The sequence below is a fragment of the Dipodomys merriami genome, unplaced genomic scaffold (genome assembly GCF_024711535.1).
Source record: "Dipodomys merriami isolate MVZ:Mamm:240054 unplaced genomic scaffold, mDipMer1.0.p SCAF_328, whole genome shotgun sequence".
Taxonomy (NCBI): Eukaryota; Metazoa; Chordata; class Mammalia; order Rodentia; family Heteromyidae; genus Dipodomys; species Dipodomys merriami.
Genome location: NW_027204804.1, coordinates 934,660 through 1,004,520, shown reverse-complemented (window position 1 = coordinate 1,004,520; position 69,861 = coordinate 934,660). Strand labels below are relative to the sequence as shown.

General features: G+C 49.1%; 2 protein-coding genes across 2 annotated transcripts; one reads left to right on the top strand and one right to left on the bottom strand.

Moving 5' to 3' along the window:
- Positions 1-4,393: 4,393 nt before the first annotated feature.
- LOC138841772 (zinc finger protein 768-like) lies at positions 4,394-16,407 on the top strand. Its single transcript, XM_070042662.1, has 5 exons — positions 4,394-4,715; positions 5,120-5,233; positions 6,584-7,492; positions 13,744-14,064; positions 14,357-16,407. The coding sequence occupies exons 1-5, from the start codon at positions 4,520-4,522 to the stop codon at positions 15,952-15,954; spliced, it is 3,138 nt and encodes a 1,045-aa protein (XP_069898763.1). The 5' UTR covers positions 4,394-4,519; the 3' UTR covers positions 15,955-16,407.
- A 3,005-nt stretch (positions 16,408-19,412) lies between these two features.
- LOC138841757 (integrin alpha-L-like) lies at positions 19,413-60,022 on the bottom strand. The gene is made up of 31 exons (XM_070042624.1): positions 59,886-60,022; positions 58,322-58,424; positions 56,523-56,617; positions 56,352-56,419; positions 53,613-53,730; positions 53,364-53,494; positions 51,760-51,905; positions 46,074-46,206; positions 45,782-45,932; positions 44,121-44,194; positions 43,908-44,040; positions 41,374-41,525; positions 40,937-41,074; positions 40,500-40,697; positions 40,234-40,364; positions 38,071-38,231; positions 37,813-37,964; positions 36,715-36,804; positions 34,121-34,174; positions 33,843-33,913; positions 32,928-33,069; positions 30,169-30,279; positions 29,755-29,834; positions 29,578-29,664; positions 27,766-27,841; positions 24,138-24,251; positions 23,855-23,911; positions 23,661-23,759; positions 23,100-23,195; positions 21,826-21,936; positions 19,413-20,789 (listed from the first exon to the last, which is right to left on the bottom strand). The coding sequence occupies exons 1-31, from the start codon at positions 59,938-59,940 to the stop codon at positions 20,616-20,618; spliced, it is 3,501 nt and encodes a 1,166-aa protein (XP_069898725.1). The 5' UTR covers positions 59,941-60,022; the 3' UTR covers positions 19,413-20,615.
- Between the last annotated feature and the right edge of the window lie 9,839 nt (positions 60,023-69,861).

Genomic DNA, 69,861 nt, shown 5'->3' with positions numbered 1-69,861 from the left:
ATGGCTTTGAACCAAATCCTCAGATCTCAGCCTCCTGAGAAGATTAGAGGTGTGAGCCACCAGTGCCTGCATGCCTGCCTGCCTGCCTGCCTTCCTTCCTGCCTTCCTTCCTTCCTTCCTTCCTTCCTTCCTTCCTTCCTTCCTTCCTTCCCTCCCTCCTTCCCTCCCTCCCTTCCTTCTTTCTTTCATCTGAGACTGGGACTCAAACTTGGTTTATCTGAAGTTTTTGCTTGTTGGCTAGCACTCCAACCCTGAAACCTATGCTCTTAATCTTAAATCACACTGTAATCCCCTTATTCCTCCTGTGAAACAAGGAGACAAAGAAGTCCTGTCATCTAGTAACTCGTGTAATTCCTGAAAAAATGAAAAATCTAGTTTTCACATGGTCAGCAGAGGTCAGCACAGTGGAAGTGTTCACTGTGCCTTTTCTGAAATTGGCCTGTAGGAGGCAGTGCAGGACAAGTAGAAAGGGCATTTAGGACTCTGAACTGTTTGATCTTGGGTAATACCCAGGCTTTACCTTTAAATTTTGAAAAATGACCTTGAACCTTAAGGGACTGAAAAATATTTGCCCAGTGTCTTCGGCTAATGCAAGCACCTTGTGGCAATATCACATAGATATGTCTAGAAGGACAAAACCCTTTGTTCCATCCTAGGCGCAAAAAGGAGGGAGGGAATTTGGTTAATAAATACTAGGTTATGAGAAATATACTATTATTCATTGGTACTTTGTTAAAAGAAAAAAATGTGAAACAAGCTTGCAAAAAAATGTATTTTTCAAGACCAACACTGACTGGGCCTTCTTGCATAAATTGAGACGGAGACACCAATCCCTTCTGGACCCCTTTTTTCCCCTACTCTAAGCAGCTGACATCACTCTGAGCTCAGAAGCCGAAGCAGCTGCGGCCATCTTAACTATGGGCAAGAAGGCCCCTCCCTAGCCCAGGTCATTGAAAAAGCAACAGAAGACAACTTCGAGGCAGAACCAACCAGGTCAAAAATACATAGACATATGAGCTATTAAAATGCTTTTCTCTACCACGAAAAGAAGTTCGGGCGCTGCCATACCTTCTCAGGGCGTCAGCATTTCCCGGCTCCATGACCACAGAGTTGCGTAACCGCCGTTTCTCGCCGTCCTAGAGCGTCTCCTCCTTCCATCCTCGGATTCCTCCGCGCCCCTCCCTGGAGCGGAGGACCTCTTGGTCCTGGTCTTAAATGCTGGGAAAGGCCAGGCCTGAACCCAGAACCCAGAAGGAAGAGGTTACAAGATGTGAGCTTACAGATCCCTCTTGCCTGATTCTCTCCCACTCTGCCCCCATGGTGACTCGGCTTACCACGATTCCTTCCTCATCAGTTTCCCTTGCCAAACTCTTCCAGTGGCCTCCAAGGACCTCTATAGACCTTCAAGGGCCAGAACCTACTAACGGCCCCTTCAAACCAGATTTCCACCTACAAACGAACCATCCCATTGAAAACTCTGAATTTAGCCTTGTCCTTCAATGCCCACAAGTGCTATCTCCAAAAACCTTCTGCCCCATGCTAACTGCCTCTGAGTCTTATCTGACTACAGTCCCGAACACAATCTGTACAGAAAGTTAGAAAACCTGTGTAAGTGCAAGTCCTATCGGCTCTAGCTTCCTTAGTGTAGACTTAGAACAGCAACTTTTATCTTGGTTCAACATAACATCATACCTAGCATGCAAGTCTCCCTGTCTTGCTGGTACTGGGGCTTCAACTCAGGGCTTAGGTGCTGTCCCTTCTGCTCAAGATTGGTGCTCTACCACTTGAGCCACAGCCCCAATTCGAACTTTCCTGCCCAGTCTGGTTTTGAACAGCAATCTTCAGGCAGCTAGGATCACAGGCATAAGTCATCAACACTCAGTTTACCAGTACAGTTTAAGAAAATAAGTATAAGGCTGGGATATAGCTCAGTGGCATAGCACTTGCCTAGCAAACAAGGTTCTGGGTTTGATCGCCAATACCAAAAAAGAAAAAGACAAAAAAAATTGTTACAAAAGAAAATGAAGTCTGGAATTCTGGAATGTGGTAGAGTGTTTGCCTAGCATACATGAAGCACTGGGTTCGATTCCTCAGTACCACATAAACAGAAAAAGCCAGAAGTGGTGTTGTGGCTCAAGTGGTAGAATGCTAGCCTTGAGCACAGAGAGGCTAAGGGACAGTGCCCAGGCCTTGAGTTCAAGCCCCAGTATTGGCCAAAAGAAAAAAGAAAGAAAATGAGTGTATAGGTAATTTAAGCGTAGTTTGTTTAGTTTCTTTTCTTTTTCTTCTTCTTCTTCTTTTTTTTTTTTTTTTTGTCAGTCATGGGCCTTGAACTCTGGGCCTGGGTGCTTTCTCTCAGCTCTTCAGCTCAAGGCTAGCACTCTACCACTTGAGCCACAGCACCACTTCTGGCTTTTTTTCTGCTTATGTGGTGCTGAGGAATCGAACCCAGGGTCTCATGCATGCAAGGCAAACGCTCTACCACTGAGCCACCTTCCCAGCCCCTCTTTTCTTTTTTTTTTTTTTTTTCTATATATGCCTGGAACCCTAGATCTTCCTGCCTCAGCCTCTAGAGTGCTGGGATTACAGGTAAGTGCCTCAGGCACTAGGATTCCTCTGGTCAAGGTTTTTTTGTTTTTGTTTCCTCCCTCCTCTGCTGTGATTAACTATTTGCCTAGGAACTCGGAAGAGCTGTAGGGTGTCAGACTGTAGCCTAAAGGGAGCCTTTGCCAGGAGGCAGAGATAGAGACGTCTGGTAGACACTGCACCTGCAGTGGCAATGAAGTTCTTTCCAGGAAGTGAGCCTTGCAAATGGAGTGACTGATTGAGCCAGCCCAAGAAAATGACCAAGTCTTCTTCCTAGGATAGGATAGGTTTGAAGACGTGTGGGAGGGAGGCTTTAGGAGGTAGATATGGTGATATTTGAGATCAAGATCTTGGTCAGGGGGATGCTGAGGGAAAGTGATCACGGAAGTGGCCACGTGGCTCACGTGGTAGAGCACTTGCCTTGAGGGACAGGGCCCAGGCCCAGAGTTCAAGCCCCATGACCAAAAAAAGAAAAGGAAAGTGATCTTCCCTTTCTCCCCTGCCTCAGGAATTCAGGGCCTCACATAGGCTAAGCAACTGCTTAAGTTGCTACCCTTGAGTCTTTAAGAGTTCAGTTTGAATCTAATCAAATCCTGTGATTGTGGGACATCCAGAGCAGAAAAACAGCAGGACCTGTGCTAGTGGTGAGAAGTAGGTCAGCTTGTAAAAAATGGTTTCTGTCCTTTCTCAGAGTCTCCCCTACCCTCAAACATAGATACAAATGAAAAAGATTTCTTGTGCCAACTGGTTTTGTTTTTGCCCCCAACACTGAGAAATGATTGCTGTCACCAAATACTTTTTTTTTTTTTGCTGGTTGTGGGGCTTGAACTCTGGGCCTGGGCGCTGTTCCTCAGCTCTTCAGCTCAAGGTTAGCACTCTACCACTTGAGCCACAGCGCCACTTCTGGCTTTTTCTGCTTATGTGGTGCTGAGGAATTGAATGCATGGCCTCATGCATGCAAGGTAAGCACTCTACCACTGAGCCACCTTCCCAGCCCCACCCAGTTTTTTAAAATAATGAACAAATTGAGTGTAGTGATGTGTACCTGTAATCCCAGCATTCAAGAGTCTGAGGCAAGCCAGGCACTGATGGTTCCTGCCTGTAATCCTAGCTACTCAAGAGGTTGAGATCTGAGGATCACAGTTCAAAGTCAGCCCAGGCAGGAAAGTCTGTGAGAATTTTTTTTTTTTTTTTTTTTTTTTGGTGAGTATCTTATCTCCAATGAATCACAGAAAAAAACTGGAAGTGGTGCTGTGGCTCAAGTGGTAGAGTGCTAGCCTTGAGCTGAAGAGCTGAGGGACAGCGCCCAGGCCCAGAGTTCAGGCCCCATGACAGACAAAAAATAAAAAGTAAGAAAAGTTAAAAAAAAAAAAAAAAAAGGGAAGAGCAAGAGGGCAATGGACTGAGGCTGGAGTATAAATTCGTGGAGGGGCCCTCTCTTCCAAGGGGGCTCTCCTGAGCCTGAGCCCGAGCCCAGGCCTGACTGGGGGGGTGCAGCTCCGCCTCCCGCGCTCCGAGGCGTCGTAGCCCCCCCCCCCCGACTCAGTGGCCGCGCAGCGGGTTCTCAGACTGGCACTTGTAGCTGCCGCGGCCATTTTGGTTGAGGGCACGAAGACAAAGCGACTCACGACCCCCGGAGTGGCAGCGCGCCGCGCACGACTAACGTCAGGGCAAAGTTCGGGGGTGGGGGGGGGGGGGGGAGATGCCGGATCGCCGCCATCTTTAGGAAGGTCTCTTCCGGTTCTGAGGTTGTGTCACCCGCCCTCAGCTCTGGATTTTCGTCACTCTCGTGGGCCCTCCAGAGGCTGCTTCCAGCCTCTTCTCAGGCCTCGTGCCAGGCCTTCGGGCCGGGCTGGGAGGGGTTCTTGAGCGCCGGGCGCCGCCCTGGAACCGCACACCCGGGCCGGGGGGCGGCGGCGGCCGGCCGGGTCCCATGGCGCCGCCTCTGGCCCCGATCCCCACCCGAGAGCCGAGCGGAGCAGGCCCCGCGTGCCGGAAGCCCGGGGCCGTGAGCTTCGCGGACGTGGCCGTGTACTTCTCCCCCGAGGAGTGGGGGTGTCTGCGCCCCGCGCAGAGGGCCCTGTACCGCGACGTGATGCGGGAGACCTACGGCCTCCTGGGCGCGCTCGGTGAGGCCCGGCCCGCCGCCCGGGCCCACGCCCCCCGCGCCCGAGTCCTGGGCCCGCATCCCCCCGCGCCCGAGTCCTGGGCCCGCATCCCCCCCGCGCCCGAGTCCTGGGCCCGCGCCCCCCGCGCCCGAGTCCTGGGCCCGCATCCCCCCCGCGCCCGAGTCCTGGGCCCGCGCCCCCCGCGCCCGAGTCCTGGGCCCGCATCCCCCCGCGCCCGAGTCCTGGGCCCGCGTCCCTCCACGCGCTGGGTCCTGGGCCCGCGCCACCCCACGCGCTGGGTCCTGGGCCCACGCCCCCCCCCCACCCCGCGTCCTGGGCCCAGGAGCCTCCATGCCCTCCCTGGGTGCTGCACGTCGAGTGCGGGCAGCCTCATGGCAGCGTGGGTTTTGCGTTCTTTTCTGCAGGAAAAGGAGGCACCAAGCCAGCGCTCATCTCCTGGGTAGAGGAAGAGGCTGAACTGTGGGGTTTGGATGCCCAGGATCCGGAGGTGGCCAGGTGTCAGGCGGGCACAGCCCCAGGTGAAGTATGGTTTCCTCGTGGGGACTTGTCTGCCTCCTCGTGACCGTCCTCAGCTCTGAATTGCTTTCGCAGCGAAGGCCACTTGTGCCCGGCCGCTGCCCAGCTCCCGTAGTTCAGTCTAGAAGGGGGCTGTGATTTCAGGTGCTGCTGCCGTGCGAGAACTTGTAGATCTCTGCACTGAGCACTTCAGTGTGTCACTGAGCTCCGCATCGTTACTCTGCCTCTTCTACCACCTCCGTTCTCTGATTCCATTGGTTTCTTTAGTTTTTCCTGTCAACCTTTGCAGTGTCAAGGTCCCAGTGGACCAGGCAGTGCCAGCCACAGCCATGCTGTGTGTGTGTGTGTGTGTGTGTGTGTGTGTGCTGGTCCACAGCCATGCTGTGTGTGTGTGTGTGTGTGTGTGTGTGTGTGTGTGCTGGTCCTTGGCCTTGAACACAGGACCTGACTGCTGTCTCTGAGCTTTTGTGCTCAAGGTGAGTGTTCTACCACTTGAGCTACAGCTCCACTTCTGACATTTTGGTGGTTATTGGAGAGAGTATCTCAGCTGGGTACCAGTGGCTCATGCCTGTAATCCTAGCTACTCAGGAGGCTGAGATCTGAGGATCGCCGTTCAAAGCCAGCCCAGGCAGGAACATCCGTGAGACTCTTTTTTTTTTTTTTTGGGTCCGGTCATGGGGCCTGAACTCTGGGCCTGGGCGCTGTCCCTCAGCTCTTCAGCTCAAGGCTAGCACTCTACCACTTGAGCCACAGCGCCACTTCCGGCTTTTTTCTTTTTGCTTATGTGGTGCTGAGGAATTGAACCCAGGGCCTTGAGCATGCAAGACCAGTGCTCTACCACTGAGCCACCTTCCCAGCCCCCGTGAGACTCTTATCTCCAGTTAACCATCAGAAAACCAGAAGTGGCGTTGTGGCTCAAGTGGTATAGTGCTAGCTTTGAGCTGAAGAGCTCAAGGACAGCACTCAGGCCCAGAATTCAAGCCTGTGTGTGTGTGTGTGTGGTGAAAGAGTCTCATAGACTTTCCTGCTCAGGCTGGTTTTGATCCACAGTCCTCAGATTTCAGCTTTGTGAATAAGGATTACAGGCACGAACCACTGGTGGCTCAGGCATGCCTTTTATTATGCCATTCTTGCTTTCTGCAACATTGATTCATCCTGAATGATCTGGCTTAGACACTGTCACACACTGCCTCCTGTCCACTCATTGCATGATCCAGCACAGCTTCACCCCCCCCCAAGGAGCAGCCTTGGGGCCCAGAGGTGGTTATGTCTGGGAGGTCTGTCATTGATAAGGGGTGTGGAGTTCGTGGACCAGGCTACACCAGAGTCTGAGTGTACCTCCTATTGCTTAGCAGATTCCAGAAACAAGGAAGAGAAGCGAGGAAGGGAACCAATGGAAGCACTGCAGGAGATACGTTCTACTGACCCTGGGCCACCTGGGATGCAGGGTCTGGGACTCCCTTCTGCTGGACTCCCTCAGGGCTTGGAGGCAGTAGCCAAAGCACCTCACCGCGGTCGTCCCCCACTCCGAGCCCACCCCTCTGTCCCCCGAGCAGACCAGCGTCATGGCTGCTATGTGTGTGGCAAGAGTTTCGCCTGGCGCTCCACGCTAGTGGAGCATCTCTATACTCACACCGGAGAGAAGCCCTTTCACTGTCCTGACTGCAACAAGGGCTTTGGCCGGGCCTCCTCCCTGAGCAAGCACCGGGCCATCCACCGAGGCGACCGGCCCCACCGCTGCCCTGACTGTGGCCGGGCCTTCACGCAGCGCTCCGCCCTCAACACGCACCTGCGGGTCCACACTGGCGAGAAGCCCTACTGCTGCGCCGACTGTGGCCGCTGCTTCAGCCAGAGCTCCGCCCTCCACCAGCACCAGCGGGTGCACAGCGGCTTGACCCCCTTCCCTTGTGCTGACTGCGGCCGAGCCTTTGCCCATGCGTCAGACCTCAGGCGGCACATGCGCACTCACACCGGCGAAAAGCCCTACCCCTGCCCAGACTGTGGACGCTGCTTCCGCCAGAGTTCAGAAATGGCAGCCCACAGGCGGACTCACAGTGGCGAGCGCCCTTATCCCTGTCCTCAGTGTGGCAGATGCTTTGGCCAGAAGTCAGCCATGGCCAAGCATCAGTGGGTCCATCGCCCTGGCGCTGGGACCCGCGGGAGCCGAGGATCTAGCGGGTTCCCTGGGCCACTGGCCCCTGACCCAGGAGACCTGGACCCACCTGTGGGCTTCCAGCACTATCCAGAGATATTCCAGGAATGTAGGGCATGGCCTTAAAAGGAGGGGGGGAGCGGGTAGAGATCTAGACATTGCCTGAAGTCCTACATGGGCACAGAGTCATGAACCTGTATGGCTGACCTCCAGGGAGATTACAGAATTTCTATCAAGAGCTGGTGGTGGGGACTGTGGCCCAAGCTCTAGGAGCTGTCACTGCAACACAGAGGTGACCTGAGAAACCCTGCTAGAACTTCACTTGGGAGGCAGCACAGTTTCTCCATTCAGAGGTAGGAAAGCAAATTGAGGCAAATTGTTTGACCAGTTACCCCGTTGGGAAGTTCAAATGAATGGCTCTATCAGAACAGGGCCTTTGGCTGCCTATACTTAGATCCTTCCAGGCAACGTTGTCAAAATTTAAAAATTGGAGTATTTCACACAAAAATCCCAAGTTTCTGCTTTCTCCTGAAAACAGATTGGGAGGCAGATGCCAGTGGCTAACAGCTGTAATCCCAGCTACTCAGGAGGCTGAAATCTAAGGATTGAGGCAGACATAGCTAAAAGATTCCTATCTCCAATTAAGCAGTAAAAAGAAGTGGAGGTATGGCTCAAGTGGCAGAGTAAAAAATTGATTAAGAGTGTGAGACCCGGGGCTAGAAAGGTGGCTCAGGGGTAAAGCACTTGCCTTGCATGCTTGAGGCCCTGGGTTCGATTCCTCAGCACCCATAAGCAAAAAAAAAAAAAAAAAAAGCTGGAAGTGGTGCTGTGGCTCAAGTGGTAGAGCGCTAGCCTTGAGCTGAAGAGCTGAGGGGCAGCGTCCAGGCTCAGAGTTCAGGCCCCACGACTGGACCCAAAATAAAACAAAAAGAGTGTGAGACCTTGAGTTCAAGTCCCAGTACTGGTACAAGAAAAAAAAAAAGGCAGTTTGAGTTTTTATAAAATTACAGCAGATGGCTGACGCCAAATGAGCTTGCTTTCACCTCGGCCCCGCCCAGGACTGTACATCAGCCCCTGACCAAGTTTCAGTTGCATTTTAAAGAACAAAGAAATGAGCAACATTTTATTTTCCCTTCATGAGTCATGGTGTCATTATAGTCTTCAACTGGCTAGCCCCTTAATCTCTCAAGCGCTGGGATTACAGATGTGTACCATTACTCTTTTTTTTTTTTAAGTTCTTTTTTGTTTTGGTCAGTCATGGGGCCTGAACTCTGGGCCTGAGCATTGTCCCTCACCTCTTCAGCTCAAGGTTAGTGCTCTACCACTCGAGCCATAGTGCCACTTCTGGCTTTTTCTGCTTATGTGGTGCTGAGGAATCGAACCCAGGGCCTCATGCATGCAAGGCAAGCACTCTACCACTGAGCCACCTTCCCAGCCCTTTATTTTATTTATTTTTTTGGTCGGTCATGGGGCTTGAACTCTGGGCCTGGGCGCTGTCCCTGTGCTCTTCAGCTCAAGGGCGAGCACTCTACCGCCTGAGCCACAGCCCCACTTCCGGTTTTCTAGTGGTTTATTGGAAATAAGAGTCTCTTGGACTTTCCTTCCCGGGCTGGCTTTGAACTGAGATCCTCAGATCTCAGCCTCCTGAGTAGCTAGGATTACAGGTGTGAGCCACTGGCACCTGGCTTTTTTTTTTTTTTTTTTTTTAAATTTCCGTTGTGGGGCTTGAACTCTGGGCCTGGATGGTGTCCTCCCTCAGCTCTTCAGCTCAAGGCTAGCTCTCTACCGCTTGAGCCACAGCACCACTTCCGGTTTTCTAGTGGTTTATTGGAGATAAGAGTCTTACAGACTTCCCTGCCTAAGCTGGTTTTGAACGGCGATCCTCAGATTTCAGCCTCCTGAGTAGCTAGGATTACAGGTGTGAGCCACCAGCACCCAGCCAGTGGATTTCTTAAGCCCATGTTTCTGATAGAACAGAACAGGCCTTTTTCAATGTGTTTTCCTCCCGACCCCCACATCTGTCTGCGGGGCTCCTGGTATGAGGAGAGCTTATAGGTGATGGGATGCAGGAGGGAAGTAAAAGCCAGCTTTGTTTCAGCTTTGTATCTCGGAGCTTTTGTAGCACTGTCTTGTTTATCAGCTCATCTCACCTTCATAACTGCCTGGGGAAAGCAGCAGTTTGCTAGCAGAAGACAGTCCAGAGGAGGCAGGCAGGGTGGAATCATCCAAACCAATCCAAGCGACAGACCTGCTGGGAGTCAGCATCATGCTCAGCTGGCACTAGCTCTTGCTTTTGGAGGGAAGGCTCTGAGAGTGTCTTCTAGTCTTATGGGGGCCTTCTCTGGAGAGTGCTAGGGTCCAGGCCTGCTTAGTCACTTCAGAGACCCAACCAGGGGAGTTGCCTGTGGGATTTAAACCAGAGAAGATCCTAGATTTCCCATCCTTTTGTAATTAGGGGCATAGACTAGGGGAGGCTACATAGTCTTCCCAAGGTCATGTACACTTAAATTCTAGGGTTTAGGAAGTGGCCCTGTGGCTCAAGTGGTAGAGCGCTAGCCTTGAGCTGAAGAGCTCTGCCCAGGCCCAGAGTTCAAGCCTCATGACTGACCTCCCCCTCTCCCCCCCCCAAAATTCTAGGATTTAGCCAATTGCTGCTGGCTCATGGCTATAATCCTAGCTACTCGGGAGGCTGAGATATGAGGAACATAGTTCAAAGCCAGCCAGGGCAAGAGAGTCCATGAGACATCTCCAATTAACCACCAGAAATCTGGAAGTGGTGCTGTGGCTCAAAGTGGGAGAGACTAGCCTTGAGCAAAAAAGCTCAGGGACAGCACCCAGTCCCTGAGTTCAAGCCCAACCACTGACCCTCCCCCCCCAAAAAAAATTCTAGGGTTTAAACATAGGTTTTCAGTGTTGCTTAAGCTGGTGCTAAGTTCTTGGGTTCAAGGGGTCCTTCTGCTTCAGCCTCCCAAGTGGCTGGATCTGCAGGTGTGTGGCAGGGTATTATTGTCTTCACATCACTTGTGAGTTCTTTTCCAGCCTCAGAGCCGGGGTTCTGGAGGTGTCTGCCGGTTCTCTGTGAAAACACAAGATACCGACCGTGGGACAGTGATAAGCCCACGCAAGGGAAAAGCCAGCCTGAGAACTGCAGACCAAACAGAAAGAAATCTTGCACCAGTTGTGTGGTTCAAGTAGAGTACTTGCCCAGTGAGTGTGAAGCCAACTTTAACTCCCAGTATATATTAAAAAAAAAAAAAAGACGAAATACACATCTTCACTCTAGGTATCCACCATCATGAACAAGGACCATTCTTTTTCCAAGTTTGGTCAGACTTCCTCTCCATCACCTTACACCTCCATTCACCCTTGACCATGAATTCCTTTGTGATCAGAGTTCCACTTCGAGGAGGTGATGGAGCAGCCAGCTAGAGCAGTCTGTCTTGCCCTGATCAGAGGAGATGGCACCTTGGAAGCATGGTGGTCTTTATCCTCTGCTGAGTTGTGTATGCTTGGCTATTCACCCAACATCCACCCTGTGTGTCTGGCCTTCCTTTGGGAGGAAGAAGTCCTATTTGCCAACCTGAAAAACCTTTTGTAGTTTGTTGGCCATACTGGTGTGTGTGTCTGTGGAACCCAGAGCCTTTCACATGCTAGACAAGCACTCCCCAGCTACATCCCCAACTCCTGGACAACTTCTTAAGAGGCAGGAAATGAAATGATGCTCTGGAGAAGCAATGAAGAGATTTCCATCGAACCCTCCAAGTTCACCCTCAGTTTTTCTTTGGAAGACTGACTTATGTGCCACCTGTCACGGGAAGGCACATGGAGGAGAAGAGGTGCCGTGGCAGTCGGTGCTGCCTTTACACTAATTTACAGCAGACACCTGGGCAACTACCCAGGGATCAAGGGCTGCCTGGGGGAAGCCCAGCTTGAAACACGGGTTTTCAGCTCAGGCTCCAGCCAGATGTGGCCTCTGCCCCTCAGCTTGCCAATTAAAGGTGCCAAAATTACTGTTTAAAATTGAAATGCTTTGAAGTTTGCAAGGCTTGCCCAGGGCCCAGAAACCAGACCTAACTCCTCTGTTTCTGGCTCTTACTCAAATCTCCATGATTCAATCAGTCTTTAAGCTTCAGCCCCACTCCATTCTTAGCCGTTCACTTCTTGACGTGAGTACTTCTGCCAAAGGCAAGGCTCTTTTTTCTGTCTGCTGTAACAGGTCTTTGAGACTCAGCCACAGATGCAATGTCCAAATGGACATCCACAATGAAAAGGCCATCACGACATTGCTCATTCCTAGTTTTACTAGGCCACTTAAAGGGAAGGTAAAAATTTAATTGAAATAAAAAGGTATCAACTTTCACTCTAAAACCCTCTAAAATTATTTGATAGCTTTGTATGTCTTTCTAGGAATAGGATACACATAACACATATAAGCTAAACTGAAGACTCTAGGCCAGTACAACTCCCTGTATTTGTGGAAGATTGGTTCCAGGACCCTGTGGATATTAAAAATCCTCTGAAGTACTGGGCACCAGTGGCTTGCACCTCTAATACTAGCTACTCAGGAAGCTGAGATCTGGACAAAGTTTTAGGATAAACAGACATTGTGCATTTTTCTTTATGGCATTTAAAGCAACGTCTTAATATGTAGCCTAGGCTAATTTTGAACCCAGCTTCCCAAGTCTGGGATTACCGGTATTGTGTTTGTTAGGTAAACTCTACTGAGATAATTTCTCTCCATTCTTTTACCACTTGGCATACTCCAAATTATTTTTCTCATTTCAGTAGAATGAAGATACCATCTTTTCTCCCAGCCAGCTTCTCTTCATTTGTTTGGTTAGGCAACAAGAAAACACACAATTCAAGGCTGCTACATCACACACACAGAAGTTGGCTCATTAATGGTCAGGAATGCTACCAAACTTGTTTTGGAATGAAGGATAGGAAAAGAACAAGATTGGATGATTAAGTTGTCTTTCGAGGGTCACTTTCTCTGTCATTCAAGACTGCACCTGGGGCAGTGTTCTCGGGTTCCCTTCCTCTACAAGCCTTCATTCAAGCTAGACAGGACGGGAGAAGAGTTCCTGGATACCTTTAGGTGCAGATGCTTCTCTCTGTTCTGCTCTCCTCTTCTTTTACCTTCCCCAGCAAGTGAATTCTGTTTCACAGCGAGGAAATCCAGGAGCCAGAGATGGAATTAAACTCGGGCTTTCGGGAAGATTGGGTGGGGGGGGGGGCGCGGAGGAGAGAGAAGCGAGCTAATAGAGAACGAAAGGGCTTCCTGTGTGGAAGGATCACTGGAAGGAGGAGGTGCGGGGAGGAAGCGGGGGAAGAAGGGTCACTCGGATCCCTTGGCTTTTAGTCTTCAGAGATACATTATGCAGGGCAAGCGGGCGCGGGAAAAGTTTTGAGAGCACCGGCCGAGCTCGCAGAGAGATGCCTGTCACTTCCGTCCCCCTCCCTTCCACAGACCCTTCAGACGCGGAGAGGTGGAACCAGCCTGAGCGCCCTCAGCCAATCAGAAAGGCGCCTCGCGTTCCCTGGCGACCGTTAACGCCAGGCCGTCCGTGGAGGAGAGGCCTGTAGTCCCATTGGCCAATCGCTGATCTCACTGGCAAGTAGGGGCGGGGCCTCTGGAAAGGAGGCGGGACTGTCTCCTTGGCAACGGTCCCAGCACTCCAGGGGTGGGGGGGAGTCTGGGAGGTGCAGGGAGGGGAGGTGCGGGAGTGGGGGTTCTCAGGTGTTGGGAGTTCAGCCACGGGGTTCCGGACCCTAAAGCCTCCATTGGGCCAAAGGGGGTCCGCCAAGGTTCCCGAGGAGCGGCCGGAGCTGACCTGCAGGCTCGGAAGGGGAGGGCGGGAGGGGAGGGAGACACCGCCCCCACTGGCGCCGGGAAGCGTCGCTCGTGCCCGCTGACCTTGGTCTCGCTTGTCGCCTCGCCCTTGGCCTCACGCATACACGGACACTGGGTCCTAGAAGTCAGCAGACGCCCTTGCATAGAAGGAGACCCGGGACACAGGCACGCAGACTGGTCCAGGCCCCTTCCCCCCACGTCTGCTCTGGGGCGCCGGGTCCCCCCGCTACCCCAGCGCCGGGGCCATCCAGTCCAGGGTTAATGCCAACGAGTTTCCACCTCCAGCCGCTCCTAGAGAGGCCGCGGCGCGAGCCAGCGGGGGGACCTGGCCTCGGACGGACACTTCCTGTGAAGGGGGAGGGGGTCGGAGCGCCGCGGCCCAGCCCGAGGTTGGGGGGCGAGACGGCGGGGTCTCGGGCTGGGAGCGGTGGCCGAGGGCGCCAGGGCGAGTGGTGAGGCCCCTCATCTCCGAGCCCACGACGCGTGGGGACCCGTGCGGGCCGCAGGGCGAGCCGAGACCTTGGGAGGGGGGCGGGGCCGCGGGCAGGGGAGGGGCCGGCGGGCCGGAGAGGCCCGGGGTCAAGACGTCCGGCCTCGGGGGCCCGGGGCTGGGCAGCCGGGTCTCCCGGACGGCGCCGAGCGGGGCGAGTGGCGAGGGCTCCGATCTCAAGGCAGCCCGGCTGGGTCGCAGGATCGTCCGCCATCGCCACCGCCGCCGCTGCACCGGGAGCTGGCTGGGATGGAGCGGGAGGAGTCGCCGTGGGGCCTCGAGCCTCGGGATGTGCAAAGTCCTGACGAAATGGGGAGCCCCGAAGGGTCCCTCAAAGGTGAGGGACTGCCCCTCCGGGAAGTGTACCTGGGCGCGGGATAAGGGACTGTAGTCCGTGGGAGAGCAGGGGCGGGGTGGGGGTGGGGGCTTGGCCATTTGGGACTGGGAGGAGGGCTGGGTGTTCTGGATCTGGGGAGAAGTGGGGATTTCAGCACCTGCTCAAGGGCCCATGGCTCTGTGTGTGTGTGTGTGTGGGGGGGATCCAGAAGAGGTTTGTGGCAACTAATGGATCAAATGATCTTCCGGACACCCATAAATTCTGGGTTTTGTGTAATTCTTTGATCCTGCAGGCAACACGAGTGAGAATGAGGAAGAGGAAATTTCTCAGCAAGAAGGCAATGGGGACTATGAAGTTGAAGAAATACCTTTTGGCCTTGAACCCCAAAGCCCTGGGTTTGAGCCATCAAGCCCAGAAATTGAATCCCAAAGCCCCAGGTTTGAGCCTGAAAGCCCAGGGTTTGAGTCCCGAAGCCCTGGGTTTGTGCCCCCAAGCCCTGAGTTTGCACCCAGAAGCCCTGAATCAGATCCTCAGAGTCCAGAGTTTGAATCCCAGAGCCCTAGGTATGAACCCCAAAGCCCTGGCTATGATCCCAAGAGCCCAGGCTATGAACCCAGGAGCCCAGGTTATGAGTCCCAAAGCCCTGAATTTGGTTCTCAAAGTCCCAGGTATAAATCTCAGGGTCTGGGACATGAATCCCAAAACTCTGGAGATGAACCTCAGACTCCTGAGTTAAAAATCCAAAACCCTGAACTTGAAGCTCAGAGTTCTAAATTCCAGGAAGGTACTGAGATACTTCTGAATCCTGAGGAAAAGAATCCCTTAAGCATCCCCTTAGGAGTTCACCCCCTGGACTCCTTTACTCAGGGGTTTGGGGAGCAGCCCACAGGAGCTCTATCCCTAGGGCCGCCTTTTGAGATGCCTACAGGGGCCCTGTTGTCGACGCCCCAGTTTGAGATGCTTCAGAACCCCCTGGGTCTGACAGGGACCCTCCGGGGTCCAGGGCGGCGGGGTGGCCGGTCCAGGGGTGGGCAGGGCCCTCGGCCTAACATCTGCGGTATCTGCGGGAAGAGCTTCGGCCGGGGCTCCACCCTGATCCAACACCAGCGCATCCACACGGGGGAGAAGCCTTACAAGTGCGAGGTGTGCAGCAAGGCCTTCTCCCAGAGCTCCGACCTCATCAAACACCAGCGCACACACACCGGCGAGCGGCCCTACAAGTGTCCCCGCTGCGGCAAGGCCTTCGCCGACAGCTCTTACCTGCTGCGACACCAGCGCACCCACTCTGGCCAGAAGCCCTACAAGTGCCCGCACTGTGGCAAGGCCTTTGGCGACAGCTCCTACCTCCTGCGACACCAGCGCACCCACAGCCACGAGCGGCCCTACAGCTGCCCCGAGTGCGGCAAGTGCTACAGCCAGAACTCGTCCCTGCGAAGCCACCAGCGGGTGCACACCGGGCAGCGGCCCTTCAGCTGTGGCATCTGCGGCAAGAGCTTCTCCCAGCGGTCGGCGCTCATCCCCCACGCCCGCAGCCACGCCCGCGAGAAGCCTTTCAAGTGCCCCGAGTGCGGCAAGCGCTTCGGCCAGAGCTCGGTGCTGGCCATCCACGCCCGCACCCACCTGCCAGGCCGCACCTACAGCTGCCCCGACTGCGGCAAGACCTTCAACCGCTCGTCCACGCTCATCCAGCACCAGCGATCGCACACGGGCGAGCGGCCCTACCGCTGCGCCGTGTGCGGCAAGGGCTTCTGCCGCTCCTCCACGCTGCTGCAGCACCACCGCGTCCACAGCGGCGAGCGGCCCTACAAGTGCGACGACTGCGGCAAGGCCTTCTCGCAGAGCTCCGACCTCATCCGCCACCAGCGGACCCACGCGGCCGGCCGCCGCTGAGCCGTGGCCCCCGGCGAGCCAGGGCCAGCCGGAGGAACCTTCTAGCTCCAGAGGGGCCAGCGTGCACGAAGTTCCAGGCGCCGGAGACGAATGGGGAAATGGGCTATGAAGAGAGAGGGTCGAGGGCGCCCACCGGGGGCAGCAGGAAGTCCGGGGAGAGACCCAGAAAGGGCGAGCGGAGAGCAGGCTGGGCAGCAGGCCACTCCCCGGTGGGCGCCTGGCTCGGCAAAGGCCAGGTGGGGAGGGGGGGAGGGGAGGGGAGGCTTCCTTAGAGTTGGGTAGCTTAGATTGGTAGCTGCGGAGACCCTGGTTGCGGCAGGAAGGGGTAGAAGGGTAGGTAGGGCGGGGAGCAGGGCCTGGGCCTCAGTGCCAAACCCCAGCCTGCCTTGTCTTCTTGGGTTTGGGAGCCCCTGCGTTTGAGTTCAATAAAAAAAAAACTTTTATGTGGTCAAAGAGACTTGTCCTTCAAATGTGTGTGTACACAGTGCCCTGGGCAGTGGGAGAGGCTAGTCAGGGCTGAACAGCCAGGGGGGGGCCCGGAGCCTTGTCCGGGGAGTGCTTTTATGTTGGGGGTTTCATGCGAATGCCATCTGATGTTCAGGAGATGCCACTGCCCATTTACAAGCTGCAGAGCCACCAGGCCAGGGGAATGCTCAGCATGACGCGCTCTGTTCTCATCACAGAGGGTCTGTCTTTGGCCAGAAATCACTCCCGATTCCCAGGCTCAAGTCTAGTCTGCTTTCCAGCTGCCCCACGTGTGCAGCCCTCTTCTTCAGGCTCTGACAACAGAGGGGGTGTCTGCAGATACAACCCCACCAAAAGCAGGTATCTGACCTGCCATGCACACTGCTTCAGACCCCATGACCTTCCCGCAGGTATCTGACCTGGTGTACACACTGCTTCAGACCCCATGACCTTCCTGCAGGCTGGCCCTGATTTGTCACAGCGCTGTCCTTTGGGACCACCATAGTTTGTAAAATTACACAAAACCCAGACTTTTTCTTGTGGGGAATGCATGGGGAATTAGTGCCTTCAATGAGTCTAGAGGCTTCTGGGGGATTCTGGAGTGTGGCATCTTGACCTTTGCTGAGGACAGGCACTTGGGTGTCACTTGCTGTTGGGCACAGCTTGAGACATCTCCTAAGGGCTGATGGTGCCCCTGCAGTTCATTTCACAGAGAAGGAAAATGAAGGGCACAGAGCCAAGTGACTCTCAAAGTCACTGTGTGACTAAGAGGCAGATGTGACATTGAGATCACATCTACCTGGCTCCACCTCTCCCCAGAGCTTGGCAAATAGGCCCCGTGTAAGTCTCTTGGGTCTCTGTATCCTGATGGCACTCCCAGCTCACACCCAGCCTCGGGGCCTTGTAACTGGGAATGAGCAAATAAATAACCTCGGAGAGAAGGCAACCCAGCTAGCCGAGATCTGCCAGAGAGACCTAATGAACACGTTCATTTGCTTGGTTTTCAGACTTTAAGATATTTTTGAAAACAAAACAACTATTGTTTAAGTCTTTATGACTATCATGAGGTTTTTGTTTTTAATTTTTGAGTCAGGCAGAGTTGATGGGTTATCTGGTCCGGCTCTGAACTTGGCTCAAGCGATCCTCCTGCCTGAGCTTCCTGAGGATTAAACAATAGGTGTGTGCTGCTGTCCCTGACTAATGCAGATTTTTTTTTTTGGGTATGGACATTTTATTATAAATAAAATAACCATGACTTTCACATTTAAGATAATTTTTTTTTGTTTTTTGTTGGTCGTGGGGCCTGAACTCTGGGCCTGGGTGCTGTCCCTCAGCTCTTCAGCTCTAGGCTAGCGCTCTACCACTTGAGTTACAGTGCCACTTCTGGTTTTCTGGTGGTTTATTGGAGGTAAGAGTCTCATGGTGTTTCCTGCCCGGGCTGGCTTTGAACTGAGAGCCTCAGAGCTCAGCCTCCTAAGTAGCTAGGATTACAGACCACCGGCACCTGGCTAAAATAGTTTTTATATACAGCTAAATGTGTATTCAAATAGTACTTACTGTACTTGACTGCCTGATATGGTGCAACAAATGGATGTATTTATTTAAATGGACTTTTTGAGCGAGGCATAGTGGTGCATACCTCTAATCCTAGCATTCAGAGGCTCAAGCAGAAGGATTAGGAAGCTGAGACCATCCTGGGTTACTTAGGGGGGCTGTCTCAACACACACCACTCTGGGAAAGTGGCTTCACTTCTTCCCTCTTGATGTCTTGCCTATGAGCCAGCCCCATAGTGCCTTGAGTCTGGACTAGAATGGGCCTGAGAGGCTGGCAGGCTTTGGATGTCATGGGTCTTGCGTGGCTGGCTCAGCACGGTCCTCTCTCTGGGCAAGAAAGGCCATCAAAGGACCATGCCTAGGGGAACAAAATGTTGCCTTTCACTTCCTGCCTTATATATGACTGCAGCAATTTCCCCAGTGCAGGGCAAGGAGCTTCACTTAATCACTCAGTATTCCCTGGGGGTCCCACACAGACAGCAGGGGCTGGTCCCCACTATTTCTTCTAAAGGAGGAGGGACTAGGGAGCCACACCCTTCCATTCATTTTTTCCCCCCTCCTCTTGGTCACACTGGGGTCTGAACTCAGGGTCTTTGCATTTGCTAGGCATAAGTTCTACTTGAGCCCCCCCCCAGCCCATTCTTGCTTTATATAAAAGATGACACGTTGAACTGAAACCCCTCTGTACTACTTAATGATGAGGAGGGCCAGGCACCGGCAGCCCACACCTGTAATCCAGCTACTTTGGCTGCTAAGATCTGAGGATCAGAGTTCAAAGCCACCCCAGGGAGGAAAGTCCATTCACTCCCAATTAATCACCAAAAGCTGGAAGTGGACTGTGGCTCAAGTGATAAGAGTGTCAGGATTGAGTGAAAGAGCTCAGGACAGTACCCAGGCCCTGAGTTCAAGCCCCAAGCCCCAGCACAGAAAGAAAGGAAGAAAGAAAGAAAGAAAGAGAGGAAAGAAAAAAAGAAAAGAGAAAAGAAAAAAGAAGAGGAGGGTTGATGTCTCTTTTTTCTCTTCCTGTCAAGGATCAAACCCAGGGTCTGTGCCTGATAGGTAAGAACATGATCACTGCATCATATCTCAGCCCCTTATAGTGCGCATCCTTTATTGTTGTTGTTTTGGGGCCAGGGTCTCACTATGTAACTCAGGCTGGAACTCACAATCCTCCTGCCTCAGCCTCTCAAGTATTGGGATTACAGTTATATCCTATATGCATGGCACATGATACTCCCATCTTAAATTGCTAAATGGCTCTTTTTTGTTTGTTTTTTTTTTGTTTGTTTTTTTTTTGCCAGCCTCTAAATGGCTCTTAACTTTTCTCCTCTTTGGTATCTCTCTCTGTCTTGAATTCATCTCCAATGTCAGGCATAGGTTAATAGCTGAGGGTCAACCATGGGGTTGGGGCAGGAAAATAGAAGGAAGAGTAGAGGTCATTATCTTGGTCCCACTTAGGGGTATTGGGAAAGAAATTTTATTTTGTTGAGCCTGGCTGGAGCTGCACAAGCACAAACATCAGAAAACCAGGCAGTATCTCCTGCTTTACCCGATACAAATGTAGGCACTATGCTTGATGCTGGGCTTGGGGTGTCTGTGTCGCTACCTTCAGCTGGGTCTCCCAGGGGGCACTGAACGCTGTGAAGGAGCCAGGGAAAGGCTGGGAAGGCTGAGGCTTGATGGGCAGAGAGGCAGGGGGCTCCACCCTCAATCCAATGAAATTATGTCACGTATATATATCAACCCCAGGGGAGGGAGACAGGTATATAGTACCTACCCTCCCGAAGTGCACTGCGTGAGAACAGAAGTTAAACCAGTCACTAAACACTGATCAAATACAACTTGGGGGTGGGAAGTGAGGGGCTGGTGCCAGTGTGGACAAGGAGGGAACCGAACTAGGCTGGTGGAGGGGGGAGGGGTGGCCCTGAGGAAGTGTCTTGTGGGCTGAGATCTGAGGGCTGAGCAGAAGCGAGCCCAGGCACTGGAATAGGATGGTTCCAGGCAGAGGGAACATCTGGGCAGATGCAGACAGGCAGGAAAGAGCATGGTTCCGCAGAAAGGCTGGAGTACCTGGAGTCTCAAAGGTGAAGTGGAACCTCTCCAGGAGAGATGGGGCCCAATTTTTCCCAGCCTAAAGGCTTAGTAGATAATTGACTCTTTGGTTATAGGTCAAGAGGTTCTGCAGCAATACAGTGACAGGGCTGAATTTGCTCTCCAGCTGCAGATGAGGGAGTGGGGGCTTCCAGGCCAGGCATAGAGGCAGTTCTGGGAGGCAGAGACATTTCTACTTGCAAGGGCTGCAGCCTCTTCGGTCGTGACATTAGTTTCTCCAAATTTAGATCACAAGTTCCCTTGCGAGGGAGAAAACCAAGCCAGGCTGGCAGAAGCCAGGGCCACCTGGTAACTCTAAGTTCTCACTACTGTGGCCTTCTTGTCCTTCTCTCCCCTTTTCCCCCTGTAGAATCTCACCACGTACCTGCAGAGGATGCAGGCAGGGATGAGCTCCATGCTCAAGACAGGGAAACTGAGGCGAAGGGAGAAGGGTGACTCGCCAAGGACACATAGTGAGGTGCAGGCTGAGGCTGAGCAGCCCCCGGTTTAGCCAGTCCAGCCCTGGGTTCTACGTGTATCACGTCTCCACCTCAGTCCTTGTGATCTCCATCCTGAGCCTCACCCTCATGGAGGGGCATTAGACTGTCCAGATCCATGGCTTTCTCAGATTCCACCAGAGGCCCAGAGCCTTCTGCAGGGATTCCATTTGGGACGCCTCCATCAGCCTCCATCATCTCCTTCAGGTTCCTCTTGAAGAATCCAACCTGCAGGAGGGCAAACATGGAGGGAGTGAAAGTCCAATCTCCTCTGCAGAGACTGAAGACACTTGGTGTAAATAAATAATCATGTGTTCCGGCCCACAATAGGGAATCCTGTCTGTCTTGTACATCGCTGTCTCTGATGTATGGAGTCTGACACAAAGCCTCTGTACAAGCTAGATGTGGTGGCTCAGATCTATAATCTCAGCACACAAGAGGCAGAGGCAGGAGGACTGTGAGTTTGAGGCCAGTTTGTGCAACTGAGTGACAACCTGTTTTAGAGAACTAAACAAAACAAAGCTGAACAAAACAAAAAATAGCTCTCCCTTTTTTCCTTACTGTTAGGTAGCTCTGTGTGTGTGTGTGTGTGTGTGTGTGTGTGTGTGTGTGTGTGTGTGTGTGTGTGTGTGTGTGTGTGCGTGCGTGCATGCACAAGTGTGTGAGCGTATGCTGGGGCCTGAACTGAGGCCTGGGTGCTGCCCTTAACTTTTTCACTCAAGGCTTGATACTCAACCACTTGGGACCCACAGCTCCACCTCCAGCTTTTTGGTTAATTGGAAATAAGACTCTCAGGAACTTTCCTGCCTGGGCTGGCAGGAACCACGATCCTCAGAGCTCATCCTCCTGAGTAGCTAGGGTTATAGGCATGAGCCACCAGCTCCTGGATAAGTTTGAGGTTGGTACATGGAATGTCTGGCCTGCATTCCTCTTCATCTCCAACTTCTACTTCTTCAGATACTAGCTCCTCCCCCAGAAGGTCTTCCCATGACCTTTTCTGCTTGAGTCAGGCAGACTCCAGAGCACACAGGTAACCCTCTCATTGAGCTTGCTCCTACCTGTGTCCCTTTGCAGTATAGCCTTCATCCCCGCAGGGACCAGATCTATAGTGTCTGCTGCCTTTGCATTTTGGCATCTGGTACCAGGCACCATTTCTTTCCCCTCCCTCTCCCAAGCCTAATCATGTCTGCACCAGTGCTAGTCCTACCAGTGCCCACCCAGCCTAGCTGTGCTGGCAATATTTAGCCCCCCTGAAATTTCTTACCTTGTAGAGCACCAGGAAAATGAGTAGCAGCAGCAGCAGCCCACCAGTGCCACTCAGCACGTAGATGTGGAGCATTGACTTCTCGTACACCACATTGACCTTCATGAGGACCTGGGGGAGAGTGCCAAGAGTGCAGGGAAGAACCAGCTCACCCCTAAATCTTCCTGCACCTGGCTTCACCCCCAGACCCCAGCCCAGGTCTCAGGATGTCTATCTGGGCTGGACCATAGCATCAGACTCTATGGGACTCTAGACCAATGTGTCACCCACTGTGGTTATTACAGCGACTTGGTACAACTGGTCGCTTACGACTTTATGACTTCCTAATAGCTCCATGATAAACAGCTGAGCTGGTTCTACTGGCACTGGTGGCCACTACCTGTTATCATTGTTATTCAGGAAGCTAAACTCTGTGGATTGTGATTTTGAAGCCAGCCCAGGAAGAAAAGTCTTTGAGACTCTAATATCCATTTAGCCAGCAAAAAGCTAGAAGTGGAGGTATGTCTCAAGTAGTAGGATGCTAGCCTTGAGTAGAAAAAGCTAAGGGACAGTGTCCAGGCGCTGAACTGAAGCTCCAGACTAGCCTGTGCTTGCATTCATGCGTGTGTGTGTGTGTGTGTGTGTGTGTGTGTGCTTACACACATTCCTTTCCTGTTTTCTCCTTATCTTTTTTTTTTTTTTTTTTAAATGGTCCTGGGGCTTGAACTCTGAGCCTGGGCGCTGTCCCTCAGCTTTTCAGCTCAAGGCGAGTGCTCTACCACTTGAGCCACAGCGCCACTTTCGGTTTTCTGGTGATTTATTGGAGATAAGAGTCTCACGGACTTTCCTGCCCAGGCTGGCTTTGAACCATGATCCTCAGATCTCAGCCTCCTAAGTAGCTAGGATTACAGGTGTGAGCCACCAGCGCCCGGCTTTGCTTATCTTTTTATACTCTTCTGCCGGCTAGACTGAAGTTCCTGCTTTCCCCCAACTCCGGGGCTCTGTGCTTGCTGCCTGCACAGAGCAGCCTCTCTCTGCACTGACTGCGGGGCTGGTGGCTATTCCCTAAGCTTCTCTAGGACTCTCATCTTTAGCTGACATCTGAGTCACAGCGCTTCTGATAGGCTGCCTGGCCAGCGGTTTGCCCCCATGGGGCGGAAGCTTCCTTGTGGCCCACAGTGCTGACGTGGGGAGGTTCCAGCCTTCCTTTTCCCATAGAGCTCCCCCACGCAAGCTTTTCTCTGGGGGTCCTGAGACCCTCTGCCATCTGTCCCGGGCTTTGAGGCGGTGGATACCTGGGACTGCGCAGCCTCGCTGCCATACAGATGGAAATGCTTGCTGCTGTTGAAGGAGATGGAGATGGAACTGCAGAGGCTGAACATGGAGGAGGCCTGTGGGCAGAGTGAAAAGGTATCAGAAGGGGGTCCCGTGGACTTCTGCCCTCCTTGATGCAGTGTGTGTGTGTGTGTGTGTGTGCGCGCGCGCGTGCGCAGTGGAACAACCCACACCAACTCGGCTCTCCTATGGTATTCTAATGTGCCGTTCCCCATTAATGACAGTGGGGAAATTCTCCCATGTCGAACACATAGGAGCTATCCATGATAGCTAACCAAGAATGGTAGTGCACGCCTGCTATCCCACCACAAGAAGACTGAAGGATTCTAAGTGTGAAGTCAGCCAAGGCTACATAGCAAGATTCTATATCAAAACCAAGCTGGCACATTTCAAACAAGTCATGGCTCTTTCATCTGCATCTGTGTATATGTGGAGATTTTTTTGTTTTGTCATCAAGATAAAACCGAAAGATGGGGTGACTTCCCAACCACTTCCCGTTACCAGCTTCAAGCAGATGCTACCTCGATCTCCTCCACCAGCTCCACGGTGCCGATCACATGCACAAGGATCTCCTGCCTGAAGGCTACTGGGCAGCGGAACTGGGCTCCAGGGAGACAAGACTGAAGCCAGGAGCAGAGGAGTCAGAGAGCCCGGGCCTCCCCCCCCCCCCCCCCGCCCTGCCCCTGCCCCCTCCCCAGTGCTCATACACACATACCTCAGTTGCATTGACCGGTATTTGCAGATCCTCAGGAAAGCAGGTAACAGGAGGCTCCTAGGAATGTTGGGGGGTGGGAAGATATCCAGTTGGCCCCCAAAGCCTCTTCTCACTCCAGATAAGACCCACGTGACCCAGTTTTCCTCCCTCGGTGGTTTCAGACTTCACTGAGTCTATGGGATTCGATCCATCCATCCTTATTCCCTCCCCACCTCCAACTCTGTATTGAACCAGCCTCCGACTTCGGGGTGGTCTCCCCTCCCTTCTTCTGGCTGATGCTCACCATCTGTACTCTCCAGGTGTGAGTGATGGGCCCATCGCGATCCGGCTGTGGCACCCTCACCAAGGCTTCCAGGAGGGGCATGCTGTGGTCGTGGAGAAAAGGCTGAATCCTTACCTGGCACAGAAGACAGAGACTAATTCAGGTGCCGGTGGCTTACCTTAATCCTAGCAATTCAAGAGACTGAGATTTTAGGAGTAGAGTTCAAAGCCAGCCAAGGCAGGAAAAATCCGTGAGACTCTTATTTCCAATGAATCATCAAAAAGCCTGAAATGGAGCTGTGACTCAAGTGGTAGAACACCAGCCTTGAGCAAAAAACCAAGGAACAGTGCCCAGGCTCTGAATTCAAGCCCCAGGACTGGTACACACACACACACACACACACACACACACACACACACACACACACACACACACAAAACCCAAGAGACTGCAGTTTGAATGCCAACCATCCTAACTGCCTCCTACTCTGTGGGCTGTGGGATCTTCTGTGGTTGAGGCGCAAAGGACTACCATGCGCACAAAGTGTCACACCTGCTTCCACCCTCACAGGCTGCCATGTAAAAGTCCTCGTCCATCTTGAAAAGTCTGGTCCCCATTCTGCCTCTAAATGTCTGGCTGATGCCCCAAAGATGGGGCCGCTCTCCCTCAGGTCCCACAGCACTGTGTCCATACCTCTCTGGACAGTCCAGGGGCTGCTGTATCTGCAGCTTCCTGAGGACAGATAGTTCTGAGGTCATCTCCAACTCCCTCCTGCTTGCCACCATACCCAGCAGGTAGGAGATCTCAAAAAAGGTCACTTTTCTTTCTGTTTGGAACTGGGATTGAACCCAAGGCTTTGTACATCCTAAACATCCTATCTACCATGGAGATACACCTCCAGCCAAAAAAGGAGTCTTTTGAATGAATGCATGCATGCATAAATATTTAACAAGGACAGATACAAAGATTAGTAGTACAATGAAGCTGGGAAAGACTTATTTTGGCAACTGCATTGAAGAGCCATTTCCGGATTTCTTTCTTTCTTTCTTTCTTTCTTTCTTTCTTTCTTTCTTTCTTTCTTTCTTTCTTTCTTTCTTCTTCTTCTCCTCCCCCTCCTCCTCCTCCCCCCCTCCTCCTCCCCCCCCCTCCTCCTCCTCCTCCTTCTTTCTTCTTCTCTTCTTTGTTTGTCATTTATGGGGCTTGAAATCTAGACTTGGGTGCTGTCCTTCAATTCCTCAGCTCAAGGCTACCACTTGAGCCACAGTGCCACTTCCAGTTTTCTGGCAGTTTATTGGAGATAAGAGTCTCATGGACTTTCCTGCCCAGGCTGGCTTTGAACTATGATCCTCAATCTCAGCCTCTTGAGTAGCTAGGATTAAAGGCATGAGTCATCGGTGCCTGGCTTCTTCTTTTTTGTGTGTGTGCCAGTTCTGGGGTTTGAACTCTGGGCCTGGACACTGTCCCTGAGCTTTTTTGCTCTAGGTTAGAGGCATAGCTCTACTTCTGATTTTTTACTGGTTAATTGGAAGTAAGAGTCCCAGGAACACAAAGACACAATGCCTATCATATAAAATAATATTTATCAAACGAATTCCAGGAAATGGAGGTTTTTTTGTTTTTGTTTTTGTTTTTTTAAGTCTCATGGACTCTCTTGCCCAGGCTGGCTTCGAACCTCAATCCTTAGATCTCAACTTCCTGAGTAGTTAGAATTATAGGCATGAGTCACAGGCACCTGGCTCCTAAATACTTTTTATAAAGAAGCTACCTGACCCAAGACTAGGAGACATAGAAATGTGTTCAAAAGTGATACAAATGAGCCGGGCGCTGGTGGCTCACACCTGTAATCCTAGCTACTCAGGAGGCTGAGATCTGAGGATCGAGGTTCAAAGCCAGCCCGGGCAGGAGAGACCGTGAGACTCCTATCTCCAATAAACCACTAGAAAACCAGAAGCGGCGCTGTAGCTCAAGTGGTAGAGCGCTTGCCTTGAGCTGAAGAGCGCAGGAACAGCGCCCAGGCCCAGAGTTCAAGCCCCACGACCGACAAAAAAAAAAAAAAAGTGATGCAAACGTAGCACAGACATATATCAGAGAGGTCAAGCTGGGAAATATACATTTAATTTGAAGGTCTTTGTTGTATATTCATCCAACACACATTTGTGAGCATTTTTGTTGTTGGTCGTGGGGCTTGAACTCTGGGCTTGGGTGCTGTCTGCGCTCTTCAGCTCAGCGAGCACTCTACCACTTGTGCCACAGAACTACTTCTGGTTTTCTAGTGGATTTTATTGGAGATAAGAGCCTCACGGACTTTCCCTGTTGGCTGGCTTTGAACCGTGATCCTCAGATCTCTGCCTCCTGAGTAGCTAGGATTACAGGAGTGAGCCACTGGCACCAGTTTTGTAAGCATTTTTGTTGTTGTTGGTCATGGGGCTTGAACTCAGGGCCTGTGTGCTGTCCCTGAGCTTTTTTCACTCAAGGCTAGAGCTCTATCACTTTAAGCCACAGCTCCACTTTAAGTTTTATGGTGGGTAAGTGGACATAGAACTTCATGGACTTTTTCCTGCCCACACTGGCTTTGAATCACAATCCTCAGATCTCAGCCTCCTGAGTAGCTAGGATTACAGGTGTGAGCCACCAGCTCTGGGTCATTTGTGAGCATTGTAAGGTATCAGTCAGTTAAGAAGGCCTAACAGGAAGTGGCGCTGTAGCTCAAGTGGTAGAGTGCTCACCTTGAGCTAAAGAGCTGAGGGACAGCGCCCAGGCCCAGAGTTCAAGCCCCACGACCAAAAAAAAAAAAAAAAAAAAAAAAAAAAAAGAAGGACTAACATTAGAAGCATCAGGTCAAATTAACTACGAGAGATGGAGTCAGGGTTTTCAATATGAGGATGGGTTAGGTATGCAGGAGAGACATGGGGGTGCCAGGGCAGCACCAGGTTTTGTCCAAGACCACTAGCCATACTACGTGAGAAAAGGCAGAACATGAATGTGGAGGTCAAGTTCACAGATTTGGATTGCCAAATGCTGCCTTCCCTTTCATCTGTGTGACTAGTGCACAACACAAAGTTCTCATGCGTATGAGAGCACATCAAAGCCTGTCTTCTGGAATTGCACAGGATGCTGTGGAAAATTTAGGGGTGATCATGTGGTGTAGGGGCTGCATCTATAAAGCACCAGACACAAACCTGGGGGGCTGGTGAACACTCAGGGACCCAGTACCTAGTAAAGGACTTGAAATAGAACAAGAGCTCAAAATGTTTGGATAAAAACCTAGGTTCAGCCGGGTGCTGGTGGCTCACACTTGTAATCCAAGCTACTTAGGAGGCTGAGATCTGAGGATCAGGGTTCAAAGCCAGTTCAGGCAGGAAAGTCCATGAGACTCTTCAATTAGCCACCACCAAAACAAAACAAAACAAAAAGCTAGGAGTAAAGCTCTGGTTCAAGTGGTAGAGCACTAGCTGTGAGCATGAAAATTCTCAGGAACAGCGCCCAGGCCCTGCGTTCAAGCCTGCAATCAGTGGGCCAGCACAATAAATAAATAAGTACATAAATACATAAATACAACCTAGGTTCTAGGGCTGGGGGGATGGGGCTCAAGTGGTAGAGTACCTGCCTAGCAAGCAGGGAGGCTCTCAGTTCAAATCTCAATTCATACCTGGTAGATATGCTGGACTTGGTGGATCTTGGGACCTTTGGGGGTGAAGCTGATGTACAGTGTGGAGTTTTCCTGGCTGTGGAAAGAGAAGGGCAGAGACATGAGTAGAGAGATGGCAACAGGAGCTAGGCGCTCCAAGGAAGGCTAGGAGCTGCCAGCTCTGGGCTGTGGACCACACAGGTACCATGTCAGCCCTCTGGAACTATGTCCCATAGAGGGGAAGCCCTGAAACCTGGGGATGGGCCAAGCCTGCGGACTGCATCCTCCCCACAGCATGCTACCTCACTGGTGTCTCCACCATCTTTTGGTCCTGCGCCTCCCACAGGTGGATCTCTGCCTCCCTCCCCCAGCATCCTTGCAGCTGACCTCCCTCACACAATTCTCATCTGTTTGCTGGCTCAGAACCTGACCTTGCTCCCTGCTTCCTGCCAGATCAGGTCTAAGCCCCAGGTCCAAGCAGGCTGCCTTCCTACTGCTTGTCCACCTCTGCCCTCAGTGGAGCCCACATGCTCCCTACCCCCACCCCTGCACCTTTATTCCTGTCCCCATCATTCAGACCACAGGCCGAGCTCCACCTTCTCCACGAAACTTGCATCTCTTCTCACCTGCCCTGACCTGCCAGGATCTAATTTTCTATTTTTATTGGTCATAGGGCTTGAACTCAGGGGCTGGGTGCTGTCCCTGAGCTCTACAGCTCAAGGCGAGTACTCTACCGATTGTGCCACTTCCGGTTTTCTAGTGGTTTTTATTGGAGATAAGAGTCTCATGGACTTTCCTGCCCGGGCTGGCTTTGAACCACGATCTTCAGATCTCAGCCTCCTGAGTAGCTAGGATTACAGGCATCAGCCACCGGTGCCTGGCCCTGAGCTCTTTTTGCTTAAGTCTAGCATTTCACAACTTTGAGCCACAGCTCTACTTCAAGTTTTCTGGTGGTTAATTGGTGATAAGAGTCTCATGGACTTTCCTGCCTGGGCTGGCTTCGAACCACCATCCTCAGACTTCAGCCTCCTGAGTAGCTAGGATTAGAGGCATGAGGCACCAGCACCTAGCTCAGGCTCTAATTTTTCTATCAGTATCATTCCACTTGGCACTTGAGTTCAGAAGCACTGGACAGCTGAGCTCAGACACTGTCTCTGTCCTCACCTCACTGAGCCAACTTGAAAAAACAAAACCCAACATTCTACCTTCCTAGTTTTCCTTTTCTATGAACCAGAACATCCCACTAGCCACCCCCAGGAGTCCTTCCTGTTACAGCCTGCAAAGATTCATCGCTTCTGCATTTGGGCTGTCTGAGTGAACCACAGGCTCCCAAAGGGAAGATGCCACTGTGGAAACCTTTCTCAGGCCTCCCTCGCACTGCTGGCCCCTAGCGAGAATGCAGAGCAGCTGGAAGCAGTCAGGAGCTTGGCTCACAGCTCTGGGATCAGCCTTCAATGCAGACTTCAGTGGTTCCAAGCCATGCGGCCTTGGGCAAGCACATGCCTTCTCTGAGCGCGTGTTCATTAGGAGGATGAGGAAAGACGCAGCTGCTCAGAGGAGTGGAAAGCCCCAGGGACAGCCAGCAGCCAGCCAGTGTGCACATCTGACATGGCTTTTCCTTTCCCGGGTGAATGTTACTGACTCAGAGCTCTTAGAGGGCTCCATCTTTGCAGCACTGAAGACTTTGGGGGCTGTGGTTGGGATCAGTTCTTTCTGCCTACCCACCCAAGCGTTAACAAAGGAACAGGGCTGGGAGGGGAACCCTGGGCCATGAGGCTGGGCCCTGGCGGGGGAGACTGACTGGGAGAAGAGGTGGACGAGGCTCAGACTCACTCTTCAACGAGGATGTTGATGGGGTACAGGACAGGGATGTGGGTGGTGGCCGAGTTGTCCTCCAGGAGACCTGCGTCCTCATTCCGGCTGCGTGGGGCAGGTGGGGGGCAGCATTAAAGGGGTGTGGCCAGGCTGGGAGGGGGCAAAAGCCAGTGCAGGGATATAGGGGCTGCTCACCAATGCACAGTGCCACGTAGTTCAACGAAGTCCCCCCAGGAGCTGTTCATCAGGGTGTTAAACATCACTTGGACACCAACCTGGCAGGACAGGAGAGGGAAGACATGGGTTTTCAGGGGGAGGCACGAGGGGACCTCACAGCCCCAGCCCAGGCACTAGATTAGCAGTGAACACAGAGCAAGTGCTCACCACAGATTCAACACTGGGCTCCATTGTATAGATAAGGAAAAGTGAGGCCGCAGAGAGTCAGGCCATGTGTGAATGAATGACCCAGTCCCAGATTTGTCTGAGGCCCCAGTGCCGTAGGGAGGTCCCTTCCTGGTGAACCACCTTCTCCCTCCTGGGAGCCAAGAACTCCCTTCCCCTCCACCAGCTGTGGCCGGGGGCTGGGAGGGAGGGATGGGCAGCACTTACTGAGCTGCCAGCTTTGAAGATGGGAGAGCTCACGTTGCATGAGAGCGCCCTGGTCAGGAGCCTGGCTTCCTCAGGGCCCTCCTCACAGCTCACAGGTACCTGGCTGTGTGGCTGGCAGCAAAAGAACAGAGACTTGTCAGTGGATGAGGCTCAGGGTTCCCTGACAGCCCTCCTGTCGGTCGTGGGGCTTGAACTCTGAGCCTGGGCGCTGTCCCTCAGCTCTTCAGCTCAGGGCTAGTGCTCTACCACTTGAGCCACAGTGCCACTTCTGGTTTTCTGAGTAGTTTATTGGCGATAAGATTCTCATGGACTTTTCCTGCCTGGGCTGGCTTTGAACCGTGATCCTCAGATCTCAGCCTCCTGAGTAGCTAGGGTACAGGCGTGAGCCACCGGCGCCCGGCCCACGGAATGTTCTCAGAGAAGCAAATCAATCAGGCGCACAGGAGGGCATAGTGGTACACATCTACAGTCCTGGCTACTTGAGAAGCAAAGGCAGGAGGATTCACTGGAGTCTAGGAATTTGAGGGCAGCCTGGGCAATATAGAGAAACTCTGTCTAAAAAAACGAAATAGGGCTGGGAATGTGGCTTTGTGATAGAGCGCTTGCCTAGCATGCATGAAGCCCGGGTTCAACTCCTCAGTACCACATACACAGAAAAAGCTGGAAGTGGCTCTGTAGCTCAAGTGCTAGCCTTGAGCAAAAGAAGCTCCAGGACAGGGCCCAGGCCTTGAGTTCAAGCCCTAGGACTGGCACAAAAAATTAAAATTAAAATAAAAAAATGAAGTAAAGCAAAACAAAAAGCAAAAAACTTTACACTGCATGAAATAAGCTAGACACAAAAGACAAATACTGAATCATTTTGTTTCTATAAACTACCTAGTGAATGCCCATTCACAGGAACAGAAAGTAGACTAGAGGTTATGGGGGCAGAGGCAGGGAGAAAGGAGACATTGCTTAAAGAGTTTGAGGTGGGAAGTGGCACTATGGCTCAAGTGGTAGAGTGCTAGCCTTGAGCTGAAGAGCGCAGGAACAGCGCCCAGGCCCAGAGTTCAGGCCCCACAACCGGACCCAAATGAATAAATAAATAAGCCCCATGACTGACAAAAAAAAAAAAGAATTTGAGGTGATATAAAAGTTCTGGAAATAGATAGCTGTACAACCATGTGGGTATGTATACTCAATGCCAATGAGCTACAGGCTTAGGAAAGCTTTAAATGGTAACATTTATATAACATTTATCACAACTCAGGATCTGAATTCTGTCCCTGAGCTTTTTTGCCCAAGGTTGGCTCTACTAGTTGAGGTGTAGCTCCACTTCTGGCTTTTTTTTGGTGAATAACTGGAGATACAGTCTCACAGACTTCCCTGCCCAGACTGACTTTGAATTATGATCCTCAGATCTCAGCCTCCTGAGTTGCTAGGATTACATGTGTGAGCTATCAGTGCCAGCACAACAGAAGTTTGAATTCAGGGCCTTCTGCTTGCTAGGTAAGTACACTGCTAAATGAATCACACAACTGAAATGTGTGTGTGTATATGTGTGTGTGTAACTATATGAAACTATATACAGAAAAGTAAGAAGGGGGCTGAGAAGGTGGCTTAGTGGTAGAGTGCTTGCTGGGTTCAATTCCTCAGCACCATATAAGCAGAAAAAGCTGGAAGCGGCTCTGTAGCTCAAGTGGTAGAGCTCTAGCCTTGAGCTGAGCTGAGGGACAGAGCCCAGGCTCAGAGTTCAGGCCCCACAATGGACCCTCACCCCCCAAAAAAAAGTAAGAAGGAAAAACACCAAAAGATTGAAAGCAGTAATTTCTGGGCTATGGGTTTAGATTAGTGGTAGAACACTTGCCCAATATGTACAATACCCTAGGTTTGACTCCTAGCCTACACACAAAAAATAGTGAATAAACAACTAAATAAATGTCTTTGTTGTGTGTATGTGTATGCCAGAAGTGGGGCTTGAACTCAGGGCCTGCATGCTCTCTCTTAGCATTTTTTTTTTTTGTCAGTTGAGGGGCCTGAACTTTGGGCCTGGGCGCTGTCCCTCAGCTCTTCAGCTCAAGGATAGCACTCTACCACTTGAGCCACAGTGCCACTTCTGGCTTTTTCTGCTTATGTGGTGCTGAGGAATTGAACCCAGGGCCTCATGCATGCAAGGTAAGCACTCTACCACTGAGCCACCCTCCCAGACCTCTTCTTAGCTTTTTGCTCGAGGATGGTGCTCTACCACTTGAGCCATACCTCCACTTTCAAATTTTTGCTAGTTCATTGGAAATAAGAGTCTCATGAACTTTTCTGCTCAAGCTGGCTTTGAAGGTAGATTCTTAGCTCTCAGTTTCCTGTGTAGCTAGGATTACAGGTGTAAGCCACTATTGCGTAGCCATGACCATCTTTTTATTTTTTAAGAAAAAAATCATACTAATTTTAAAATAAAAGTTTGAGACACAGCTCATAGACACTGGCCCCTCTCTGAGGTAGTGAGAGCAGGTCATTGTGTGTACTGCACACTACCCTTGCCCCTCTTCCACACGCCCCTTTCCTAAGACACTCACTAAATTGTGGGTATCCCCACTTTTTTAAAAAAAATGTGGATCTAAGAAGGTAAAATGTGTGCCTCAGTTCACAGAACTTAAGGGGGTACTGGGAACTTAAGGGGGTGGCCCTCAGATTCTGCATTCCCAACACCATCCTGGCTGCCTGAGGTCCAAGGAGGCAGCCAGGGCCCCTGTAGGAATCGCAGCGCCAGCAGCGGTCTAGCTCACCTTCAGCGCTTCTGCCTTGCGGAAGGAGAGGCCACTTGGGAACTCCAGGACCAGCTGGACCCAATAGGCATCTTCTCCCTGGTTACTCAGCAGCCATTCCACAGCCAGGCTGGCAGAGGGTGTCAGAAGCAGGAATATGGATCTGCAGAGGCAAGAGGAAGCAAGCAGGACTGAAGTGAGCACTTCAGAACCAAGGGATCTAGTAGGTTACAAGAAACAAGCTCCTGTGTACACGTATCATCATAAGGACACAAATTTATTCCTTTGCAGTTTGTTGGTTTTGCCAGGTCTGGGGCTCGAATTCAGGGCTTGGGCACTGTCTCTGAGCTTCTCTGTGCTTGAGGCAAGCACTCTACCAATTGAGTCACAGTACCACTTCTGGCTTTTTCTGTGTAGTTCATTGGAGATAAAAGTCTCATGGACTTTCCTGCCTGGACTGGCTATGACTGCAATCCTTAGATCTCAGCCTCCTGAGTAGCTAGGATTACAGGTGTGAGCCTGACTGAATTTATTCCTCTGTGTGTGTGTGTGTGTGTGTGTGTGTGTGTGTGTGTGTGTGTGTGTGTGTGTGTGTGTGTGTGATATTGAGGTTTGAACTCAGAGCTTTGTGCTTGCTAGGCAGGCGCTTTACCACTTGAGCTAGACCTCCATCTCCTTTTTGCTATAGTTACTTTTTTCAGACAGGGACTTCCATTTTTTGCTCAGGTCAGCCTACATACACTGCAGTCCTCCTACCCATGACTCCCATGTAGCAGGCATGTGCACTACACTGCCTGGTGCTTTTCAGAGAGGGGAAACTGAGGCCCCGAGAAGCGGTGACATCCCCTGCTGACATATTCAGGGGTTAGAGAGAAGCAAGAGAGAACTCTAATCCAGGAAACCAGAGCCTAATTGAGAGGTAGATGCTCTACAGACCTGGCGGGCAAGGACAGCGCCAAATTCGCTTCACACTTCTTATCCTCCCCGCAGTTCTTCTCAAAAGGGATCTGAAAGTCAAGAAGACACGACTGGGAGACTCAGGCTCCAGACCAGCGGGGGCCAAGCTGGGCCGAGCCTGCATCTGCCCTTCTTCCCTCTTGCCTCCTCCCTCCTTCCACCCCCCCAGAGCTCAGGAACAAACTCAGGGCCTTGTACTGGCCAGGCAATTGCTTTTCCACTGAGCTAAATCCCCAAATGCCCTCCCTCCTCCTTACCTCCAGGACCTCTGAATGTGGCCAGGGTCTCAGGATGGGCTGCATGTCTTTGATCTGAATAAGGAGTGGAGACAGGAGAGTTCTGCTGGTTTAGTGAGTCTCAGGAAGAGGAAGTGGGCAGCTGGAATGGCTGTGGCCTTTCTACCAAGAGCCAGTACCTCCACAGGGCTGGCCCTGTGCCTAGGCTCTGCAGCTCCCCTCTGGCGGTACTGCCAGTGGGAGGCAGGGACTTGGGACACCTCACTCCCTCTCATGGGAAAGGCCTTTAATTCTAAGGGTAATAAGACCCTAGAAGGATGCTATGAGTTACCAGTTGGTATATTCTCGAAAGAATCCAGCCTCCTCTACCTTCAGGTGACTTGCCAGGCAGTCTCCAGAGTCTTGTTGACCCACTGAAGTCCTGGTGATCTCTGCTGACTCCTCCCTACCATTCTCAACACGGACACTCAATGTCCCATCACCCCAGGAACAAGGGGCCTTCAACTTGCTCAGCCATCTTTCTGCCAGAAGTGAGGTCCACCTGACCATTTCCCTTGATCTTACCCCGCTTCACTATCTAACCAAAGTCTATCCCTTCTCCAAGAGCCAGAACCAATGCCACTTCCCCCGGGAAGTCTTTTTGGCTTTGACAGTGATCACAAGTGTATTTTCCCTCAGCTTCCACATTGCGTAGTTTGGCCTTGTCTTACTGCCTGTGGCAGGACCGGTGATCCCTACACCTTCGTTGTCAGCTCTTTCAAGCAGAACCTCTACTTTTTGTCTAGTGGAATATCCCCACAGACGGCCTCAACCAGAGAGTCTCTAAGGTAGCTGGGAATGATCATGGGGCTAAGTTCTGACCAATGAGATTCAGTGACAGTGTTAAGGCAGAGTGTTTAGGAAATACTACTCTTCTTCTGCCCTCCAGTGCGCACCTGATGGCTAGAGCCTGAGCAGCAGGAGGCCCAGACAGGTGGAGCACTGAAGCCAAGGCTTCTGGTTTAGAGCAGGGTAAGCAATCTAGATAGGAAGCCTTCACTAGGCCCCCACCTGTTTAGTAAATACAGGGTTACTAGGACTCAGCCACACCCTCTGGTCTTCCTGTGGTGTGACTCTGATGTTGCAGAAGCAAAGCTGATTGGTTGCAACAGAAACCACGTGGCCTGCAGAGCCAATAGCAGTTATTATAAAGCTCTTTCCAGATAAAGTCTGCCAACCCTGACTTGGGGGCATAGAACCACCACACTTGCCTATCCCTGCCTTTTATAGAAAAGACAGTTTTTTATTTCTTTATTATTTTATTATTTTTCGTGCTGGTACTAGGGCTTGAACTTGCAATCTTGCATTCCCACTTAGCTTTTCCGCTCAAGGTTGAGGCATAGCTCCACGGTTGGCTTTTTGCTAGTTAATTGGAGATAAGATTTTATGGACTGGCTTTGAACTGGGATTCTCAGATCTGAGCTTTCTGAGGAACTAGGATTCCAGGCGTGAGCCACCAGCACCTGGCAAAGCAGACTTTTAAAAGGCACTTTTTATGAACTGGCTCAGGGAAGCCAGTGCCTTAACACAGAGCAGGGCTCAGTCAGCGCTGTCCCTCCTCACCGTGACAGCTCACCGACGCTGAATACACATGGGCAAGGAGGCTGATCAAGATGCCCTGTCTTCCACCAATAAAGGACGAGCCCAGAGCTAGACCCTCTCTAAAGTTCTCTGGAATTTACATGTTGAGAAACAGGCACTCTTGGGGGCTGCAGTGGGTCAAGGATCTGGAGTAGGTTCACTGAAGGGCCTGGAGAACCGACCATCATCAACTATTCCCTTTCTTCCAAAAGTTGTTTGCTTCTTCAAACTTTATTTATTTACTTGTTTACTTCTGGTGCTGGTACTGGGACTTGAACTCAGGATCTTCTGCTCTTGCTTAGCTTTTTTTTTTTAATTGTAAAGATACTATTCAGAGGGTTACAGTTACATGAGTGAGGTAATGAGTACACTTCCTCTTGAACATTGTTACCCCCTCCATTGTTTTCCCCCTACCATCCCTTCCCTCCCTACCTTCTCCGAGGTTCTTTTTTTTTTTTTTATTGTGATTAAGTGATTACATAATTTCTGGAATTTCACAGTATTGTAGAATAATGATGCTCATTTAAAGTCACAAGTTCATTCTAACTTTCCTGGAGCAAATTGTCTATCACAGTCTGTAACATAACGGTGTTCACATGTTATACACCATACATGTGAATCAGCAGCATGGGGATATTTAGTAGTGGTTCGACCATTGCTTAGCTTTTTAACAATGCTGATGCTCTACCACTTAAGCTACTTCTGGCTTTTTGTTGATTAATTGGAGATAAGCCTCACTTTTCTGCCAGATCTGGATTCAAACTTTGATCCTCAGATCACTGCCTCCTGAGAACAAGGCTTAGAGGAGTGAGCCACCAGGGCCCAGCTCAAATTTCTTTTAAATGCAAATTTTTACAAATCTTTTTTTCCCCTGCTTATGTAAGCCATATTTAGTTTCTGTTGCTTATAGCCAAAGACTCATGTATCACTTCTCCACAAATGAAATTTCTACTTTCCTCTACTATCCCGCAAGTCTTCAGCCAATCTCTTCTTACCATCCTTGGGCTCCCTGGTGTCCCTTCGTCCTCCAACAGAGAGAAATTCAGAGAGACATTGATGGGGGAAATGAGATCTTGAATGCAGACCTGAGGATGAGAAGAATACAATCTATATCATGTCTAGCCTTCATCATAGTTCCAGCTGAGTGTCTGCCTTGTCTGCATTTTACCAACAATGAAATTCTAGTACTTGGCTAAGGCTTTATCAGTAGTAAATGTTTTTTCACTACTTGCCAGCATTGAAAATCCATTCACAACATATCATGTGTTTATACTGTACCTGTGATACTTCAAAGCATAAACTTCTGTTCTTCAGGTACAGCTCCATGGCAGACATCATTAGTCAATCCCAGCACTATTTCTCATTTAGTCCTAATGAGAACCCTCAATCTTTGCCAAACTGTTCTAAGCAGACATCATCAAAGTTTGCAAAATAAGGTTCCAGAAAACTAGACTAACCTAACCTAGTTTTCTATCCTAAAATACTACTTCCTGGGGGGGGGGGGGAAGGAGAGTGTGATTCAAGTAGTAGAGTATGTATTTAGCAAATGTGAGGTCCTGAGTACAAACTCTGGCCCCAGTATTAAAAAGCTTCAAGCCAAGTGCCAGTGGCTCATGCCTGTAATCCTAGCTACTCAGGAGGCTGAGATGTGGAAATCATGGTTTGAAGCCAGCTGGGGCAGGAAAGCCCATGAGGCTCTTATTTCCAATTAACTACCAAAAATACCAGAAGTAGAATTATGGCTCAAGTGATAGAGTGATAGCCTTGAGGGGAAAAAAAAAAAAAGCTTAGGGACAGCACCCAAGCCCTGAGTTTAAGCCCTGAACCAGCATGCATGCACACACACACACACACACACACACACACACCATGCACACATGGGCGCCCTCCCCCCAAATGCCTAAGTGAATACAGTAAAGCCTAGAATAAAAGACACTTGAGATGTTGTCCCTACGATTGCACAGCAGAGGAAATAGCAAATGCAGAGGGATCAACAAGGCCTGGCACCCAGCTGGACAATGACAGAGCTGAGCCCTGCACTGCTTGTGGCTGGCATCCAGACTTTCCCAGAACCCCAGCACTAGCTTCCTTACTGGGAAGTAAAACCAGAATTTCTGGCAGGACTTGGTTGGGGTGACAGCTGTGTTCCCGCTGAGATGGTTTCCGCCTCCAGGAAACATCCCCCGGCTCCTGGTCCGGTGTCCATCCAGCTGCAAGGTGTAGGTGAGCTTGGCAAGCAGGCGACCTGGGTTTGGTGAAAAGTACGAGACGTGGATGGTGAGGGAGTTCTGGGAACACCGGCCGGGCTCGGGGTGGGCAGTGGCTATGGGGAGCAGGAGGACAGCCCTGACCTCGGAACTGGGGCATGAGAAGTTTCATCTGGAAGCAGACTGTGAGATTAACGCCTTCCTTCTTCTTGGGACTGTCCAGGTGGGAACACTCCACCTCGTGCACCGGGACCTCGGCTGGGAAGAAGGCCATCTCAGTGACGATGTCCACCACGGGCCGGGAGCTGCAGGGCAGGAAAATGCCATGTTTTTCCCTTGGTCTCAATCATACATTCAGCCCTGGGCTCCATCCTGCAGAGTCCAAAGGCCTCTCCTTTCTGAAAGCTGACCTCCACTCCTCTGTCTCCTTTCACCCACAACAACTATGGACACAGTCCAGCAGCACTCCCTGCTGTACTACTAGCAGCCTTGTGAAGCCTTGGCCATAAAAAAAAGTGTTTTGTTTTTGTTTTATTTGGCCAGGTGCAGTGGCTCATGCCTGCTAGCCCATGTCTGCTATTTCAAGACAGAATGAGAGGAGTATAGTTCGAGGCCAGCCCAGGCAAGAAGTTTGCAAGATTCCCCCCTCTTCCCCCCCCCGCCCCCGCCATCTCAATCACTATGTTAGATGTGGTGGCATGTAACTATCATCCTAGGATTGTGGTCTAAGGCCGGCCCAGGGAAAAGTGCAAGACTATCTGAAAAATAAAGCAAAGAAGGTTTGGAGGCATGTCTCAAATGGTAGAACATCTGCTCAGATTTCAAACCTAAGTATTGCCCCTCCAAATTAAAAGTTTATAAAAAGAAAGCTGGGTGCTGGTGGCTCACGCCTGTAATCCTAGCTACTCCGGAGGCTGAGAGCTAAGGATCGCGGTTCAAAGCCAACCCAGGCAGGAAAGTCTGTGAGACTCTTATCTCCAATAAACCACTAAAAAGCCGGAAGTGATGCTGTGGCTCAAGCGGTAGAGCACTCGCCTTGAGCTGAAGGGCGAAGGCACAGGGCCCAAGCTCAGAATTCAAGCTCCACAACTGACCAAAAAAAAAAAAAAAAAACGTTTATAAAAAGAGAAACCATAGGGGTTAGGACTGAAGCCACTTCTGTCCTTGTCAAGAATGAGGCCCTGGGTTTTGATCCCCAGCACTGTAAATTTTTAAAAGTTAATAATAGACGGGCACTGGTGGCTCATGCTTGTAATCTTAGCCACTCAGGAGGCTGAGATCTGATGACTGTGGTTCAAAGCCAGCCCAGGCAGGAAAGTCTGTGAGATACTTATTTCAAATAAACTATTCAGAAAAAGCCAGAAGTATTGTGGTGGCTCAAGTGGTAGAGCTCTAGCCTTGAGAAAAAAAGAATCTCAGGGACAGTGTCCAGGACCCGAGTTTAAGCCCCCAGGACCAGCACACACACACACACACACACACACACACACACACACACACACACACACACACACACACACACACACACACACACACACACACACACACACACACACACACACACACACACACAGCTAATAGTAAACAGGGATCTTACGAGGGGCTTCATGTATATAGTCATCTAATGAGGCTACAGGATGTTTAGAATAAAATTCAGCCTATTTGTTTTTTTTGGGGGGTGGGGTCTGCTTGTGGGGCCTAAACTCTGGGCCTGGGCACTGTTCCTCAACTCTTCTATCACTTGAGCCACAGCACCACTTCTGGCTTTTTTCTTTTTGCTTATGTGGTGCTGAGGAATCGAACCCAGGGCCTCATGCGTGCAAGGCAAGCGCTCTACCACTGAGCCACCTTCCCAGCCCCAGCCTACTTGTTATCTACACCATACTGTCTGTCTCTCTAGTCTTATTTCCTATCCTCCTTGAAAAAAATATGAGACCCTATTAGAAAATTAAGAGAAAAAAAAAGTGGTAGAGCCAGATAAATGCAAGGCCCTGAGTTCAAACTCCAGTATCTCCAGAAAAAAGCAAAAGGCACAGCAGGTGATGAGAAAGTATCAACCTGCCTGGGCAAGAAAACCTGTGAGACTTTTATCTCCAATTAACAACTGAAAAGTCAGAAATGGAGCTGGGCTCAAAGTGGTAGAGCACTAGCCTTGATCACAAAAGCTCAGGGACAGCACCGAGTTCAAGTCCAGAGCTGGCATAAATAAATAAATAGCATCTAGCACAGTGCTCAGTTCCCTACTCAAAGGCTGAAAGCTGAGATTATCAGGGGATTGGGGGGGGGGGTGGATGGAGGGAATCTTACCTCAGCACAATCACCTGGCCCTTTGCCCCTACAGCCACATCTGCCAGGCCATCCCCTCCAAGATCCTTCACCCCATGGATGGAGCGTCCAAACCACTGAATTCCTGGCAGTATTTGGGACCCTTTTATTCGCTGGGAGCAAGAGAGAAATTCATGCTGAGCTGGGAGAGGACAAGGTGGAGGCAGAAGTCAGGCCCGGGATGGGGCCTGGGCTTGGAGCTTCCAGGTTCCTAGAACGATGTTTCATGGGTGGATGGGGTAACTTACCTGACTTGGATAAGGGCTGAGCCCGCCATGCTGCCCATTGAAGATGTATACAGTCCCCTGTGCCTCCAGCGGAGCTCCCACGGCTACATCCATCAGTCCATCCCCGTTGATGTCTGTCAGGACACTGATGGTGGCTCCAAAGCGCCCAAGGGGGTGGCCAGGATCTCCCTGTAGTTCTGAGACCATCTCAAACTTCAGCTGGGAAGAAGCAAGGAGATGACAGATTGCACCTCAGTCACAGCAGACGTCCCTAGGATGCAGCCCTGCAAAAGCTAGTTAGTGAAGAACTCATGCAACTGTCAGCACTGGGCCCTGCATATAGTCCCCCCTAAGGAGGACTTGTTCATATATACGATTAACCTATAATCAAGAAAAAGCCCCTCAGAATAACTGAGGCCGGTGCATCTTTCTGCTTCTCCCAAGGTCCTGGTTCCCACCTGTTTTCTCTGGTAGATGAACACTCGGCCTCCTCTTTGCTCCCCATAGAAGAAGGGGGCTCCGATCAGCAGCAGCTCTGCCTCTCCATCTTGGTCCATGTCAATGCTACACAGCTCCCCACCAAAATAAGAGCCAATCTGTAGGGAGAGGAAGATGACTGTGGAAGAACTGCACCAACTCCATTTTTCCCATCGTTCAGAGGCAGGTTCAAATCCTGGGTTTACCCTGAAAGCCTATGGGAATTAAAACAAACTAGGCTCTTGGAGGTCCAGCTTCTTAAGAGGGAGTGTGGGATGACCAGGTTTACAGAGGGTTCTGTGAGCAGCACCTGTGACAGGACTGACATGCAGAAAGGGGACAGGGGTTTGAAGGAAATGGGGAATGCCCCCGTGCTACACTTGCCTTAACCGGCAGATGGCCCTTGGGCTGTGTTTACCTGGGTTCCGCTTATTTTCTGGACCTGGATCCAGTGTTGCCCATCTTTTGGCTCTTGGAACACCAGCACCTGACCCACGTGCTGGTAACGGGGGGCTCCGGCTGCCAGCAGCGATGTGGGTCCTCGGGAAGGCAGCCAGGTCACTGTGTAGCCTGAGAGAGAGGAGAGAGAGAGAGAGAGAGAGAGAGAGAGAGAGAGAGAGAGACAGACAGACAGACAGACAGACAGACAGACAGACAGACAGACAGACAGACAGACAGAGCACCTTAGAAATGCAAAGGACTCTGACAGAAGTTAGCACGCCAAGTAAAAGGTCTAAGGAATCAAACTCATAATCAAGATGCCTGCAGGTCTCCTGAGAAAGAAGTCACATGCTCTCAGCAGCTGAGGTCCTAACCTCATGGCCCAATGCTGCACCCAAACTGTGAACCAAAGGAACAAGGCACAGTTCACCTGAGGGCTGGTAAGGGAGATGGCATGGACTTTTAAAAAAATAATTAAGGGGCTGGGAAGGTGGCTCAGTGGTTGAGTGCTTGCCTTGCATGCATGAGGCCCTCGGTTTAATTCCTCAGCACCACATAAGCAGAAAAAGCCGTAAGTGGTGCTGTGGCTCAAGTAGTAGAGTGCTAGCCTTTAGCTGAAGAGCTGAGGGACAGAGCCCACGCGGAGTTCAGGCCCCAAGACTGACATAAATAAATAAAAATAAATAACTTAAATGAGATGTGGGAGAACAGTAGAAAGGGTGGTATTGATCAAGATGCATTATACACCAGACACCTGTGGCTAGCTACTCCGGAGACTGAGATCTGAGGATCACAGTTCAAAGCCATTCCGGGCAGGAAAGGCCATGAGTCTCTTATCTCCAATAAACTACTCAGAAAAAGCTGGAAGTGGCAGTGTGGCTCAATTTGTACAGCACTAGCCTTGAGCCCAGAGAGGTTCAGGGACAGAGCGCAAGCCCTGAATTCAAGCCCTAGGATCGGTTAAAAAAAACAAAACAAAACCCAAGGTGCAGTATACTCATAATCTGACTTTTGAAACTGAAACTCTTTGTACAAATACTTAAATTAATTAATTAATAATAAAATGAATTTGACATATTAGGAAGAACACCAAACTGATGTGAATATTAAAAATAAATCAGGTGCCAAGTGTGGTGGCAACACATGTCAATAATCTTGGGATTCAGAAGACTGAGATAGAAGATCTCAAATCTGCTGGGCACCGGTGGCTCACACCTATAATCCTAGCAACTCAGGAGGCTGAGATCTGAGGATCTCAGTTCAAGGCCAGCCCAGGCAGGAAAGTCGGTGAGACTCTTATCTCCAATAAACCACTCAGAAAACCAGAAGTGGTGCTGTGGTTCAAGTGGTACAACGCAAACCCCACGACCAACAAAAAAAAAATCTCAAATTTGAAGCCAGCCTAGGATACACATCCAGACCCTGTTTAAAAAAAAAAAAAAAAAAAAAAGAAGCCAGGCACCATTGGCTCATACCTGTGATCCTAGCTACTCAGAAGGCTGAGATCTGAGGACTGAGGTTTGAAGCCAGCATGGGAAGGAATGAGACTTTTATTTCCAAGTAACCTTCAACAGTACCATCATGTGGCAGAAAGATGCAATAGCAATCATGGATTGACCATACCAATTTCCTCTATGCTCAACATCAAGAGAACCACTTCATTTATTTATTTATTTATTTATTTATTTATTTGGGTCCGGTTGTGGGGCCTGAACTCTGGGCCTGGGCGCTGTCCCTCAGCTCTTCAGCTCAAGGCTAGCGCTCTACCACTTGAGGCACAGCACCACTTCTGGCTTTTTTTCTTATGTGGTGCTGAGGAATCGAACCCAAGGCCTCATGCATGCAAGGCAAGCGCTCTACCACTGAGCCACCTTCCCAGCCCCAAGAGAACCAATTCGTTTTGTTTTTATTTGCAAAATGGCTTCACAATATATATAACCTAGGCCGATTTCTAACTCACAATCCTCTTGCCCTATCCTCCTGAGTGCTGGGATCACAGGCTTGTGCCACCATACTCGGCTCTAAATAACTTCGTTCTAGGGGGTGGGCGGTGGTATACGAGGGCTTGAACTGGTTTCCTGTGTTTTCCACAGACTACCAAGGCTACCACTCACAGACTTCCATGATCCTCAGATCTCAGCATCCCCAGTAGCTAGGATTACAAGCATGAGCCACCATCACCTGCCTTTCATCATTAATTAATTAATTAATTGCTTTTGCCAGTCATGGGACTTGAACTCAGGGCCTGGACACTGTTCCTGAGCCTCTCTCTCCTCAAGACTAGCACTCTACTACTTGAGCCACAGCACCACTTCTGTCTTTTTCTGTTTATATGATACTGAGGAATCGAACCCAGGACTTCTTGCAGGCGAAGCAAGCACTCTACTACTAAGCCACATTCCCAGGCTGCATCATTATTTCAACAGCCAATCAGAGCAATACTCTGGCTCCTCCAACCAAAACACAGCAACCCTCCCCCCAAAAAAAAAACAAACACAAAAAAGTACTTACCCAAATAACCCTCTTTTGCTTCTTGTGTCAGGGGTTCATTCCCAACAAACATGGCATCCTGAAGGTCTTCCTTCAGGTCCAGAAAGCCCCCGGCCCAGTCCTTGGCTCCAACTGCCCCCACGACACCATGGCCCTGTCCAGGAAAGGAGGTGAATGGGTCAGAATCCTCCTGAGCCAGCTGAATCTCGGTGGCATACCACAGCTCACATTTACCTTGCTGAGGTCTGCGCTGATGCCGCTGGATGACAGCTCCATGTTGAAGGATGTCAGGTCCCGTCTGCTGGTGCCTGAGGGACAAGGTTAAGGAAAAGACTGGAACCAAGGAGCAGTAAGAACAGTGATGCCCTTGGGAGCATGAAGGGGGAAGGACAGTCAGCATGGATCATGGTACAAAGAATGAATGTGAACCTTGGAATCAAACAGAAGAGGGACACGAGGGATGTGACCTTCACACCGAGGGGCTTTCCCCTGTCTAACTCCAGGGATACCAACCGTCTGAGATGTAGCCCTCAATTTCTGTTCCTACCCAGGCTTCCCATGTCTACAGATGGCAGCCCCCTCCCCACCCCCCCACCACCCATCACACCTACAAAAGTTGCTAAGAACCCAGAATCAAGCATGCTTCTGCCTTCACCACATCCTGTCTCTAGTATACCAAATCGTAATGGCTCTGCCTTCAACGTATGCCTGTCTAAACAGCATGTTTCCTCCCCTCTGCCGGAGCTAGATCTAAAATGTTTGATAAATGATACCAGACACTAGGCACTCACACACAGTGAGACCAATGGAGGACACACTTAGGGGAGGAACACAAAGGTACAAGGCCACTGTTTCTCTGATCATCTAAAATAATAACTTATTGAATGAACTCTAGGAAATGGAAACAAAATAATTTTTTTTCTTTTTCTTCTCTTTGTCTTGTTTGTTCTCCCCCCTCTATCTTTGGGACGGTAAGGGGGCACAGAAATGGGGAGACAGAGGGTGAACAAATGCAGCAGTGTGCCCACTAAGACACTATGTTGAAAATGAACTATACAACTTGTGAGTGGGGATGGGAGGGGAAAACTGAGTAAGAGTGAGGGAAGGAGTGGCACTGTCCAAAAAGAAATGTATTCATGGGCTAGGAAGGTGGCTCAGTGGTAGAGTGCTTGCCTTGCATTCATGAAGCCCTGGGTTCGATTCCTCAGTACCACATAAGCAGAAAAACCTGGAAGTGGCACTGTGGCTCAAGTAGAGCGCTTGCCTTGCTGAAAAGCTGAGGGACAGTGCCCAGGCCCAGAGTTCAGGCCTCACAACCAACCAAAAAAAAAAAAAAAAAAAAGAAATGTATTCATTACCTGATTTATATAAAGGTAACCCCCCTGTACATCGCCTTTATAATAACAATAGAAAAAAACCAACAAAAAAAAAAAGATATACCTATCTAGCTCTCTGATCATCTGCACTACCATCACTTGGGTCTGGATCCTCTTTCTTCTCTTTCTATCTGTCTCTGTCTGTGTATCTCTCCCTCCCTCCCTCCCTCCTTCCTCCCCCAACCTTTTTTTTTTCTTGTGCTGGTACCAGGGCCTGAATTCTGTGCTTCATGCTCTTTTTCAGCTTTTTTGTTCATGACTGGCATTCTACCACCTGAGACACACCTTCAGGTCTCCCCCAACCCCCCCCTTTTTTTTCCCTAGAAGAGCCTGGAAGTCTTTTCTGATTGGTCTGGTTTTAAATCACCATCCACAGTCCTCCAGGTCTTAGCCTCCTGAGTAGCTAGGACTGCAGGTGTGACCTGCTAACATCCAGCTCACTGTCTTTATCCAATGTGAATATGAGCTACCACCGAGCATTCTACCCCAGGCCCCTCTCTCTCAGGGTCTGACACGCACCCTCGATGTCATAGATCCGCCTTTGCAGCTCTGTGAACAGATCTTTCAGCTTCTCAAATGTGTCCAGAATCTTTACAAACTCCTCTATGGGTTTGGAGGCGAATTTGTGCAGTGTCTCCTGACTCTCTGTGGTCTTAAAATGCCTTCCAACCTGTGAGAGAGTGAAGACTGAAGAGCTGACACGTCTCATGGTCACAAGAACTTAGCTCAGGGACAAAGGGGACCCAGGGGGCTGGGGGCTAGGAGAGAAAACAGTGAGGTAGGAGCAGCTGCAAGGGCCTGGCGCCCATACCCCAATGATGTAGCGGATGATGTCTTTGGCCACATCAATGTTACCAGTGTCAGTGGCCTCGCCGTCAGTGATGATGATGAGCACTTTGGTGGCATCTGGCCGGGCCCCCAGCTCTGGCCGGAACACCTGTGTCCTGTGTCCAGGAAAGGAGGTGTCTGAGAGACTTCCCCAAACCAGGCCTAAGGTCCCCCACACCCTAGTCTTTACATCATTGTCTTGCACACTTTTGCCATTCTCCTCTGAGCCCCTTCTGCTGCTGCCCCCTTCCCTCAAGGCAAGAAAGCCAATGGGCATCCCAGAGCTCATGGGTAGCAAAGATGAGCATTTTTAAAGAAGTGACTCTGGGGCTCTATCTCCTCTCCATCCCAACCATGCCCTTTCCAATGATCAGCCTTTCACCAGCTGGAGATGCTCTCTATGGGAAAATCACCCCCACACAACTGGGCTGGGAAGCCAAGGGAAACTGAGTCATCCTTCCAGAGCAAGCATCTTCAGCAAGCAGCTGCTCACGCCTGTTAACAATTCTAGCTACTTCAGAGGCTAAGATCACGAAACTCTAAATACAAGCCCAGCCTAAGCAAATACATTCTGAAGGACTCCATCTCAAGCAATTTAGAGTTGGAGGTGGTGACATTCCATCCTAGCTACAAGAGAAGTATAAACAGGAGGATCATGATCCAGGCTGGCAATAGCATAAACAGGACGCTATTTGAAAAAGAAGGAAAACAAAAAGGGCTGTGGGTGTGACCCAAGTGGTATAGTGCTTGTCTAGCAAGCCCAAGACCCTGAGGCTAAACTCCAATACCACTAGAGGTGGGGAAGGGAAAGAAAAGATCAGTACACATGATATAAAATAGATTAAGGCTCAGGCTGGGAAGGTGGCTCAGTGGTAGAGTGCTTGCCTTGCACGCATGAGGCCCTGGGTTCGATTCTTCAGCACCACATAAGCAGAAAAAGCCGGAAGTGGCACTATGGCTCAAGTGGTAGAGCGCTAGCCTTGAGCTGAAAAGCTGAGAGACAGTGCCCAGGCCCAGAGTTCAGGCCCCACGACCGATGACAAAAAAAAAAAAAAAGATTAAGGCTCAATTCCTGCCTTGTCCATGGTCTCCTGAGCAAGTCAGATTACCACAGCTCTTACTGGGAACAGCAACTAAGCTAAGCACCTGACCACAGATGTCAAGACCTGCTATCAAGACCTCTGGCTTCAGCCAGGCACCAGTGGCTCATGCTTGTAATCCTAGCTACTCAGGAGGCTGAGATCTGAGAATCACGGTTCAAAGCTAGGAAAGTCCGTGAGACTCTTATCTCCAATTAACCACCAGGAAACCAGAAGTGGCACTGTGGCTCAAATGGTAGAGCACTTACCTTGAGCTGAAGAGCTCAGGGACAGTACCCAGGCCGAATTCAAGCCTCATGACTGACAAAAAGAAAGGAAGGAAGGAAGGAAGGAAGGAAGGAAGGAAGGAAGGAAGGAAGGAAGAAGGAAAGAAAGAAAGAAAGAAAGAAAGAAAAGAAAGAAAGAAAGAAAGAAAGAAAGAAAGAAAGAAAGAAAGAAAGAAAGAAAGAGACCTCTGGCTTTGTCTCTGGTATACAATGTTTCCCCAGCTCCCATCCACATGGACACGGTCTGTCATGGACCCCACTTGTGGATTCCTGCCTGGCTCAAAGCACAACTGTCTTTCATGTGCAGTTTTTAGTAGCTTCCTAACTGGCCTCTTGCCCCCTTAGCAATCTATTATCAACCCTGAAAAGCTCTTGATTCACTCATCTCCAATTAACCACTAAAAATCCAGAAACAGTGCTGTGACTCAAGTGGCAGAGTGCTAGCCTTGAGTGAATAAGCTCAGGGATATCACCCAGGCCCTGAGCTCAAGCTCCAGTACTGGTACACACACACACACACACACACACACACACACACACACACACACACACACACACACACACACACACACACACACACACACACACACACACACACACACACACACACACACACACACACACACACAGAAATTCTTATAGACTTAGGAGGCTGAGATCTGAGGACCATAGTTCAAAGCCAGCCTAGGCAGGAAAGTCTATGAGATTCTTTTCTTTTCTTTCTTTTTTTTTTTGTTGGTCATGGGGTTTGAACTCAGGGCCTGGGCTCTCCCTGAACTTCTTTTTTTTTTTTTTGTCGGTCGTGGGGCCTGAACTCTAGGCCTGGGCGCTGTCCCTCTGCTCTTCAGCTCAAGGCAAGCGCTCTACCACTTGAGCTACAGCGCCACTTCCGGTTTTCTGGTGGTTTATTGGAGATAGGAGTCTCACGGTCTCTCCTGCCCGGGCTGGCTTTGAACCGCGATCCTCAGATCTCAGCCTCCTGAGTAGCTAGGATTACAGGCGTGAGCCACCAGCGCCCGGCTTCCCTGAACTTCTTTTGCTCAAGGCTAGCAAGCTACCACTTGAACCACAAAGCCACTTAGGGTTTTCTCTGTTTATGTGATACTGACGAATTGAACACAGGGCTTTATGTATCCTAGGCAAGCACTCTACCACTAAGCCACATTCCCAGCCTCTAACTTTCTTATGCATTCTATTTTCTACATTCCTTTCACCTACTGAAATGTCAAGCTCCAGAGGGCAGGGATCTAATTATATGTTTCATCCCATATTCTGATGCAGTCTTCCCAGAATTTAGAATATGGCAATCCACCTTCCCAACACACACGGGCTTAAATCCAGTCTGCAGCATGTTCTTTTTATGTCTACAATCTAAGAATGGTTTTTATATTGTTATAGGATTATAAAATCAAACAAAGAAAAGTATGCAAGGGAAGCTATGTGTAGGCAGAAATGGCTATAAAATGATTCCTATCTGTCTCTCTATAGAAAAGATTGGTTGATTCCTAGCCCAAAGCCACTCAGTCAGAAGGGTTGATGACCTAAGTTCCCATGATTGCTGCTTTTTCCTCCCACAATTGACACTTTGTAAGAGTCTTCTCACCTCCTGTGACCCCTTCCTCTATGAACTTAATTGTTTCCTTTCTTGTTCTTCTTCTTTGTCTGCATCCTTTTGGTACTAGGGTTTAAACTCAGGGCATTCAGCTTACTAGGCAAGTTCTTTTCTGCTGGAGTCAACCCTCAGCCCTTTTTGCTTAAGTTATTTTTCATATAGAGCTCGGGATTCTGTCCAGGACTGGCCTCAGATTTCAATCCTTCTTTTTCTTTTTGTTCAGTTGTGGGGCCTGAACTCTCTGGGCCTGGATGCTGTCCCTCAGCTCTTCAGCTCAAGGCTAGCACTCTACCACTTGAACCACAGTGACACTTCTGGCGTTTTCTGCTTATGTGGTGCTGAGGAATCGAACCCAGGGCCACATGCATGCAAGGCAAGCGCTCTACCACTGAGCCACCTTCCCAGCCCAGATTTTAATCCTTCTATCTCTACCCACTGGGATAACAGGCATGAACCACCATGCTGTTTTTACCCTGGTCTCAAATAAAAATCTTGCTATCTCTGCCTTCTTAGTAGCTGAGATTATAGGTGTGAGTAATCTGCCCACTTGAGAAAAGTTTATTCTATGACTTCTTTCCGCAGAAGTGGGACACCAATTTTGACCTGTGTGTTATGTGACTACAACATAAAGTGGATGTAGGTCAGGACTGGGTGGACTCTGGACATTAAGATTTTCTATCCAGGGTCTGGGAAGGTGGCTCAGTGGTAGAGCGCTTGCCTTGCATGCTTGAGGCCCTGGGTTCGATTCCTCAGCTACCATATAAGCAAAAAGAAAAAAGCTGGAAGTGGCGCTGTGGCTCAGGTGGTAGAGCGCTAGCCTTGAGCTGAAGAGCTGAGGGACAGCACCCAGGCCCAGAGTTCAGGCCCATTACCGGACCCCCCCCAAAAAAAAAGATTTTCTATCCTGGGGCTGGGAAGGTGGCTCAGTGGTAGAGCGCTTGCCTTGCATGCTTGAGGCCCTGGGTTCGATTCCTCAGCACCACATAAGCAGAAAAATCTGGAAGTGGTGTTGTGTCTTAAGTGGTAGAGTGGTTGCCTTGAGCTGAAGAGCTGAGGGACAGCACCCAGGCCCAGAGTTCAGGCCCCATGACTGGCAAAAAAAAAAAAAAAAAAAAAAAAAAAAAGATTTTCTATGCTGGACACTGGAATTGAGGTGTTTCATCTGCATTGAGGAACTGACTGCTAGGTTTGTTTGGTTTGATTTCGTTTCTGTTGGTCCTGGGGCTTGAACTCAGGGCATGGGCACTATCCGGTGAGCTTCTTTTGCTCAAGTCTAGCATGCTACCACTTGAGCCACAGCTCCACTTCTGGCTTTTGGGTAGTTTATTGGAGATAAAAGTATCACCAACTTTCTTGCCTGGACTGGCTTTAACTGTGATCCTCAGATCTCAGCCTCCTGAGTAGCTAGGATTACAGGTGTGAGCCACTGGCAGCTGGTGAGGTTGCTAGTTTGTGAGTAGATATAGCTTCACCATATTCCCACCAGGGCTGTTTACAGAGAGAGTGAATGACATGGATCTGACAGACCAGGTAAACCCCAGACTAGCAGGAAAAACACATGGAGTCATGAGAGGTATAGCAAACACTGTTTGCCTTAAATTGAACTATGTGAACTTGACAAAGGAGAAAAACTGAAACTTTTGCTAGGGGGGCAGTCTTGGGGTTTAAATTCAATTGGATTTCTTGCTCATGGCTGGCACTCTACCAGTTGAGCCACACCACCAGTCCAGCATTTTGCTGGTTAATTGGAGATAAAAGTCTCATGGGCTTTTCTTCCTGGGCTGGCTTTAAACTAATATCCTCCAGGTTCTTAGCCTCTGATGTAGTTGGGATTATAGGTATGTGCCACCAGTGTGTGGTGATCTTTTCTTCTAGTTTATAACTGAATGTGGGGGGGGGGGGGGAGGGAAGGGGGGTTGTAAGATGAAATGAAATATAAATTATCTTCTCCCCAAATCAGTCTCAGTTCCCATGGCTATTTTAATATTGAAAAATAAGGTTTTATTTTAAGTTTTTTCCTTTTGAGATGGGATCTTTTTTTTTTTTTTTTTTTTTGGTTAGTCATGGAACATGAACTCTGGGCCTAGGCACTGTCCCTTAGCTCTTCAGCTCAAGGCTAGCGCTCTACCACTTGAGCCACAGTGCCATTTCCAGTTTTCTGATGGTTAATTGGAGATAAGAGAGTCCCACATACGTTCTTGCCCAGGCCGGCTTTGAATCTCGAGCCTCAGATCTCAACCTCCTGAGTAGCTAGGATTATAGGCATGAGCCACCAGTGCCCAGTTTGAGATGGATCTTAATGTATTGCCCAGACTGATCCCAAACTCTTGGGTTCCAGTGATCCTCCTGTCTCATTCTCTTGGGCAGCTGGGACTATAGACCTGTACCACTGTATTTGGCTCAAGGCAGGTTTGGGGTATTTTGCTGTTGCTATTTTAACAAAGTCTCCTTTCATAGCCTGCTTCAAACTTGCTATATTGCCTCGGCTGGCCTGGAGCTCACAATCTTTTTGTCTCAGTCGCCTCAGCTGGGACGTCAGGTGTGTGCTACCATGCCTGACACCTTCCCTTGAATTCACACAGTAAAACTTACCCTCAGTGTAGTGATCTACATTCTACATCATAGAGCTGGAAGAAGCTACTTCCCACACACCAAACAAATGGCCCTATCCTCTCTTCAAATGAAACTCACACGGCATAGTTGATGGCACCAAAGGTGTTGGTCAATTGGCCCATGTGGGTTACACTGGCGAGCAGTACATCAGGGTCTTTCAGTTTAACATAATCTAAGAAATTAAATTCCGTTTTGTAGGATGTGGAAAATTGAACAGCAGCAAACTAGGAAAGAAAGAAAGAAAAAAAAGCTACATTGTCTCAGATTTTTTGCCATTTGTCTGCTCCAATCGCTACTTCTTCTGCAAGACCCAACTCCACATCCCTGCCTTAAATCAATTATTCTTTGGAAGATGAAACAAAATACAATAAGAGTGAGAACAAAAATCTTAGGCTGGGAATGTGGCTTAGTGGTAAGCTAGGCAAGCACTAGCATGCATGAAGCCCTGGCTTTGATTCCTCAATACCACATAAATAGAAAAAGCTGGAAGTGGCACTGTGGCTCAAGTGGTAGAGTGCTAGCCTGGCGCAAAAGAAGTCCAGGGACAGTGCCCAGGCCCTGAGTTCAAGCCCAAGGACTGGCAAAAAAACAAATTCTTAAAAACATCTGTTTCCCTGTGCAGAGCTGTGTGCTAAGCTCTGGGTCTCTGGACTTGTCTACCTCACCAGTATGGGGTAGCGCCCAGTAGATCCATGTGTGTGAGACAGACCCCTAAGCAGAGGCTAGGCTAGGTCAGAATTTCATCTCTGAACATCTGGAATGTGAAGAAGGAGTTGGTTGAAAGGAAGCTAAAATACTCTTGAGGAACTCATGTGAACTTAAGAGCTTTCCACAGGCCCATGTTATCCAAAGCTGAGGGAGACAATTGACAAAGATAGCAAGAAAGGGAAGAGGGAAACAGAAGCACAGAAGAAACAGAAATGAGGAAGTGGTGCTGTGGCTCAAGTGGTAGAGCACTAGCCTTGAGCTGAAGAGCTCAGAGACAGCACCTAGGCCCAGAGTTCAGGCCCCAGGACAAAAAAAAAAAAAAGACAATAAGCCTATTTAGGCTGGGAAGATGGCTCAGGGGTAGAGTGCTTGCCTTGCATGCTTGAGGCCCTGGGTTTGATTCCTCAGCACCATATAAACAGAAAAAGCCGGAAGTGGAGCTGTTGCTCAAGTGGTAGAGCGCTAGCCTTGAGCTGAAGAGCTGAGGGACAGCGCCCAGGCCCAGAGTTCAGGCCCATGACCAACAAGAAAGAAAGAAAGAAAGAAAGAAAGAAAGAAAGAAAGAAAGAAAGAAAGAAAGAAAGAAAGAAAGAAAGAAAGAAAGAAAGAAAGAAAGAAAGAAAGAAAGAAAGAAAGAAAGAAAGAAAGAAAGAAAGGAAGGAAGGAAGGAAGGGAGAAAGAGAGAGAAAGGGAGAAAGAGAGAGAAAGGGAGAAAGAGAGAGAAAGAAAGAAAGACAGGAAGGAAGGAAGGGAGAAAGAAAGAAAGAAAGAAAGAAAGAAAGAAAGAAAGAAAGAAAGAAAGAAAGAAAGAGAGAAATGAAAACAAGACAGAACTCCCTTGTTCTTATCCCAGTCAGAGGTAAAGGTATGGGTCCTACCCTGTAGCGTCTGGCGACCCATCCACACATGCTCCATCTGCCAGTTCAGCTAGGCAGCTACTGCCTGCAACCAAGGAGCCCAACTAGTACAGTCACCTGGTAAGACGTGTTGCTGAGTTTCCTCATCACATCTTTCATGAAGTCCACAATTTTCTGGAATTCACCTTGTTGTAAGCTCCGGGAGCCATCAAACAGAAATACCAAGTCCACTTTGCCTTTGATGCATTCTGCAGAGGCCAGATACAGAGGAACCTGAAGACCCATCTCCAGTGTCTGGCCCACCTGTGCTGCTTCCTACAGAGGAGCAGCTACTTAGAGGTATTGTGAGCCCAGTGGATTCCATACCTTGGTAGCCAGGACGCCCTTGCAGCACAGGTCCCCCCAGATTTGGGGGAAACAGGTAACACAGGCCACTCAGATAAGTATTCTGGTCACACGTCCGAGATAGCCCAGGATCACAGGCCTGAAGGAAGCAAAGGAAAAACAGGTTCAGACTTCCCTTTCTTCTGTGTCTTCTGGGCATCATCAGCATAGAATGAGCCCACTCTGAATCCTGCCCCCCTCCGTCACTTCCTGTACCAATGTTACCAAAGAGAGGCAATTCGGCCTCCATGAGATCTCTCATACTCATCCCTCCATCCCTACTGCCAAGGCTCTAAGCCACAGATCTCACCGCCCATAAATAAAATCTAAACTCCTCACTTCCTCATTGATACTGCGTACAGTGGGGCACCATGCCCTCCCATTCCCAATCACACGTTCTTTTTGTCTTCTTTGTCTCTGTCTCTGTCTCTGTGTCTCTCTGCCTCTGTTTCTGTTTCTCTTCCTTCCTTTCTTCCTTCCTTCCTTCCTTCCTTCCTTTCTTTCTTTCTTTTTTTCTTTCTTTCTTTTTGTGCAGGTACTGGGGTCTGAAGACAAGGCCTGAGCATTGTCCCTTAGCTTTTTCAAGGCAATTGGAGAGAAAAATCTCATGGAGCCAGGCACCAGTGGCTCCCACCTGTCATCCTAGCTACTCAGGAGGCTGAGACCTGAGGATTGCAATTCAAAGCCAGCTCAGGCAGGAAAAATCCTTAAGACTTCTTAACTAACCCCCAGAAAACCAGAAGTGGCTCCATGGCTCAAATGGTAGAGAGTAAGGCTTGATCACGCAGGCCTTGAGTTCAAGCCCCATGACCAATAAGGGGAAAAAAAATCTCACAGACTTTCCTGCCTGAGTTGGCTTTAAACCGCAATGTCAGCTTCTTAAGTAGATAGGATTACAGGTGTGAGCCACTGGTGCCATCAAACATTCTGCATATGTCAAACCACAGAAGACACAATGCTGCTTCCTTTACTTGCAACTCTTTCTTGCCAGCCTGCAGTTCCTAGGCAAGCACTCTACCACTTGAGCCATACTTCTATCCCCTGACTGCAAGTTATAGTGTCTAAGTCATATTATATATATAATAACTTCCTCTATCAAAATCTAGCATAGCTGGGTGCTAGTGGCTCACACCTGTACTCTTAGCTACTCATGAGGCTGAGATCTGAGTTTAGCAGTTCAAAGCCAGCCCGAGTAGGAAAGTCTGGGACACTCTTATCTCCAATTAACCACTAGAAAACTAAAAGCGGAGCTGTGGCTCAAAGTGGTAGAGTGCAAGCCTTGAGCAAAAAGTTCATGGACAGTGTCCAAGCCCTGAATTCAAGCCCCATAATCAACTGGGGAAAAAAACAACCACAAAACAACTAGCACAAGCCGGGTGCTGGTGGCTCACGCCTGTAATCCTAGCTATGCAGGAGGCTGAGATCTGAGGATTGTGTTTCAAAGCCAGCCCAGGCTGGAAAGTCCGTGAGACTCTGATCTCCAAACAGTAGAGCGCTCAAGCAGTAGAGTGCTCTCCTTGAGCTGAAGAGCCCAGGGATAGCACCCAAGCCCAGAGTTCAAGCCCCACAACCGACCAAAAAAATCAACTAGCACAATGCCTGATATCTATCTGGCAGTATCTTCATAAACAAGGTACAGTTAAACACTAGATCAGGCAGGGCATGGTGGTGCACTCAGAAGGTAGAGGTAGGGCGATTACAACTCAAGCATAGCCTGGTCTATATAGTGATTTCAAGATCAATCTGAGCTGTGTAGTGAGACCCTGTGTCAAAACAAAGCCAAGCTGAAAAAAAAAAACTCAAAGCATAAATATATAAACACTGGGACATTAAAAGGTATAGCACCAAAAAAAATCACATTGTATATCAATGATCACATATATTTCATGTTAAAAAAAATGCTGGGGGCCAGTTGTTCATGTCTATAAATCCTAACTACTCAGGGGCTGAGATCTAAACATTGTGGCTCAGAGCCAGCCTGGATAGATAGATTTGAGAAACTCATCTCCAGCTAGCCACCAAAAACCTGAAACTGGGGCTGAGAATGTGGCTTAGTGGTAGAGTGCTTGCCTAGCATGCATGAAGCCCTGGCTTCGATTCCTCAGTACCACATACACAGAAAAGGCTGGTAGTAGTACTGTGGCTCAAGTGGCAGAGTGCTTGTCTTGAGCAAAAGAAGTTCAGGGACAGTGCCCAGGCCCTGAGTTGAAGCTCCAGGACTGGCAAAAAACAAAAACCAAATAAACAAACGAAAAAACCCCCTGAAACTGGGAGTATGTTTCAAGTGGTAGAGCACCAGACAATCAAGAGTTTGAGGTCCTGAGTTCAAGCCCCAGTCTCAGCACACACACACACACACACCACACCACACACACACACACACACACACACACACTCAGCACACACACACACACACACACACGGTCAATATAAATAACTCTTGAAGTTAGTAGGATCTTGAAAATAACTGGCTAATAGTTGGTTCTCATCAAAGACTGAATGAAGCTCTCAGATGCCTTTAACCTTCTAAGGAATCTTGAATTTATGTACTTCTTCCCTCATTCCACACATCAATTGTTTATTTTCTCCTGGTGCTGGGATCAGATCCAGAGCCTTGCACATACTCAGCAAGTGCTCCTCTGCTCCCTCTCCCCACCCACAACCTCCTCTTTCCATATTGAGTTTCTTAAGCTCTCTATCATCCCTGTACAAAATTCTTACCAAAAGGCTTCCACGTGTGGGGTCTGCCACCAAGGTCATTCCCAGGTACTTGGAAGTATAGTTGGAACCTGTAGATACCAGAAGGTTGGTCTGGAAGAACTCAGGCAATCCAGGAGTGTTGGGGCCAGCCTCGATTTCCCTGAAAGCCCACTCCTCTCACCAATTACTCACCACTCAGGCTAACTGAAAGACAGTGTTTCCGGCCAAGCTGGCACTGATAGAGGCCTCCAGTGCTGTTCCCCTCACCTGGCGCTCCTACGACAACCCTGAGGAGAAAACTCACCTGAGAGATGTAGTTGCCCAGGCCTTTACCCACCCACTCCTGACTCTTTGGGGCTTCAGATTCCCTATCAAAGCAATACTCCCCCTGCTTTTCGGGAGACCTCCTTAGACTGCTCCTAAGTTCCCGAGAAATAGCCATGTTAAAGTATATTAGACTTTGCCAGAAAAACCACACAGACATCCAGGTACAAAGAACAAAGAAAAGGTTTATTGCCAGTAAAGGGACTGGCAAGACCCCTTCTCACAAGAGAGAAGAGTGAAAAGAAGCGCTGGCAATTGTCTGAGGTGACCTATATAACCTAGAGGTTTAGGAGGGCCTAGAAGGAGCTAGGAGGTGGAGATCCTGGTGTGGATGTGTGGCTTCATCATGGTGGCTAGGATTTATGGCTGCTTCCCAAGTAGTAGATAAGGGGCCTTGCAGTGGCCCAGACCTGAAGGTCACTCTAAGGGGCTCTTGGTGCCTTATATGGTGGTAGATGCCCCAGAGGAGAGCCATCCCAAGGTAAAGGGGGTTGGAGGCTGATTATTTACTGACTCTTTCAAATGGGTCTGGTGTTCCCTAGGAAAGGAGCATGCCAAGCCATGAGACGGGAACTCACTGGACTAACAAGCCATATGCCTGAATTCTAGAAAGTTAAGGGTCTTTTCCCATGGAAGCCTAGAAAACTTGAGGCCCAGAGAATAATCTGCCCAAGGCTGCTGAGTTGGTTTGTTCAGTCATCAATTCAAAAGCCATTTATGACTTATGTACTATTTACTTAGGCTGGAGTATGCACTAGGAAGAAGAAAGAGGCCAAATCTCTGCCTCATAAAACTCTACTAGAATGTAAACTGGTGTGGTAGTGCACACCTATAATCCTAGCACTCAGGAGACTGAGTTCATGAGTTCCAGGCAGGCCTGGCTACATAAAACAGATCTAATTTTAAAAAGCTAAAAGAAAACATATCAACCATAGGACACACAGAAATGTTTTAGGGGTCATGGTGCTTCTCATTTGGCACTTAAATGACACTTAAGTCCTTATTCTATTATTTGACAGCCTTTCCTGTTTCTAAAGAATGCCAGCAGTCGGGCACAGGTGACTCATGCCTATAAATCCTAGCTAGTGAGGAGGCTGAGATCTGAGGATTGGGTTCAAAGCCAGACTGGGCAGAAAAGTCTGTGACACTCTTATGTACAATTAAACAGCAAAGAAATAACAAACAAACAAACAAAACTTGAACTGTGGCTCAAGTGGTAAAGCTTTGAGAGACAGAAAAAAAAAAAAAGAAAGCCAAGCAAGAGCTCAAGGCCTGCTGGGCACTGGTGGCTCACACCTGTCATCCTAGCTACTCAGGAGGCTGAGATTGAGGATCACGATTCAAAGCCAGCCCAGGCAAGAAACTCCATGAAACTCATACCCAATAAACCACCAGAAAAACCGGAAGTGGCGCTGTGGCTCCAGTGGTAGAGCGCTGGCCTTGAGCTGAAGAGCTGAGGGACAGCGCCCAGGCCCAGAGTTCAAGACCCACGACTGACACACACAACAAAAAGCGCTCAAGGCCTAGAGTTCAAGCCCCTCAGTACCAAAACAACAACAAAAAGCATGGCTACATTTCCTGGCCGTGTGACATGTAGGCCTGAACGCTGGGCCTTGAGGTTGCACTCTACAGGTCAGGAAGGACTTGAGGGGGCCCCCACAGCTCACCTGTTTCCAACCTGCAGGACTCGATACCCGAAGTGCCTCCCCGCGTGTGGGGAGGAGAACTCCTGCACGTGCCTCACGTCCAGGTTGTAGCTCGAGGCCAACACTGCGTGGGGAGAAAGGGAGATCAGTACTTCCGGTCTGAACAGCTTCCCTGACTCCGGAGACACCTGCCCCCAGCCCCCCTACTGCATTGATACCGCATTCAACACATTCACAGAGCGGGCGCTGATTGGCTGCTGTCCACGCGCCCGGTACCCAGGCCCTCCTCTCCCCGCCCCTCAATCAAGATACACATGAAGGCCTTCAGTGCAGCCAGGTCCTGACCCTCTGGACCCTCAGGACCATGGAGCTCCCCCTTTCTGCCACCCAGGGCTCCAGAAACGCTTCTCAAGGCCTGAGAGAGACACAACTTCTCTTTTGTCCACCAACAAACAAGAAAGAATGAGAAGGTGGAGGCCCTGAGTAAGGAGCCCACAACGGAAGGGCCTGAGGTTTAGGGTGACCATGGTTCCCCGACTTGAGCCCAGATGGGGATACCCCAGATAGGTTGCTCAATCTCATCCACTCCTTCTGGGGGGGACATGGGCCTGAGGCATCTGAGAACACACATATCAGCCTCCGAGATTCAAGACGCATTGTCATCTGAGGCTCTCCCAACCCCACCCCTTCAAAGATGGGTCACTCCCTGAGCCTTTAGATCACACACACACACACACACACACACACACACACACACACACACACACACACACACCACACACACACACACACACACACACACACACACACCATCTCAGTCATCTGCAAAACTCCAAACTGTTTTCTCAACCTGCCATGCCCCCGAATTTGAACTTAATTCACAGCATCTTGGGATATCAGAATCTTCATTTGCTCAGATGAAGAGTCAGAGGCCTGCCAAAGGGTCTGGCTTAAGACCAATCAGAGACGGAATACCAGCAGGAGCATCTGAATCCAGCATTCTCCTATGTGCTCATTAACTGTCTTAATTTTTTAGTTGTTTGAGACAGGGTTTCCCTATATATCCCAGGCTGACCTGGAACTCCTGATCCTCACACTTTGTCGCTTGAATACTGGGATTACATGTGCCCATTCCATACCTGATTCAGCATCTGCCTTTATTTATCTGTTTGTTTGTACCCATCCTGGGGTTCGAACTCAGGGTGTGAGCACTATCCTTGAACTGTTTTTGCTCAAGGCCACAGCTTCATTTTCAGCCTTTTGATGGCTAATTGTAGATAAGAGTCTCATGGACTTCCCTGCCCCAGCTGGCTTCAAACCTTGATCCTCAGATCTCAGTCTCCTGACTGGCTACGATTACAGGCATGAGCTACCAGCCCCCCAGCTCTTCCTTAATTCCCTCCACACTCTGCCTGTGTTTTGGGTGCTGGCTTCCTTTCTTTTCCCTGTCCCTCTCCAGGATTTCTTACACCAATCCACCCCATGAGCAGCCCCTGGTTATTTATCTCCAGATCCACCACAGAGCCCTGCAATTTTCCTGGTCACAAACCCCAGTCCCCTTCCCTTTCTTCCCCCAATTTCCTACCGAACAGAAAGAGCCCAGACAGCAGCCGCCTGATGGTGGTGTTACAGGAGTTCATCTTTCCCACACTGGACCCGGGCCTCAGTCTCAGGCCTTTTAGATTTGCTGGCAGCCTACACTGCGTGAAAGAGGGAAATGACAATGCCCTGGGGGCCTCTTGCAATATAGAAATTTCTCACCCAACACCAGACTAGTGACTTTGAGCAGAGGTAGGAGGGGCATGTGTGCCTGTAGTGATTGTGAAACCACTAGGTTCAGAGAGGAAGTGTGAGCAGGTTATAGATATATTTTCTCTGTCTACTTGCAGAGAAGATGACAGTGTGGTGGTTAGGTGGCCGTTTGGGCTCAAGAGCAGCTGTATCAAGTCTCCCACTAAAAAGTCATCTGAAAATTCTTCAAAGCCCAGTAGAGGGCTGGTCAAGGAAGCTACATCTGTAGTGGAGTTTTACATAGCCATGAAAAAGAATGAGCATGGAGAACAGAAGACAGGGTGAGGGGTGGGGAGATGTAACAGCCCTTATTTTATTTTATTTTTTGTGCCAATCCTGGGGTTTGTATTCAGGGCCTGGATGCTGCCCCTGAGCTTTTTTGTTCAATGCTGGTGCTCTACCTTGTGAGACACTGCTCCATTTCTGGCTTTTTGCTGACTTTGAATCTTGATCCTCAGATCTCAAACTCCTGAGTAGCTAGGATTATAGCTACTTGGCATGAGGCAGCTTTCTCTTGACACAGAATGACATTCATTATGCCCTGCTAGGGAAAAGAAACAAGTTACAGAATGGTATATGTCATAACTAATCTTAGTTCTAAACATCACCAACAGAGTCAAATGGATAGAATGGGAGAAAATATTTGCAAGTCATATATATGACATTTTTATACAGAAAATATAGAGAACTCTTCAATTTGAAAACACCTAGTTTTATTTTTTGTTTTTCTTTATAAAATTATGGTATAGGGCTGGGAAGGTGGCTCAGTGGTAGAGCGCTTGCCTTGTATGCCTGAGGCCCTGGGTTCGATTCCTCAGCACCACATAAGCAAAAAGAAAAAAAAGCCGGAAGTGGTGCTGTGGCTCAAGTGGTAGAGCGCTAGCCTTGAGCTGAAGAGCTGAGGGACAGCACCAAGACCCAGAGTTCAGGCCCCATGACCGGACCAAAAAAAAAAAAAATTATGGAATACTTTTTTTAATCTTAAAAATTTCTTTGACTTTAAAAATTATTTTGTGTAACATCTGAATTTATATTATATATCTGTATATATTTAATTTATATATATATATATATTTGGGGGGAATACCATACAGAGGGGTTATAATTACATGGGCAAGATAATGAGTACATTTCTTATCAAGCATTGTTGCTTCCTTCTTTGTTTCCCCTTCCTATCCCTTTCCACCCTCCCCCACCCCCCAGTATTCATTTTTTTTCCCTTTGTAATTCTAGGGATCAGACCATCATGTCAATTGATAGACAAGTGCTCAACCACTCAGCCGCACCTCAGGCTCTGTTATTTATTCTTTAAATAATCTGTGGTGGGTTTTGTTTTGTTTTAATGAACACAGGGTTTGGGTAGACAGTTCTTTAAAGCTGATCAACAGGCTCATGAAAAAAATGTTTAACGTCATTAGTTATTAAAGAAATGCACATCAATGCCACAGTGAGATACCACCAGCTAGGATGGCTAGAATTCTCAAAAAGGAAAGAAAAGAAAGGGGGCAGGAAGAAGAAGAGAAAGAGAAAGAGAGAGAGAGAGGAACTGATGAGGTTATTGAGCAACTGGAACTCTGATACAATGACAGAGGGAATATAAATACCACAGCTGCAGCTGAGCTTTGAGGGCTCACACCTGTCATCTTAACTACCACGGAAGCTGAGATCTGAGGATCAAAGTTCAAAGCTAGTCCAAGCAGGAAAGCACGAGACTCTTATCTCCAATCAACCATTAAGAAACAGAAGTGGAGTTGTGGCTCAAGTGGTAGGAGTGCTAGCCTTGAGGCTGAGATCTGAGGATCAGGTTCAAAGCCAGCCAGGTCAGGAAAGGCTATGAGACTCTTATCTCCAATAAACCACTCAGAAAACCAAAAGTGGTATTGTGGCTCAAGTGGTAGAGTGCTAGCCTTGAGCTGAGGAGCTGAAGGACAGGTCCCAGGCCCAGAGTTCAAGCTCCACAACCGACAAAAAAAAAAGCAAGCAAGCAAGCAAGCAAGCAAGCAAGCAAGCTCAGGGACAGCATTCAGGTCCTGAGTTCAAGCCCCAGGACTAACACACACACACACACACACACACACACACACACACACACACACACACACACAAAGCATTCAGGTCCTGAGTTCAAGCCCCAGGACTAACACACACACACACACACACACACACACACACACACACACACACATAAAGCTACTATTGAAAGCATTTTGAGAGTTCTTCAAAAAAATTAACATAGCTTGCAGAGTGGCTCAGAGTGCCAGTTAAAACAGTCACCACTTGAACCAGCAATTCCTTTCCTAAGTACACATCCTGAAGAACTGAAACTGTGTTTATACAAACAGTTATACACAGGGGGAGAGGGCTCAGGATGGAAAAATTGGGAGGAAGTATTCAAAAAGAAATGTACTCATTATAATAAAAATAAATTTTAGGGGCTGGGAAGGTGGCTCAATGGTAGAGTGCTTGCGTTGAATGTATGAGGCCCTGGGTTTAATTCCTCAGCACCACATAAGCAGAAAAAGCCGGAAGTGGCGCTGTGGCTCAAGTGGTAGAGTGCTAGCCTTGAGCTGAAGAGCTGAGGGACAGTGCCCAGACTCAGAGTTCAAGCCCCACGACTGACTAAATAAATAAATAAATAAATAAATAAATAGTTTTTTTTTAAGTTATACATAAATGGTAATAGCAGCCTTATTCATCCTGACAGATTGGAGTCCTGGTTCAGTGGTAGCAGTGCCTGCCTAGCAAGCAGGAGGCCCTGGGTTCAAATCCCAGTACCACAAAAAACAAACCACACTTGTGCATCCTGGACAAATACTGGCTATACCCCATATGTGTAGCATCTAATAGATAGATAAGCAAAATATGGACAAATAGATAAATAATGCATGAGTACTCTATACAATATCATATTTGTGCATAAAAAGAATGGAGTAGTTAGTCTCCAGTGGCTCACACCTGTAATCCTAGTTACTCAGAAAGCTAAGATCTAAGTATCTCTGTTCCAAGCCAGCCTGGGCAGAAAGTCCATGAGACACTAATCTCTAATGAACCAGCAAAAAGCTTGAAGTAGAGCTGTGGCTCAGATGATAGAGTCCTAGCCTTGAGCAAAAAAACCTCAGGATTAGAGCCTTGACCCTCAGTTTAAGCTCCAGGAGCAGCACACACACACACACACACACACACACACACACACACACACACAAAACCACAACCACAACCACTGAATTGTATATCTTGAAATGGAGAGTTTTATTATGTGAATTCTATCTCAATAAAAGAAAATTATTTGTGTACATTTAAAATCTGAACAGACTTTAGTTATTTCTGCAGAATAAGTTTTATTGTACATTTCTCTATTATCTCAATTTTTTGGGGGGGGGTCCGGTTGTGGGGCCTGAACTTTGGGCCTGTGTGCTGTCCCTCAGCTCTTCAGCTCAAGGCTAGCGCTCTACCACTTGAGCCACAGCGCCACTTCCAGCTTTTTTCATTTTGCTTATGTGGTGCTGAGGAATCGAACCCAGGGCCTCAGGCATGCAAGGCAAGCCTCTACCACTGAGCCATCTTCCCAGCCCCTCAATTTTTTTTCTTTCTATGAGGATTATAACTTTACCATTAACCCACTTAAAGCTAGGTGCAATAGGATGCACTCCTGTAATCCTAGCCCTAGGGTGGTTGAGAAAGGAAAAACAAGAGTTCCTCTAGGTTAGAGTCAGGCGCCATAGCTCACACTTGTAATCTTGGCTATTCAGGAGACTGAAATATGAGGATAGAGGTTCGAAGTCAGCCTGGACAGACAAATTGAAGAGCCTCATCTCCAATTAGCCAAGAAAAAGCTGGAAATGGACCTGTGGCTTAACACTTCTGGCCTTAAGGAAAAAAGTAACAAGAGCACACAGAGACCTTAAGTTAAAGCCCCAGTACCAGCATATATACAAGAGTTTAAGGCCAGTCTGGAATACATAGCAAAACTCTGTCTCAAATAACAAAACAAAAACTTTTAAAAAGCATAAAAAATTAAGCCAGGCACTCATGGTTCAGGTCTGTAATTGTAGCTACTCAGAAGGATAAGATCTGAAGATTGTGGTTTCAAAGCCAGCCCAGGCAGGGAAGTCCATGAAATTCTTTTCTCCAATTAACCACCAGAAAACTGGAAGTGGTACTGTGGCTCTAAGTGGTAGAGTGCTAGCCTTGAGTGAAAAAGCTCAGGGACAGTGCCCAGGTCCTGAGTTCGAGCCCCACTATCAACAAAAAATAAAAATAAAAAAAGATATCAAAACATGACACAACAGGATAGAAGAACTGTTTTTCCTTACGGAAAAGTAGGCAAGCTTTTCAGATTGTCCAGTTCTCCTTGTGCTGAAAAAAATCCAGTTGAACAGGCCAGATCATATACTCAGCCACAGCCCTGGGGAATGCTTTTACAGATCGATTATAACCTCTACTGCCAGCCAGCGGCAACCATGACTAGATGGTTTGTGGTAATTAGATGCTATCAGCCTATTTTTAAAAATTTCAGTTATGATAAGATAATTCTCACTGGGCGCTGTGGCTCTAGTGGCAGAGAGCTAGGAGTAAACACAAGGCCTTGAGTTCAATCTCTAAAAACACCAACAACAAAAAAGCAACAAAATCATATAATTCAGGCTGACTTTTTTGATCCTTCCTAAGCAGTTCTTATTTACAACAAACTCTTTTGTTCTGAAGCTATACCTTCTTAAATTCAAACCCTGTGGTAAGGTGGAGAAAACAGAGAAAGTGGTTTGTGAGGAGTAGCACTTGCTTAGCATCTACAAAGGCTCAGCATTTGATCCTCAACACACACTCAACAGAAGGAAAGAAAAAAAAAAGACAAATAGGGTGGGGGAATACAGACAAAAATTCAATGATACCTTTTAAAATAAAAATGGGTGAGGGAAGGGGTGGGTGGGAGAGAGATGGGTAAGAATGTTGAAAGAGGTGATATTGATCGAGGCGTATTGTACGCATAAACTGCTTTGCTAAATGTACAGCTACTAATGATAATAGAATTTTTTAAAAATAAGAAAGAAGGGAGGGAAGGAAAAGGAAGGGGAGAGCCAGGTGTGATGGTACATGTGAGCTATTTAAATATGTAGGCTTCATTAGGTAGCTGGTAAAGCGAACACCACCTGCTTTCAGGCAGGAAGAGAAGTTTATTTTACCCAACTGCTTGCCCCTGCCATGCAAGATGAAGACCACAAGGCCGAAGGAAGGGACAGGCTGAGGTCGGACCTGGGTTTAAGTAGGGAAGGGAAGGGGAGAAGGCGCAGCTAGGTAAGACCACACCGGATACAGATGTGACCTCAGGGCCTGGGACCCTCCCCAGGTCCGGTGAGGACAGCCTGGGATGTGACCTCCAAGTGTGCCAGTTACCTAGGTGACACAGGTACTGGGCAGAGGAGGGAGGAGCCTGCCTCACCTTCCCAGAGTGGACCTTACAGTACATATCTGTATCCCAGGACTCAGGAGGCTGAGATAGGATGGAGAGAGAGTTTGAGGACAGTCTGAATGATATAACAAGACCCTATCTCAAAACAACAACAACAACATTTTTAACTACCAGGGCTGGGAAGGTGGCTCAGTGGTAGAGTGTTTGCCTCGCATACATGAGGCCCTGGGTTCGATTCCTCAGCACCACATAAACAGAAAAAGCCGGAAGTGGCACTGTGGCTCAAGTGGTAGAGGGCTAGCCTTGAGCTGAAGAGCTCAGGGACAGCGCTCAGGCCCTGAGTTCAATGCACACACACACACACACACACACACACACACACACACACACACACACACACACACACACACACACACATTAACTACCCTCATCCTTAAATCTAAAAAAAAAAAAAATTGAAAATAGTTGGATAAAAATTTAATAGTTGGATAAAAGGTGTTTGTGACTTCAAAATAGATAAATAAATATTTAATAGTTGGAGCCACACATTCCTCATTAGGAAGAAAAAAAATAAGGCTAATTCTATTTTTTTTTTTTTTTTTGGGTCCGGTCGTGGGGCCTGAACTCTGGGCCTGGGCACTGTCCCTCAGCTCTTCAGCTCAAAGCTAGCGCTCTACCACTTGAGCCACAGCGCCACTTCCGGCTTTTTTCTTATGTGGTGCTGAGGAATCGAACCCAGGGCCTTGAGCATGCAAGGCAAGTGCTCTACCACTGAGCCACCTTCCCAGCCCAAGGCTAATTCTAATAGTTAAGCATTACAGGTTTAATGTGTTGGGAAAAGCTCTTGATCTCACTACAGAGTGTTTAACCCAGAATTAATAGTCAAGTCAGCCATTCCCAGTGCAAAGGTTTTCCTTTAGGCTATCTTTGAAATTAAGGTACTTGGATTATGGCTTAAATTTCTAAAAAGCTTTAAGTGTACCAGCAGCAATAGTTACACCAAAGCATTCTACACGGTGCCCCCTTGATTCCTGTCCTTTTCGCTAACAAGATCTATTCATTCCATCCCCAAATAGTCTCCAGAACCTTAACTTCTACCAGCATCAACTTTACAGTCTAAATCCAAAGCCTCATCTAATTATCCTGTAAATTGAATTTGGGTTAAGACTTAAGGGGGAATTATCCTCAGGCAAAAAGGAAATCTTTAGCTGTGAGTCTGGAAAATCCAACACATTATGTGCTTCCAAAATGCAATGGAAGGCTGGGAATGTGGCTTAGTGGTAGAGTACTTGTCTAGCATGCATGAAGCCCTGGGTTCGATTCCTCAGTACCACATAAACAGAAAAAGCTAGAAGTTTAAAAAGAAAAGAAAAGAATGAGCCAGAAGTGGCACTGTGGCTCAAGTGGTAGAATGCTAGCCTTGAGCAAAAGAAGTTCAGGGACAGTGCCCAGGCCCTGAGTTCAAGCCCTAGGACTACCATCTCCCCACGCCCAAAAAAATCCCCAACATGTTTTCTGTTTCTTCCTTCTACTTCTGGATAAATACCACCTGGATTTCTCCTACTCTTATGAATCTCCTTTTCATATATCTTTGAAACTGTTTTCTGAACTCGCTTTATTTTTGGTGCCAGTTCTGGGTCTTGAACTCAGGGCCTGGGTGTTGTCCCTGAGTATTTTTTGTACAACGCTAGTGCTCTATCACTTGAGCCACAGCTCTACTTGCACATCCTTAGATCTCAGCCACCTGAGTATCTAGGATTACAGGTATCAGCCACCAGTACCTGGCCAAATGTCCTTTTTACTTTTTTGTTGTTGCTGTTGGCTATAGGGCTCAAACTCAGGGCTTGGGCTAGTGCTCTACCGCTTTGAGCTACAGTGCCACTTCTGGTTTTCTTATGGTTAATTGGAGATATGAGTCCTCAGACTTTCCTGCCAAGATTGGCTTTAGGAACCACAAATCTTGGCTTCTGGAGTAGCTAGGATTATGGGTATGAGCCACCAGCACCCAGCTCCTTTGCTTTTTAAAGAATCCTTAACATAGCTAGACTGAAATTTTTCCAAGTCTTAAAGTTCTGCTTCCCTTTCGATTGTAAATTCTGACTTTCACTCATTTCTCTCTTCCATGAACAGTCAAGATAAGCCCTGCTGGACCTTTCACACTTTGCTTAGAGATTTTTTTTTTCCCATCAGATACCTTACTCATAGTTCCTCAATTCTGCCTTTCACAAAACACTGGGACACAAACACAGTTCAGCCAAGCTACTTACTGCTTTGTATAAGAGTGACTTTTCCTCTAAGTTCCAATAACATATTCCCTCAATTCCATCTAAGATCTCATCAGAATGGTCTTTACTCTTGATTCTGTATTTCTTTTCATATTCCGATTACAAACCCTTACATAGTATCTTAGAAGACTGACGATCTCTCTGCCATTCCTGTGGTTTTCATCTTCAATTAACTACCAAAAAGCTGAGAGTGGAACTATGACTTTGTTGTTGTTGTTGCTGTTTTGCCAGTCCTGGGGCTTGAACTCAGGGCCTGGGCACTGTCCCTGAGCTTCTTTTGCTCAAGGCTAGCACTCTACCATTTGAGCCACAGTGCCACTTGCAGCTTTTTCTGTGTATGTGGTACTGAGGAATCAAACCCAGGGCTTCATGCATGCTAGGCAAGCACTCTACCACTAAGTCCCATTCCCAGGCACAAATGGGTTATTTATAAAGAATAGGAATTTATTTCTCCTAGTTGTAGAGTTTGGAAAGAAGATCAAACCAAGCTCCCAAAGTTTAGTACCTGGTAAGGGCTCCCTCTCTCCTTCCCAGATTGTAGCTAGAACCTTGTAGCTTCCTTAGTGTAAGGTATATTAAATAGATAAAGATAGAGAACACCACACGCTATTCAGGCAGAAGTTTACTTACCAAACTACTGCCCTAGCCAAGAATGGTGGAGAAGCATGGCTAAAATGGAAAGGGCGGGGGGAACCCACCTCTGGGCCAGAACTTATCTAGGCCAGGGACAGGAAGAGGTGTGGCCAGGTGGGGGAAAGTTGTGGTCACACTGGATCTAGATGTGACCTCAGGGTCTGGGACACTCCTAAGGTCAGATGGTAGGTATGTGACCTGAGGTGGCCCAGGATGTGACCTGGGGGGGGGGGGGGGGAAGGTGACTACTTCCAGATCTGTCAGTTACCTAGGTAACAGATACTGGGTGGAAACTTAGCCAAAAGGTGTCGCTGTTCAGACCTTACACTTAGCTTTGTAGGTTTTGTTTTTTTGTTTTTGTTTGAACTCCAGGCATTGGTGCTATCCCTGAGCTCTTTTGCTCAAGGCTAGCACATGCTACCACTTTGAGACACTGTGCCACTTCCAGTTTTCTGGTGGTTAATTGGAGATAAAGAATCTCTTGGGGGCTGGGAAGGTGGCTCAGTGGTAGAGCGCTTGCCTTGCATGCCTGAGGCCCTGGGTTCGATTCCTCAGCACCACATAAGCAAAAAGAAAAAAGCCGGAAGTGGTGCTGTGGTTCAAGTGGTAGAGCGCTAGCCTTGAGCTGAAGAGCTGAGGGACAGTGCCCAGGCCCAGAGTTCAGGCCCCATGACCGGACCCCCCCCCAAAAAAAAAGAGTCTCCTGGAAGCGGGGTGCTGGTGGCTCAAGCCTGTAATCCTAGCTACTCAGGAGGCAGAGAGGATTGAGGTTTGAAGCCATTCCGGGCAGGAAAGCCCGTGAGACTCTTACCTCTAATAAAGCACTAGAAAGCCAGAAGTAGTGCTGTGGCTCAAGTGGTAGAGTGCTAGCCTTGAGCTGAAGAGTACAGGGACAGCACCCAAGCCCAGAGTTCAAGCCCCACGACTGACAAAAAACAAAAGAGTCTCATGGAGTTTCCTGCCCAGGCTGGCTTCAAACCACATTCCTCAAATCTCCTCCTGAGTAGCTAGGATTACAGGCATGAGCCACCAGTGCCCGGCACAGCTTTGTAATCTCAAACAGAAAAGAAAATAGGACAACTGAAAACCAATGGCTCACACCTGTAATCCTAGCTACTCTGAAGGCTGAGATCTGAGGATCTCAGTCCAAAGTCATCCTGGGCAGGAAAGTCCATGAGACACTTGTCTCCAATTAGCCACCAAAAAGCTAAAAGTGGAGCTATAGCTCAAGTGGTAGAACTCTAGCCTTGAACAAAAAATCTCAAGAACAACATCTAGACCCTGAGTGCAAGCCCCCAGGACTGGTACAAAACAAAAAAGAAAAGAAGGGATCTTGTCATTGTGTTCATAAATGGCAGAAAGCAAAAAAAACAAATTTGATAGTAGATAATGTTTTATTCAGCATTAATCCCATCCCTTAGGTTTAAAGTTCTGTAAGGTCCGCT

Excerpts from the sequence above, each read along its gene's own strand:
- LOC138841772 (XM_070042662.1), top strand. The coding sequence starts at position 4,520 with ATGGCGCCGCCTCTGGCCCCGATCCCCACCCGAGAGCCGAGCGGAGCA. Across the intron at positions 5,234-6,583 it reads TCAGGCGGGCACAGCCCCAG|CAGATTCCAGAAACAAGGAA; the intron begins GTGAAGTATGGT and ends CCTATTGCTTAG. Across the intron at positions 7,493-13,743 it reads TCCAGAGATATTCCAGGAAT|GGCGAGCCGAGACCTTGGGA; the intron begins GTAGGGCATGGC and ends TGCGGGCCGCAG.
- LOC138841757 (XM_070042624.1), bottom strand. The coding sequence starts at position 59,940 with ATGAACTCCTGTAACACCACCATCAGGCGGCTGCTGTCTGGGCTCTTT. Across the intron at positions 56,618-58,321 it reads GTCCTGCAGGTTGGAAACAG|GGTTGTCGTAGGAGCGCCAG; the intron begins GTGAGCTGTGGG and ends TTTTCTCCTCAG. Across the intron at positions 24,252-27,765 it reads AAGTCCAGCATATCTACCAG|GTAAGGATTCAGCCTTTTCT; the intron begins GTATGAATTGAG and ends CTTCTGTGCCAG.